The sequence below is a fragment of the Diadema antillarum genome, unplaced genomic scaffold, assembly GCF_040938485.1.
Source record: "Diadema antillarum isolate AM-2024a unplaced genomic scaffold, OU_Dant_1.0 seq00000400_RagTag, whole genome shotgun sequence".
Taxonomy (NCBI): domain Eukaryota; kingdom Metazoa; phylum Echinodermata; class Echinoidea; order Diadematoida; family Diadematidae; genus Diadema; species Diadema antillarum.
In genome coordinates this window covers 945,962-1,018,050 of record NW_027271391.1, presented here as the reverse complement: position 1 = coordinate 1,018,050, position 72,089 = coordinate 945,962, and the positions used below count along the sequence as shown (strand labels likewise).

Sequence of the window (72,089 nt, the reverse complement as noted above, 5' to 3'; positions counted from 1 at the left end):
TGTCGCTCACTGTGAAACGCTGATTTGTATCTGGGCGGTGCTCCTCGCAGCTAATTCCTGTTGCATTATCAATCTCAAAGACAGGAAACCTTATACAACAATTCCAAAGTCGTACTGTCGCTCAGAAAAAAAAAAGAAAGATATAATGATCGATTCCGAAATGAATCACAGAAGAATGATTAAATTGTGCAAGAAAGCAGACTCATTTGTGAGCATTATGGTGCTAGTCCCTCTGAGTGAGCTAATAGACAGGGAGGGGGAGGAAAATTAACGATGGGAAAAGGAAGACATACTTTCAAAACAATTAAGTAAAGTTGAAATAAATACGATACCAACATTCTGGAACATTATCATGATTGTGATGAATGGAATATGACTGTGTTGTTCAAAATGATCTTTTAGGTTCGCTGTTGAAATGGGGGAGGAGTGGTCTTGATTCTTTAACGTGCAAATGAGAAGTCAGGACATGATATGAAGTCTTCGGACATCTTGCAGAAAACGGCACTGAGATAGTACAGGATAAAAGAAAACAAAACAAACACACAAATCAGGATAGTAATATTGCTTAGTCATTATTAAATGGAAGGCGTACTATACCTTCCCTTTTTTTAATCACTTAAATTTTTCATGCACACAATATTGAACAATATCTTAACTGAGTGGGCGATGTTGTAGACTTGTGATTTTCTTTCCGTAAACTGAACATACCGTTGCTTGAAAATAGAACTATTGATAGCAATCAATTCGACATAATACTCCTATCACCTCAATTCTTGTAGACTTATAAAGTCTACTAGAAAATCTAAAAGAAATAAATATCCATGATAATCACACCGCCAACGCCTATGGATTTCGGATTTGCAGCATTATCGAAACAGATTTTTAATGCAAGAAGTATCTATCGATCTTGGCGCTATATGCTTGGATGAGGCTGGCTCAAGTTCGAGTCTTCACTGAATGGAAACTAGATTTGCTTTGATAAGACTTGCCGAAGGGCTGTTTGACCGGATAGCATGAAAGCAAGGCACATCAGTCAACCCACGCACAAATTAGCCCATCCGGGCCTCTGGCTTGGGCGAAGGAACTTCCAGCAATACGTGGAGGATTACAGTTGATCATTAATTGAGCCATTTGATTAATCCCCTCCAGCAATAAGTGATTTAAAAGTCTTCGACCGGAATAATATCAAACAAAATTGCGATTTTTGCGATATTTCTCACTCTATCATAATTAGTATGGATTTGTTAATAACGAATAATTCAAAATTACCGGATATATCAATAAAGAAAAACAAGGAAAAGAGGGATATATAAGTACATCGGCTTATCTAAAGCTAGAGGAACACAAACGAACACATCTTTTCTTTGGTAATTAACAGAGATGTGGCTACTCAAAAGATCGTTACAATATGAAAGATGTCTGGATGTGTTTGTATCATTCCGGGTCCTTCAAAGCGATGACCAAAGAGAGAAAAAAAGAAGGAAAATCCACCCGATAGACGGGTCTATATAAGAGGGACTGAGGCAGTACCTAAAGCATCAGTCCAGCTCTGGAGAGGGCAAAGAAAGCATACAGAGCCACAGTACTGAAGCAGGAACAGTTCCATCTCGACACTCAACTGTCTCTGAAAGCAAAGTTTTTCCAGCGAAGCACTGAATCCCACTGGTTGATTCGTAGAGCTTGTGGTAAGCAAACTGTCAATGAGTACTAAGAACTGCTTTTGTATAAATTATGTACGCTTCTTAAACTGAGAAAAAACGGCATGGATGGTACATACGATGTTTTTTTAATCCCATATGGCCAAACAGATTTTGTTGAGTTCGAGTTTGAGGTTTTGTCTTTCAAATCCGACTATAGAAGTGTTTTTCAGTGGTATTGCAATGTCTGCATGTTGCTGTGTTAAAAAAGGGAAAACTAATGGACGCAGTACATTCTAAATAATGGAATTAATATCTAATTGTCATTTCCACTGGGGGAAAAAAAGTATGTTTCAGCATCAATCCGTGTTTTTTTTTTAATCAAACATTTGAATAGTTTTAGCTTTTGCTTAAAAAACAATAATTTGACTGTTGTTGGAACATAAAGTAAGGACACCTGATACTTTTTTACAAATTTTCTCTTTTCTTTCTCTCTCTTGACTTCCTTCCCTATCGATTAACTGTCATAATGACAAATCATTTCCCTAGTCGTTTAATCGTGACCTTTTTCTTTCTTACCGATGTGTTGGCTCAGTGAGTAGAGCGGCTGCCCTCACAATCGGGAGGTCGTGGGTTCAAACCCCGGCCGCGTCATACCAAAAGACGTTAAAAGATGGGAGTTGCTGCTACCTTGTTTGCCGTTCAACAGTTGAAAAGGTTAGAGCAACGTCGATCTGGCGCTGCTTAGTGGCTGCCGGGCCCACGATCAATTGGGCAAAAAGAATTTCCATTCTTGGACAATAAAATTTGGAGTTTATATCCAAAACAATTATTATTTCTTACATTAAAGTAAACCTTTGGATCCTGACCATCTTTATTTTCTACATTTTGAAAGGTTGGACACTCAAGCATCATGGGACGGATCTGGTTCTTGCTGACTTGCGTTCTGTTTCTAGCAACATTCACCCGGTCTCATCCTAGTAAGTAAAACATTTGGTTGCACATTTGCCCTTAGAAGATCGAGTTATCTATATGGAGTTTTTATATCTATTTAAATTTTTATGCCTTTATGATTATACTATCGACAAACAGATACAAACACATACACACACCTTGCCTCCTCTCATATGCTCTTTGCAGAATCACTTTAACCAGACTTATTAAAAAGATTTTCCGTTATTTTCTCTACACTACACCATATGACATAATGACTACGCCAAATTGTATTACGTACATTAGAGTGGACGAAGTTCTCACTGGTAGTGTTATGTTTGTTTGTTTGTTTGTTTTTCAGTTTATCTATCCACACACGCGACTACCAAATTGATCAACCATAATAAATTGTAACATTATCACCAATGTAACATAGTATTACATTTATTATAGATACATGAGATGGAGGTCGTTGTCTCTGATATATCTCCAAAAAGTGATCCTTTTCCATCTTTTCAGCGGGATCGTGCAATCGAGGAGCTCGAGGTCCAGTATGCGGAACAAATGGCATAACATATGGCGACGCGTGTGATGTGGCGGACGGCACAGACATTGATCATGACGGTGACTGCGGCGACGGCGACGGTGGCGACGGCGATGGTGACGGCAACGGAGGAGGAGACGGTGATGGGGATGGTGGTGATGGTTGGGATGGAAACGATGGGAATGATGACAGCGACGGTTGGGACTGGGACTGGGACTGGGGCTGGGATTACGACTGGGATTGGAACTACGGCACCAACTACGCTCCGGCTGTTGGAGGTGGAAACATTGGAGGCGGCGGTGGTGGCGGTCGGGGTGGTTCAGGATGCGGCAATGGCGGTGGGAGAGGATGTCACGGCGGAAATGGGGGAGGCAGTAGCGGGAGTGGGAGCGGTAGCGACAGCAGCGGCGGAAGCAGTAGCGGAAGTAATGGAGGTAGTTGCGGTGGTGGAGGGTGTGGTGGCTATGGAGGATATGGAGGCTACGATGGCGGAGATGGCGGAGATGGTGGTGATGGTGGTGATGGTGGTGATGGCAATGGTGACGGTGGTTGCGGGGATGGCAATGGGTGTGGTGATAACGGTGATGGTGATGGCGATGGTAATGATGGTTGCGATGGGAACGGAAACTGCGGCAGTGGAGGTGGCGATGGAGGCTGTGATGGAAACGGTGATGGAGGATGTGATGGGAACGGTGATGGCGATGGTGACGGAGGCGACAATGGTGATGGTGGCTGCGATGGTAGCGGAAATGGTGATGGCTGCAGCGGCAGTGACGGCAGTGACGGCAGTGACGGCAGTGACGGCAGCAGTGATAGCGATAGCGGCAGCTGTGGAGGAGACTCCGATTCAGGTGGATCTTCTAGTGGCAGTGGAGAAGGTGGTCATGGCTGCAGTGGCGTAAGCAGGGGTGGGAGTGGCGGTGTAGGTACCGTGAGCGTTGCCGCTGCACCTGCACCTGTTCCAGTGCCAGTGCCACAAGCTCCTCATGTTCATCACGAGGTTGTTGAAAAACCTGTTTACGTGCCTGTGCCTGCACCACAAGCTCCCAGCGTGCGCACTCAGGTGGTGGAGAAACCTGTCTACATTCCGGTCCCTGCCCCTGCTGATGACGATGACGATGATGATGATGATGGTGATGATGACGGTGACGATGCTGACGGTGGGGATGATGGGGGAGCCGCTGACGGTGACGGTGATGGAGGAGATGACGATGGTGATGGCGACGGTGGCGACGGCGATGGTGGTGACGGGGATGGTGGTGACGGCGACGGCGACGGCGACGGCGACGGCGGTGATGGAGATGGTGGTGATGGCGGCGGAGCTGACGGTGGCGATGACGGAGGTGATGATGATGATGACGGTGACATTGGTGGCGCTGATGACGGAGACGACGACGACGATGGAGACAACGGTGGCAATAATGGCGACGGGGGAAACGGTGCTGACTGTCAGGCCGATGCTACGGCGGCAGGATGTAGTCAACTAAGTGCAGGTAAACTACATGTATTCTATGCTTATTCGTATTCCTGACTTACGCATGCCTTGTCGTATACTCACTATAGTCTCAATAATTATTTTGGCACACGCTTACATTGAAGTCTAATATGTTAGTCCGAATTATGACCCCAAAGAAAGTTAAAGACGGGTTAAGATATTGTGAAGTTCCTCATTATCAATAAGGATGTCGCAGGGAAAGAGTAGTTTTGAGATCAAGTCTGCCATAATCTTGTTCATACCACCGTAATAATCAGTGTTCCTTTCCTTTTCAATACCAATGATTGTCATTTTCATTGTCTTTTATTGGTAACGTTTCTTTCCACTACAGTCATGGCTTCACCTTAGTACGTATATCCCTAGGAGTACCAACCTTTAGCCTGCTCCATGGGCTGCACTGCGGAAGCGTACCCTTACCAGACTGGACAATTCAACGTCATAATCTATGGTCTCCGACTGTGCAGCTGTGACATCGGGCATTCGCCGATTTATTCTCATACTAGATCAGGGGAAAGATTTCAAAGCATTTCGTCGCCTCTTCACTGAATCGGCGGAAAACGAAATGTGAATTTTCGGTGATATGAGAACCATACGTAAGGCCGATGCTGCAGAAACCATATTCTTTTTAGACTTATTTATTTCCTTTTCCTTTTTCATCCGTAGACTTTTGAGCTGTTACCATTACAGAATTATCTTCACTATCATTGACTTGAATAAGTACTCTTGATTCAATATCTATGTCAATATTCTGTTGATATCATTTTGTGCAATGTTTGTTTATCAATTCTGTATCAATTGTTTGTCAAAATATTTCTTTGTTTTGTGTGCTAATAAAATCTGTTGACAACTACATCAATGTTTTATATTGTCTGGATGATAACAAATTTCGGTCAGGAATGAAATTTATGTATGGCTGCATTTGTTGGACTCGTATGTGAGTAGTGGTGTGAGAGAGAGAGAGAGAGAGAGAGAGAGAGAGAGAAAGAATATTCCCTAAACTTACATGTTAATTTCCATACCACCAATATGATTAACAAAATAATTTGTAGTTATTAAAAATGCAAGTTGTGCTTGGTCAAGGGAAACGTGCATTTCAATGTCTTTTGTGAATCAAAGCAGTATTTTAGCAATGTTACAGAATTCGCCACTGGCACAATCTTGGTTGGAAGAATGTTTGTAGGTGTATCCAAGTAATCTTAACAAAAAAATGTAGAGATATTCTTGTCGTGACACATAATTCGATAATCCTTTGGCAACGTAAGTGACTATCTGAGTAAAATGTTCCAATACAAATCAACATGCATTTGCATTGTATACAATTCCTTTAAGGGGCACATGTCAGTTGAAAGGAAATGGATAGAAATTCTCATTGCTAAAACTAAAAGAAACTTCATTCATTCATTCATTCATTCATTCATCCATCGTTCACACATGACCGACTCTGTTCTCAATTATTCAATACACTACAAGTCACATCTATTTCTACATTTCGCTTATAAACATTACACAGTTTTCGAAGTTTGGAACATATTATCTAGTCGTGATTAACACGTGAACGTAGATTTGTAAATATTTAGGACCCCTAAGACAATTTACAAGTAAAGATTATCAGTTTTTAAGTAAGCAAATATGCAATCTAATGGACACAATGTAAAGGTACAATAAGGGTTTATGACATAAGAATACGGGGAAACGAACAAAAAAAAAGAACCATGAGTGACCATACAATTGGAAAGAACTTACTAATATTAGTGCCAGGAATAAAAAAAAAAAACAACAACAAACAAATAAGTTTTGAAGAAAAGGCCCCTCGGGAGAAAGAGAAACGATAGATTTTTTTTTTATGGGTGGACAATAAAAACGTCACCATGGTCATGAATGGTACTGTAGTTACACAAAGCCGTTAGACTAATGAAGCAATTGAACATAATGAGATGAGTCTATCTATTTACGTATCTGAACATTCCATTGTCGAATGATATATCAGAACATTTAGAGGAAGCCTATTTCATCATGTCATCGCAAATGTTCCGATGACAGTAATAACAAATAAATGCAAATCATTCTGTAAGTCACAAGAAAGTTCCTCTAAACATTACTAAAGGAAGCTTATAGTAATTATCGTAATGATTGTTAAAATGATGATGTTAACTATAACTTACTCGACAAACAGGTGCACTTGATAGGCTTCCCAACAACAACGACATCAGTGATGTTTACTGATTTGACTTTTCACTTGACCATGTACTTTTTGATTCAACGCCTGTTTCAATACTGATATCATTTTGATATCATTTTGTACAACGTGGTATTTTGTACAATACATGTAAATATTAATGTCTGTTCCTTTCACTCTGAACATACTATTTTCATTTCCAAAGATAACACTGTAGAACAAAAGTCCTACATATTAACACAAGGAAAAGTTTGCGGTTTGACCACGTCGATAGTCCTGACCGATACAAGGACTGGACAGAGAGGCTTGAGGAAAGTGAAAAGAAAATAATGCTACAGTCACACACGGCCAAGTCACAAAACGGATTTGATCCGGATGAAAATGAGCCGGATTAGTCCCGGAATGGAGGTATCGGGTCGATACTGTTTTAATTCGTTATGGACCCGGTTCGAAATCCGATCGTGTGTGACTGTAGCGATAGAAAGGTATAATATGAGAGGGAGAGTAAGGCATTCTTTTGCAGGAGATTGGTGAAGTTTTGAGAAGGACGGATTACCGAGTGGATAGCTCCTTATAAGGACTAACGGGTATATTCTTTTGCTTTCTTGGTGATGTCTAGGGAAGTCCGCCTGATGACTGTCCGTCTTCAGGGGCCCGTTTCAAAAAGATTGATCGTAAGATTGATCTTGCGCTTAATGCAATTAAAAAAGAAAGTTACGCTTGATCTCTTATAAAGCCTATTCTTTAAATCAAGTGCAAGTACATTTATGAAACAATCTGTTTTGATCGTACGCTCGATTCACTGAGTTACGCTCAATAAATCGAGCGTAAGAGTAATCATAACTCTTTATGAAACATGGAAAGTTTTACGGAAACGATAGTTATTGCTCATTGTTTCCTCACCTCTCTCCGCAACTTCGCTGATTCACAAACCTTTTCAGGACTTACCAATTTCTAGCAAAAGAATACTCCCATCTTTTTCATTTACTTTCTGGTCCTTCTATTAACTCTCCTCGTTTCTCCCCGTTCCCCTTCCAAAATTATCAACCCTGTCCCGAGGCTATCCGTGTACCGTCCTCCCAGAACTTTACCATTTAACAGTACTAATTAGTGCTATCACGTGACAATTCGCCCTCTAATTATTTCATCAATTTATAACCAAAGAATACCCGAAAGTCTTAATTCATTGGGGGCTATCCACACGATGATCCACCCTTCTGGGACTTCACCAGTCTCAAGCACAAGAATGCTCTACTCTTCCTCTCCTATCTTTCCACTTGACATGTCACTTACTTAGTTTCTTCTCCTTCCAGTCCCCTTACCAGATGGGCCCTGTTTTATGAAGAGTTAAAATCAATTATATAGTTGATTTCAACTGTAAGTCTGTTGCGGCCTGTGTGGTAAGGAAATTTTAAATCGATTTTATCTTTTGATAAAACGGGGCCCTGGACTACAACCAAACGTTGAAACCGTAAGCTTCTCCTGATGTTACTTACATCAACATGCAAATCTTCAAAGATCATGATACATATGAAGTTGACGTACTGTTTGACTTTATTTTGTAATCAATTAAAGGGACAGACTAGAATACTACGACAATCGATTGGACATGCTGGTCATGATAAAAATTATTTACAGACGCATAGGCATGAAATGCCATAGAAGGCTTCTCATGAAACTCGTTTGTAACTGCCAAATTTGGGAGTGGGGAATTCTACTGATTTTTATCTTTTTATCTATACTGTAACTTCACTGTTACCTGTATTGAGACAGTCTGTCTGGAGTTGGCATATTTCATCATCAAGTTCATTCCACGACAAATAATGAGAATGATAATGGCAATGGTGGTCATGATAAGAGTGATAATGATCGTGATGACAGTAACAATGCTGATAGTGGAAATAATAATGGGGTTATGATTATGAATAATCAATGATAATAACAACAATAATGATGCTGAAAATAATAGCAATCGTTATTGTTACCATGATCATGATTATTATAATGGTATTAATAATGACAATGATAATCATAATGCGCTTGTATTTGCCCGGGGTATAGCCTCTTCAGTGTTTTAGTGCTTTTCATTCAAAGAGACCTTGCCATTATTACTATCCGAGTATTGTCAGGCATATGATTGTCGTATTACTCCAAATCCATCTGGTTATTTGTTTGTTTGTTTGTTTGTTTATTAGTGTGTGTGTTTCTTTCAAGCAACTCATACTCGTCTTTTGTATCCGTGCCTTTGTGTATTTGTCCTTTTCTGTCTCTCCCTCTCTCCCACTCACATATTAACACATTCTCTCTCTCTCTCTCTCCCTCTCTCTCCCGTGTGTGTGTATAGTTCTCAACTTGTATCTATTTCCGAATGTGTATGTCATGTATGTGGAGAGTTTGATATGTTATATCATTTTATTTTTGCACATTGCAGTGCCTTAACAATTTAACTATAAACAATAGAGAGAGAACATGCAACCAGTCTTACACCAACCAGACTGCCGACGACAGTTACAGGACAGTTGTGATTTTAACAACTGTACATATTAACAACATATAGCTGAAAACTTAAAGGACACACAATGTAGTCAATAAGTTCAGTTAATCATAATTTATTTTTAAATAATCGAACAAGCAAATAAATGAATGATAAATAAGGCTTAGAGCATAAATAAATCACACAATATTAAGAAAGCACAGCTGTAGATTAAATCAGGCTTTTCGCTCAAATTAAAGTACTTATTACAGATAAATAATGATATGTTAAAAACCGATATATAGGACGAAAGAAGCTCTTAAATGTAGATGGGAAATGTGATTCACAGATAACATCGGAACGGTAAACACCGGTATAAGTAGGACAATGAAGGTGGCTATAGAATTAAATTGACCATCTCAGAAGGTGAAGAGCACATGGTTTAGGGTTTACTAACCCCTTCACAATTCTTCTTAACAGACCTACCACTTATCAGTGCTTATGCACATCATTCAGCAGAATACTTGCAAAACTACCTGTTGTTTTTTTTTTAAACCAAGACGTGAGAGGCGAAATTTTGTCATGGGTAGTTGTTCTTGACTCTCGAAGGGTCATACATACATAGAAAGAAGAGTAATGTTGACTTAAAAGCCTGGTGTACGTAGCATTCTACCCGCAGCGAAGTCTTAGCGGATGAAGTTGCTGATGAAAGCGAGGCAGGCGAATCTATGGTGAGCCAAAAACTGCAATATAATCGGAAGGAACGGTGAACAAAGAAATTAGTTCAGTCGGGTAAGCAACTCAATAAAGATAAAGGATACCATAAGATTGAGTTAATCATGTGTTATTTCTGTGTCTGTAGTGTGTAAACCTATAAGAGGTGTAAAAATCAAATGCGTTGAATGGCATGATATAAAACTCAGTTCTATTCAAGTTCAAAGTGACCAATTATAACTACCAATAGTCAGGGGAACATTGCAGTGAGAATTCAAAGTTTACCTGCACTTAGTTTTTTGCATCCTGCAGCGGTAGCATCGATCTGACAGTCAGCACCGTTTCCCCCGTCGCCATTTTTGCCTCCGTTGTCTCCATCGTCGTCGTCTCCGCCGCCTTTACCACCATCGTCATCGCCTCCGCCGTTGCCACCACCAGCTCCGCCGCCAGCACCATCATCATCGTCACCGCCCGCTCCGCCGCCATTTCCACCATCGTCATCATCCCCAGCTCCACCGCCAGCACCGCCGTCATCGTCCCCACCAGCTCCACCACCAGCTCCACCACCAGCTCCGCCACCAGCTCCGCCACCAGCTCCGCCACCAGCTCCACCTCCAGCTCCACCGCCACCATCAGCTCCACGGCCACCACCAGCTCCACGGCCAGCTCCTCCACCAGCTCCACCTCCAGCTCCACGGCCAGCTCCTCCGCCACCACCAGCTCCGCCACCACCAGCTCCGCCACCAGCTCCACCGCCGGCTCCACCGCCAGCACCAGCACCCCCATCACCACCATCGTCATCTCCTCCAGCACCGTCTCCTCCTCCATCCCCTCCGTCACCATCGCCGCCATCATCGTCATCATCAACACCTGCACTGCCAGGAGCAGGAACTGGTATATAGACTGGTTTCTGTACTACTTGAGTGCGCACGGCGGGAGCTTGTGGTACAGGGACAGGCACGTAAACGGGTTTTTCAACAACCTCGTGATGAACTTGGGGAGCTTGTGGCACTGGCACTGGCACTGGTACTGGCACAGGAGCAGGTGCAGCGGCGACGTGCACGGTACCTACGCCTCCACCCCCACCCGCGTTTACACCATAACCATAACCACCTTCCCCACTTCCGCTAGAAGATCCACCCGAACCGTCGCAACCATTGGAGTCTCCTCCACAGCTGCCGCCATCGCTATCACTGCCGCCGTCACTGCCGCTGCAGCCATTACCATTTCCGCTACCATCGCAACCACCATCACCATCACCGCCATCGCCACCATCTCCATCACCGTAGCCGCCATAACCACCGAACCAGCCACACCCTCCACCACCACAACCACCCCCACTACTTCCTCCACCGCTTCCACTTCCGCTTCCACTACTGCCACCCCCGTTTCCTCCTGAGCCGCCGTAGCATCCTCCATTCCCGCCGCCGTTACCGCATCCGGACCCACCAAGACCCCCACCGCCGCCAAAGTATCCACCTCCAAAAGTACCGTAGTCCCAATCCCAATCGTAGTCCCAGTCCCAGTCCCATCCGTAATCCCAGCCGTCACCATCATCATCACCATCGTTTCCATGCCAACCAAAAGTGCCATCGTCACCGCCGTCTCCATCACCGCCATCTCCGTCGCCGCCATCTCCATCATCGTCTCCGCCATTCCCGTTACCATTGCCGCCTCCACCACCTCCATTACCACCACCTCCATCACCATCATCCCCATCACCACCATCCCCATCACCACCATCCCCATCACCACCATCCCCATCACCGCCATCTCCATCACCGCCATCTCCATCACCGCCATCTCCATCACCACCATTTCCGCCACCACCGTTTCCGCCACCACCGTTTCCGCCACCACCGTTGCCGCCACCACCACCGTCGCCGCCACCACAGGCACCATCGTGGTCAATGTCGGTACCGCCCCCAACATCGCACGCATCCCTGTATGTTATGCCATTCCTTCCGCAAACAGGACCCCTCAACCCTCGATTACATGATCCCTCTAAGAAAAAAAGAAAGTAGAATATGACCACCGACAGTTAAGAACGTACATGTAATTTGCGTGTTGTTGTGAGAAAAAGTATTCCTGTTTTAAATACTCTCGTTGGCCCCATATCGTGCAAACACCGAGAACATTTTCTTTTGATTTTCATTATGCTGTCAACTCTTTTTTTTTTCTCAAGGGAGAAAACATAAAACACTCTTGGCACTAGTTAATTGTAATAAAAAGACTTTTAATGTCTCGATCTAAAGCATTTTCATGAAGAAACGATTTAGATTGGATTGCATAGTCAGAGCTCTACTTCATAATAAATTTCTTAAGCCTGACAGTATCGGTGAGAGTTGAAAGGAGTGAGAATGGATCGTTTAAATGATATATTGCAACTCTCTTCTAGAATTTTGCTACTTTCATCCTCGTTTGCATGAAAGAAAATTCTTATAATTCATCGTAAACATCTTGGTATCATTTTCTTGAGAACAATGCTGGGACTAAGAAGCTACAAAGATATGGGGTGGGGGAGAAGGAGGCCGCCATTGTTATCAAGATAACCATCTTATACGCCTCTGCAAAGAGGCATGTTGTAGGTGAAACAGCTTCTCCTAAGATGTTCGCAGAGGGGAAAGACTCCTTTCTCCAAGAGTTTATCTATATTCATTATGATTATGCCGCAAAGTTGCCGACCTATCACTGTTTACTTACTGGGATGTGATCTTGCAAATGCTGCCAAACAAAGAAGGCATGCCAGTAGGAGCCACGACCGACCCATGATGATGAAGAATCAAATCTACAAGAAAACAAAAATAGGTGTGTCATCAGACAACAGCCATTACTTACAGATAATTGTATTGAATGGTAAGCTATGGCAAGGGTAGACCCCTCACAGAAGCGTCTTATGATGGACGAAAGACTGCCTTTCCCTTGTATACAGGGTCACGAATCAAAATATAGGACTCTACAAACAAGCTTGAGAGCTGTCTTCGCTCAGTAATGAGATGAGACTTTCGCTGTAGGAAGCGTTAATAATTGCTTTCTGCCCCATTCATGCATTAAAATAATTATAGCGAAAGATGAACCGTGACATAAACTATTTGACACAGACTTTCCGGAAAGGGGACATAAAATTACGAAGCTTTTTAGCTTCTAAAGCAGGGATTTGTTGACTAAACTGACATAACACACAAAAAGAAGAACAAAACGAAAACAAAAACAGCGACAACAGCGAAATGTTGCAGATGCCGAGACCAGAGTTTTTAAACGATACTGGCAAAAAGTATAATTATTGTCAATATCTACATCGTGTACATCCGACTTACAAGACGTTAGCAACACACAATGCACTTCGTATCTATAGTCACGATGAAATCAAAGAAAAAGTAGCAAAACAATATCTGCAAATTATGTAAGTCGAGTGAAATTGGGGGCCTTTTTTCAACGAAAACAGAGACACAATTTAATGTTTGCATGTAAGACGCAAACAAGCAAAAAAAAGTTTGAATTACTTCTCAGTTATTTGCTGAAAACGAATCCTTACCGCCAAGTCAGAGGAATTCAGACTTCAAAATCAAGTGGCTTGAGAGTCAGCTCCCTGGAAGAGATAAGCGCTGAGATGGCTCTGCTACTGCTTCGGTTCTCAGGATCTGTCTTCTCCTTGCTCCATCCAGAGCGGGAATGATGATTTGGACCCTGCTACCACTCCATATTTATAGACCTCAAAAGCCCAAGTACTTCTTAGGGAGGATCTAACAATGGTCTTGGGTCACAAGCTCCTCTCGGAGAGCATCAGATAACAACATCCAATCAGACGTCGGTCCCTTGATTCTTCAAGCTCTGTGTGTGATTTAGAGAAATCAAGTATGATTCGAGAAGTTTTAGCTTCAAAAAGAATTCCAAAAGATCATTGATTTCATCACTTTATTCAACATTATTTCCCAATCTATTTCGCATCGCTGTTTCAGTATACGAGAATCTCCAGACGTATTTTATCCAATCAACTCCCGCCACAAATTTGCGATTGCTTCACGCGCAATGTCTGGATAGCGGATGAATACAGGATTAAAAACATGATTACGAGGGCTCATAATCCTAATCACGTACACTGCAAATTTGCCCGTGATTTGCGACTACGATGTCCCGATAGATGTTCCAAGCGTATTAAAGGAATAATTTTGGACTCATTGCCCTCAAAGTATCTCGTTGCTTCTGTAATACACCTTCTCATGTGCTTCAGAATAGATTGTTTTCATTTTTACACTTCAAACGATTTACACAATTAAACTCAATTTAATATTCCTCCTGAATGATGATCTATGAACTAGCATGTAGCCATATATTACATAATCTTATAGAATCCTTTAGCAACTGAAAATTATGTACACAATAGCCTGTGGTTCCCCGGAAGGTACAGCAATTTTTTCGATCCTGGTGAATCAATGGGTACCTAGCTAGCTGGCAACGGTAGGATAATGATAATGGCAGGGCCCTCTGGTAGAGCAGTGGCAACTCTGAAGAGGTTACCCTGGATAAAAAAGACTTTACTATTATTATTATTATTACTATTATTATTATTATCATTATCATAATTATCATTATCATTATTATCATTATTATTATTATTATTATTATTATTATTATTATTATTATTAATGTCAAATAGCTAATTCATGTTTTTTGTCTATTAAAAGTTATGCTTATTTGAAAGCCTATTAAGATTTTACCAAGAGAATGGTGTGTCACAGAAGTAATTCTGACAAACTTTTGTTGACCTTTGACCTCTTTCAAATTAGATGATTACAAATTCTATATGAAAAATAAAATGGAAAAACAAAAAATTATCAAAAAGAAAGGGCGGGCGATTACGGGCGTTTTAGGAAGTGATATGATGGTGGTTTCGGCGACTAATGCGATAATTACCTTACATTGAAGGATAAGTTCACCTTCATAGACATGTTGGTTGAGTGAATGCAGCAATACTAGTAGAACACATCAGTGAGAGTTTGAGCAAAATCGGACAATCCGTTAAAAAGGTATGAATTTTTGAAGTTTCTGCTCAGTCAAGGCTGGATGAAAAGACTACTATAGCTTGTGATGTCACATGAGTACAACGATATAAAGAAAGAATAAAGAAAATTCAACATATTTCCATTTTTCTCGCATAACAAAAGAACACTCGACTTCTCTCTTTCAGAAGGCAGGAATACCCTTAACATACGTCAGTAACAAGTCGAAGAAATGTGCACTTTATTCAAAAAGTAAAGTTTCGTGAAAGTCTCTTTTTATTTTCCTGACATAGTTGTACGCATGTGATATCATACACTGTAGTAGTCTTCTCTTCCAGCAGTGACTGCACAGATACTTAGAATAATTATTCGTAACTTTTGAAAGGATTGTCCAATTTTCCTCAAACTTTCAATGATGTGTTCTACTAATATTGCTGCATTCTCTCAATCCTTATGTATATGTGAAGGTGGACTTGTCCTTTAAGAGAGACTATAATTCGATGAGGCAAGGAACTTACCAAGCACAATGATTATAAAATAGCAAAATCTATGTAAACTAGCGCAACAGCGTGCCTGTCTAAAAACCATTATGTGACCGGGAGGTAGGTGTATTGCAAGTAAAGAATAATTGAGGGAGACATGTTTCACTTTAGAATTATCTCCGTTGTCATACTTTGTCACTTTAAAGCTGATACGTCATAGAAATCATAAGGGTATTTTTTTTTCTTTATTTTCTGTAATCTAGTCAAAAATGTATTGCTTGACTATTTAAAGCTGAAATGACAGTAGCATTTTGACAATTTTTAGCGGACCATTTTCTTAAAAGAAATATTGCATTACTATTGAAGTATACTGTTCACAATCTAAATTATATAGAACGATATTTTTTTCTGTTATCGTTTTGTATCTTTCTGTATTGCTATTCCAGATGAAAAGGAAAAGAAAATGAGCGTAGCAGAAGGGGGATGAAAGAAAATGACAGAAAACGACAACAGACAAAGAGTGAAAGAGAGACATGACAAAATAAAGTGAACACATGGAAAAACATTGATAAGAAGAAAGGGGACTTCATGTCCGTTTCTCTCCCACTGAGCGACTGACTGAGAAGAAAGACGTACTGGGGTCATCCGGTTAGCCGAGCGAACAGTGCTCGCACTCTGCCCAAGCCTGCCTAAGCCCAATAATCCTTCCTAACGCGATAGGGAAGTCCGCAAAAATGAGTGACCGAAAAGCAGGGTCCAGCTCGGACGGAAAAACTCGAACCCGAAATGAACTCTCTCGTGCGAGATAGTATTAATTTGGTCATAATCTAAAACAGCATCTTAATCATAGTGTAAGAAATGGCGTTTAAAGTCTTAGCCATAACTGATGGCAAGGAAATGTTCGTTGTTCCTTTTGAACATTTTTTTTTTCTTTAGACCGGTTAATAATTATACAATTATATAATCTTAACGACGGTTCTTTGCTTTATCTACCATTTTCTTAATTGTATGTGCTTTGTTTTCTCGGGCGTTTTCCCAATTCATGGTTTAAAGCAACAAATATAGCGATGATAAAACCCCCAAAACAATTACAAATCTCAATCGATGCAGATGGTTGATATAAATATAATGTATCTGGGTCGAAGACGATTAGTTAAAATGTATCTCAAAGCTAAGACACGAACAATGATATGGGGTCAAATATTCTGCTTCCACGCCCGATGGTCTTCATAAATCACGATGTTGCTACAGTTGAGACGACAGAAAGGTTTCTTCTGGCACCATAAGCAGTTCGTCGTGGGGAATTTGTGAGGGTAAGTACAGTAATCACCTTGGTTATGAGCGCATGTGGAACGCTGTGTAGAGCTGAAACACCTTTATAGATTCCATGTAGATATAAACCATTTTTTCAACTAAAAGCAATCTTGACGTTGAATGTCTGTAAAGTGTCCAGAATTTAAAGCTGTTCGGAAGAGCCAAGGTAATATTTTATGTCTTATACAAACTGTACGTGAATATCAAGAAAGTAAGGAGTTCATACCAAGCAAGGAACCCAACTATCTAATAAGATACCTTTTTCGACATGAATCTACCTTTTTAGACGTGGATCTTAATTGTTATTTCAAGGAGCAGCATTACAAAAATATCATATCTTATTAGATATAATATTTGTAATGCTGCTCCTTGAACGAACAATTAAGATCCATGTCCAAAAAGGTAGACAATTCTTGTTTCATTGAACAAAAATATGAAGTCTCAGAAACAATCAGAACAGCTATCTATAATGCCAAAATATTTTCATGGTGAATTGTACAACACTTTTTTAAAACTCTGTCATCAAAGATTGTCACCTTTTCTTGTTGAAAGAAATGAATGCTTTTATATTTCACATCCTTCTACAAATGTGCTGTTTCTTTCTTTAGATGTTAAATAGATTGTCTTTCCTTTTCCCCAAAAAACAATAATTGTTCAAGGTGCAAAGATGGACGTACAATGTCTTCTGTTAACACTTATTTGCATTCTGAGTGGAGTGACAACCAAAGCTAAGCCATGTGAGTATGTTCGGCATTTCCGTATAGATGTGATTATTTATGTACATAATAATGGTTTAAACAAAAATCTCTGGTGTGGAATCATTCTAGAGTACTCCTTGATTAAGAGGAGGGGCAACGGACATGAGAAGAGGATTGCAGTGATATTTCCATCATAAAAGCCAGAAGCTAGATTCCGTCAATCATCTTTTCTTTGGTGGGGATCCTCTATGAATGAATTTCCGCGCTGTTTTTCAGTCGCCACGTCCATTTCGCCTCACCTACAAATTTACAACATAACTGCATATTACAGATTTATATGTGTATTTGAGATGTGCCCCATACTTTAACTTGTTAACTGTTTAATCAGTGACATACATAGGTGAAGTTGATTTTATTCCGTCCTATGTTTTCTGTTCTATGAAAAAAAGTAGTCTGAGCTTACGTTTTTCTTGTTAATGTATTTGTTTTGAATTAAAAAGAAAAACAACAACAGAGCGTTGCACGACAGAGTATATCAGCTCTTTCAAATAGGATTAGTTACAGGTCTGGGAGGTATAAATGAATACAATTCGTCTTCTTGCAGCATCTGACCAAAGAAATTCTGCCTTTTCTCTTCACAGTGGGAAGATGCAGCCATAGCGGACCTGTATGTGGGACGGATGGCATCACGCACGAGAATATGTGCGGACTTCGCACAACTGAGGTCGATCACGTTGGTACGTGCGAGAGTAATGCGAGAGATATCGTGGGCGAAGTCGGACATGGAGATGGGGAAGGAGAGGGGAACGGAGAGGAAGGCGTACTATGTGAAGATGCCGACGGCAACGACCACTGCTACGGTGACGACAAGGAAAGAGGCAACGATGATGATGACGGATGGGATTTCGGCTGGAGTTGGGGATGGGATTATGACCACGACTGGTATTGGTTTTGGGGACACTCTCCAACGGCAGGTGACGCAGGTGACGGATGTGGTGGTGGTGGTGGAATTTGCAGTGGAGGGAGCGATAGCAGTGGTGACGACAACGGAAGTGACAGCGACAGTAACAGCAACAGTGGCAGCGGTCAAAGCAACAACGATGCGAGTAGCGATGAAATCGACTCCATCAGTGATATTGACAGCGAAAGTGATAGCAGCAGCAGTGGAGCATCCGACGAACGCGATTGTCATGGAAACATTGATGCAGGTGGCGAGTGCGATAGTCAGGAGAGTAGTGAAAGCGGAGACAGCAGCTGTGGCGAGAGTAGTGGTGGTAATGGTGGTTGCAGCGACTCGGTGAGCGGCAGCAGCAGCAGCCACGAGAGCGACTCAGAGAGTGGCAGCCACAGTGACAGTGACAGCAACAGTAGTGACGATGGAGGCAATTGTGGTTTCGATGAAGACTGCAATACGATTATCCTACCCGATGCTATGCCTATTCTGCGTGACGGGGAAATCGGTGGAAGTTAATATCCAGTAATAGGGATTTCGCCCCTCTGTTGTAAAGATACATTCTGGGGGAAAAGAACTTTGCAGTAATATGTTCAAGAAACAAATCTGAAGTAACGTATTGATACACAGCGTTGCAACAGCTCCTCTGTATCGCCTTCGATTTTGTCAAACTTACAGTATTTTGAGGGAGAAAGATTTGCGGTGACATCATCTGTATGTAGTCCTTAACCGGATAGTTGTTTGGTAGAAGAGCCTAGAAAGAGGAGAAATGAAGAGGGAAGCGACATATGGGGGTTGTGAGGAGGACAAACAGTGAAGAGTGGGGGGCAGTAATGGGCTAGAAGTTGAAGTTGCACTAGTGGAGACGGTAGAGAAAGGAACACAGAGAGTGGCAAGGAAGAATAGTGTGAGAATCAAGTATGATGTTCGGACATCGTTAGAAGGGGAAAGATGAAATAGAAGAGAAGAGGAAGAGGAAGGAGTTTAATGTTGGAGAATCATGGAGATAGGGGAGAGCAGTGAAGATTCATGAAACCAAGAGAAGAACGAAGTCGGCGAACAGTGTGGCTATGGAATGCGGAATCAATGGAGAAAGGACGAATAATCCCTCGAAGGAATGGTAAGTAGAGGAGAGACGAGAATATGTTGAGAGAAGGGAGAGACAGAGAGAGATTGGGGGAACAAAGAAAAGAAGAACAAAAGAACAGATTGAAATTCAAGACGTAAATTAGAGGAAGCTAGTGTGGATCCTAGAAATAAATGCTGCGGAGGAGAAAAAATGGAGAGGAAAATTGATGACAGTTAAATCCTGAAAAGGTTCCTGTGGGAGAAATGCAAAATGAGAAATTAAAATAAGGTTAAAGCGTAGACCTGAGGAGAGAAGACAAGAGAAATAACCTGTAAAGAAATGTGTAAAGCCCATTACTGTCCCCCACTCTTCACTTTTTGCCCTCCTCACAACCCCTATATGTCGCTTCCCTCTTCATTTCTCCTCTTTCTAGGCTCTTCTACCAAACAACGATCCGGTTAAGGACTACATACAAATGGTGTCACCGCAAATCTTTCTCCCTCATTTACTTCACCATGCAAACCTTCAAACATTACAGTATTTTGTTTCTTTTGTATGACGAATGATACATCTCAGAAAATCGGTTCAAACCAAAATAAGTTCTTAATCATGTACTTTACTGATGAGTTAAGACAATTATTTATCTATCTGTTGACTTATTTATTTAAAAACCTATTTATTCTTGTGCTCATTCATTCATTCTTGCAGGCATATATTCACTTCTTTATTTTTGTAACTAATGCGGTATGGAAGAATTAACAATGATTAAATCTCATCCTTCTTGGGCAGCACTGAATTAACAAACAATTATGAAGATGATGACCTGTTTTCGGATCCTGGTATTTTTCTCATCAAACACTTGTTGATTTTTTTTCTTGCCTACTTTACAAGGCCGATTTACCATTACTATTCAGTCACCTTGTGATTTTATTTCAAGTCGTTGAAGAATTTTTTACGTTGTCATTTTTTTTTTCGAAAGTAAAGAGAGACGCTTTACAACCATTTAAGATCTCATTTTAAACCCAATTGTTCATCATGTTCCCAATAGGTTATCATGTTTCATCGGGGCTTTTTTTTTCTCAGCAAAAATACTAGAATGGCGAGTTCTTGATATGCTTTGTTTTTGTATTTTTTCTGTAATTTTACTTCTACCTCAGTCAAATCACAATTGTTATGTATATATCACTTCTTTTTTTCAAGCAAAATAATGTTTACACTAATGCATGTGCATTTCATGGGATTTTTTTCTCCTTTCTTAAAGGAGACCTCCAGATGATTTTCAGATTTTTACATTTGAACAACTATAAATTAGTTACACTGAGGACAGAGTTTCAGAATTTGTAATAATTGGGATGAAGAATAAGAATATTTTCAAAATTTAGAACAAATTGCAATGAACAAGGATGATGACATGGCAGAGTCACCATAAGAATGCATGAGTTGGGGCTCAAGGAAGCAGAACAAAAGAAGAAGGCATGCATAGATTATACCACAGGTGAACTTGCGAGCAAGCGATATTGTAATGAAATACACTGCTACATTACTGAAATATGTGTACCTCCTATGTCATCATCCTTGTTCAGTGTGATATGTTTAAGATTTTTCAAAGTATTGTTTCTCTGCTCAAGAACCACAATTAATTCCACAAACCTATACATGGAGTCGTCGATTTATGTACTATATGATGTGAAATTATGAAAATCGTCTGGAATGTCCCTTTAAGTCCCTCCAACCGAAGGACTGACGAGGAGTATAAATATGTCAAGAAAATATAGTTGTTTGGGTATATCACGGATATGAAATATGTATTTTTTGTTTGTGCGATGTGCAATTAATGTGCATAAGTAATCATACTTATAATTCAATGAATTCAATGAGAAAGAAAGTAACGAGTGACATGATTTTGTTCAGGGTGAGGCGCATATGATAATCATACACATACATGCATATGTTGAATGTGACGAGCAAAGTTTGACTTTGCCTTTAGGAAAAAAATACAAAGCAAATTAAGAAACAACCGGATGCTGTATATTTTGCGTAAATGAATTAAAATCTTTATTTTACACATTTTAAACGAGAATCAAAACATGTACATTCTCATTCTTTGATAGCACATTGTAACGCAATACTCTGTTATGGTACAACGTTTCATATAAATCTTAAAATGCTATTTTACTGTTTTCCGTAAATGTTACGGATTGATGATATCAATATAGAAGCAGTCACATCCAATGCCCAAAAATAATGCTCTCAGCTTTAACACAATCTTATGTCATCTCTGATTGTGTGTTATCTAGGGGTGCTAATTGGAACGGGTGGAAGTATTAAAACCTCCTTAGGTTGTTCTCGTGCACTTTACCACTCCTGTTCAATTGCTATACACCGTTTAACACACCATTCTTGTTCAAACATTTCGTATTATACAATTTCACGTACCTCATCCATATGGATATGGCTCTGTCATATGCTATGATATTTCCTCACCAAGGACCAACGGTAGAGATATAAGGTTATATGTGGCAACACTCTTGTGAACAGTGTTTATCCTTCGTTTAGATGTGAGATGCAATGTCAAGGCAAAAGATAAGTCATATACATATACATATACATATACATATAGGCCTACATAAGCGAGGAATAAACTATGCTAAATAATGATCAAAGATAATGAAAACTTATTTGCCGTACATGATAATAAGATTTGCACGAGACTTGTCCATTGCCTCGTCTTAATCAGATTCTTATTTAGATACGGCGGACAAATCTGTCACAAAAACCAAGATCAGACACGTACATCGTGAAGAAAGGAAGACAGGACGCAGCTTTGGCAACAATTACAGTTTTTTTTTAAAGTGATAGCACCTTACCAAGAAAACATTCCACAACTGCACTGAAAATGTTTCAGAACAACGACGTAGTAACGCAAGGTAGATCCTACACATATCTTTACTGTATACACAATGTCTACCCTGAAAAAGACAATATAATTTCGACGTTCCACGGTACATGGTGTAGTGCAAGGAATGGCATATTATATCTTCATTGTTGATCGTGTTGGTCCCGACTCCTCACGCATACATGTACACGAACAAACACATACGCACACTCATACACATGCCGAAAAGTGATTCCGACACAAGTCTGTATTCTACCCCCTGTGATTCGCTGTGCCCAGGAAAAGTATCAACGGATAACGTTGATTCCTATCTACTAAAGGAAAAACATGCTTGGCTCATTTGACATTATCATGACAGGCTTTGTATATGGTGCATCAGTGAAAATTTGTAACAAATTAGAAAAAAAAAAACGACTGAGAATTTTAGTTACGAGTAATGTGCGCTTCAATATAATCTGCAAACACAACATGCTAGTATTTTGCAGTCCCCAAATGATTTTGCATACATGATCCCGCAAACAGCAAAAAATAAAAATTTTCCCCCAGAAACCAACCAACCAACCAACCAACCAAACAAACAAACACCGAAATGGCCCGCAAAACGTCATTGAAAGTATTCATTGATATATAGAATATCTGTTTATAGGCAATCATAGTGGACAATTGGTAGTTAGTTACTCGGTAAGAGTCATTATTGTTGCACCCGTCGTAGGGGACTAGACATAAAAATCTGCGTGTACACCAAACTTTGATAACTCTTGCAAATAATATAATATGCATCAAGAGGCAATGTAGGGCGATATGTATACACTTATTCTATGTCCAGTGCATTGACAGAGTGACGTCACACATAACTCCTGACGAGCCGACTATTCTGGGAATATTCCTTCATCAGAGACAGCTGTGTAAAACTTATAATTTAACAAATAAACTTCCATAGAAGATGTTTTTGTATTTCCACCACTAACATGTTGTAATTGCTGTTTGAATAATTATATCAACAATGTTTCCTCTCAGAACAAACTAGGATAAAAGGCATCGATTTAGAACCTAATGATTCAAAAGGAATTAGACGTTCTTCCACAACAATAGATATACTGAAGTCTTGGAAGGTCCCTCTGCACATACATTTCATTGTTGCTGAAGATGACATCAGACCATGACATTGTCATCAGGTGGTGACAGCTCTCATCATACAAGACATGTCAACACAACTCTCATAGTTTATCTTCCCGATTAATGACTTCATCTGAACAACGTCCGAATAAAATCCGTCATTCCACGACTGGTTCTCAGTCGTAGGTGTTCAGGGCCCGTGATCCTGGTTTAGGTTGCATCACTCATATTGGGGCGGTGTTTTTAGTAAGGTCCACATATTTCCCGCGCGTTAGGCGTCCACAGCTGACGCCAGACCATTTTGATCCTGATTGCCTGGCTGGGGACTCCGGGTGCGTTACAGCTGCCGCCGCTACTCCTGTCATCATCAAAAACGATCCTAGAATTCTGGTAGCGACCTGCACAAAACGAGGAAAGTATTCAAAAATAATACAAATCCAAAACTATAAGCCTACCAGTTCGGGGCAGGGTGGATACCTACGTATGTTACGTGCCCCTTTCCACCCTCTAATGAACTGATGATGTGAGTCTGCAAGACCGAGTATACAATGTGCGATAAATAATTCAGTTATTATTTTTTTTCAAATCCGTTAATCTTTAGCGGATTAGAGAAATATGACTTATTTCCACATCTATATGAAGAAATCACTTCTACGATTGATTTCACTGTTTTCATCGATTTTGAATAGCTTCAGAATGAACCAAAATAATAATCTCTTTTGTTGTTAAAGACAAGTAGGCCTTATGCTTGACATTATAGACCGGAGCCCGTATTACTGTAAAATTTGCAGCTTTACAGAGTGCAATATACAACTAGATGAGATATACACTGTAAGTGATTGAGGTTTGGTATTCCTGCGAGTTCAGGGATTCGAGTTCATCACTGGTTTATTCTCACCAAGGATTCCACTGACAGCCGACGAGAGACCACCCGATCTGACCACGTCAAAGGAGAGGTGATAGGGAACCTCCCCGTCGTTACCGGCGGGTAACATTTCGGCCATGATCTCAAACACGGTGCCGTTGTTCAATCTTATCGTCGCGTTCCTCCCGACGACGTCCATGCGGTGGTCACCGATGATGAGAGAGGTCGACGCGTCGTCGTCCGACCAGCGAACCGTCTGGAAGGAATCGACGATGATTGAAGTTGCGGTGAACTCGAAGATGTGGGGGTCCTGCTCCGAGGTCAGGCTGACAAGGATCTCCTCGGTGAAGGTCCGGTCGCTGATCACTCCTTCGTCGAACAGGAAATCGCCGCCAACGGTTCCGCTCACCGTAATACCTTATTGGCACGAGAATTGTATTCAAAGAATAACATTAAAGGACAAGTTCACCTTCATAAACATAAGGATTGAGAGAATGTAGCAATATTAGTAGAACACATCATTGAAAGTTTGAGGAAAATCAGACAATCCGTTCAAAAGTTATGAATTTTTGAAGTTTTTGTGCAGTACTCGCTGGATGAGAAGACTACTGCAGTGTGTGAATAACTTAGATGTCACATGCGTACAACAATATAAGGAAAATATAAAGAGAATTTCACAAAATGCCATCTTTTGAAAAAAGTACACATTCCCCTGACTCGTTACCGATAAATGTTATGGGTAATATTATTCCCCCTGCCTTTAGAAAGAGGCAAGTCAATTGCTCTTTTATTATGCGAAAAAAGTGAAAATATGTTGAATTTTCTTTTATATTTTCTTTATACTGTTGTACGCATATGACTCACAAGCTGTAGTAGTCTCCTCATCCAGCAGTTCCAACACAAAAATTTAAAAAATTAATAACTTTTGCATCGATTGTCCAATTTTCCTCAATTTTTCACTGATGTGTTCTACTAATATTGTTGCATTTTCTCAATCCTTATGTTTATGAAGGTGAACTTGTCCTTTAAATGCTTAGTAGATGATATGGAAATGTCGAACCTGCTTGATTAAGCATTCTTGTAAGACATGTTGAAATTGGACAAATTATGTATCAAAGAATGTGGTTGGGATACGCATATGTAAGAGCCGATGTCCTGAAAATAAGACATCGAGCAACGTCAAGGGAAGCAATATGACACTATTGTATTTACTGTGTTTGAATTTGGTAAGTGAAGATCACAGCACATAACCGCACACGGCTTGCCGTACGTTCATGAGATTTCACACATAAAGTAAACGCTTTGTAGCATCAAGTAAAAATTGTCCTACTCATGTACATAATCAACATACATATTAAATCTATCGTGATCAAAGTAAAAAAAAAGGTTTGGATGAGCTCATTAGTGGAATAAAAGATAGACAAATTATAGAGCATCATCTTTTTGCCATCTTGCTAACGTAAACCGCAGCTAGTATATTTAGTAACAACGGGACAACGTTCGTGACTGTTATTTTCACAGAGATCTCACGGAGAAGATGCAATACCGATATCAATAGCATACAAAACCCCGAAAGGGTTCACTTATTTTTGAATATCGGATTCCATTCATTGTAGAACCAAGAAAGGCCCCCAAATCTTTCCATGATGTATTGTTAAACAACCACAAACGAGCACATCAGGTGGGCGTGGCCCATTTAGTGATTACCATTAACTGGATCCTCGAGTAGGGCCAAAATGTCCCCTCTCCACGGATCGTCTTCCAGGCACACGTTCATGCTGATCTCCGGAATCGCAACGGTGTCCAATAAGGTTTCTGCAAAGCAACGGCGGTGGGGATCAAGCAACAGGGCACCACAATGACAAAGAGGACGATATAATGAGTCTGATACTAGCAAAACTGGGCTACACTTTACTACAGATGGGCTAAAGAAAGGTAAGGATAGAAAGAAGAAAAGGAGCGGAGAAGGATGAAGTAAAAGGTAAGGAGGAGACGCACAATGTTAAACTATAAGACTATCATGACTATAATGGTATAGTCACATCAAAATTCGGCGCATTGATTGATATGAACGTGCGTAACGTTATTTTGTCACTAACGTGTATATCAAGATTCACTTAGAGTGTGTTTTGCAAAACAGATATTACTGAACTCCAGTTAAGTGATTGCGTCAATCGTCCATTAAAGAAGTAAAGGAGATGCAAGTTAAACACACAGCACAAGTGATTTTACCGTCGGGGATTCTGGTGGGTGGAACGTAGGGTGCTGTGATAATGTAGTCCGCGTATAGGGACTCCCTGACTCTCCTAGGTAGAGTAGACGCGATGATGCGCATTGCAAAGGGATCCACGACGTTGGTAGAACTCACTTGGTGTCTCAGCAGCAGGACCGTGAAGGGGTTAAAGAAGCTGTGAATGTTGCGTAGATCGACATAGAAGGCAAAGGTGAGGTGTGATAATATAGTGCTTCCTCAGGTAGTATAATGATGTTGATAACAATGAATGAGAAGTATGATAAAAATAAATATAATTTGAAAAAAGAAATGAAATTGAATTGAAAATTATTACACCCTCAGCGGAAGGCCGACGCCCATCTTTGGCATAGCTCAGACAAAATATTGCCCTATCGTTTTGCATCTGTTGTTTTATATTTTTTCTGTTACTTTATATTTCACGACAAATACACATTGACTGCAATATCACCATGTCGGCTTGCTGGGCAAAAAGATTGGTAACTTGCATGAAGAAAGAGGCCGTGAATATCATGAGTCACAATTTTCCCCACATTATACAGCGAACAATAAAGATTAGGTAATTAGAACGGAGTGTTTTAAGGGAACTTTGATTTACAGCTTTGATTTGCAATTGGCTATTAGTAGTTGTACGAATTAGATAACCATCATTAATGATCATTCGGTTTGTTAAATGATTCAGTGCCATAGATAAACCGTCTCGTACTCGGACTGGAAATACAGAAAGTTCGAGCGATCGAACAATCCCGCAAAATATGCGATTGATCGCTGATGTTGTTGACCAGAATACATTGGTCACTCGCTGACCTGTGTTCGATGGACATGTCCCTGATCTCATCATCCTTTGTTGTGGCGTACTCGGGGTTGATCTCATTCACCGCGTTCTCCTGTTTCAGGTCCTGGATGATGTGATACGCCCAGATCTTCGCCAGGATGTTGTCTGGGACGTCTTCGTCGAGTAGAACCATGTTCGGTGCCTGCAAATCAGGTATGGTATAAAAATTCATTAAAAGCGACAATATAATGGTTTGGAAAGTCCGGCATGGTTCCATCTTTATGGCTGATGTTACAAGGGCTGCAAAATGGAGTACTAACTTTTAAACACTTTCTAAGGCAGGGCGCAAGCAGTTTATGAACTGTACAGCGAACATACTGCTTTGCAAAACAAACAACAACAACCCTCAATAGCAGATAGAATGTGCAAAGAAATAGAAGTGAGCAACGATCCTAATGTTAGTCGTAATCCTAATCATAATCATAGTCCTAATGCTAATCCTATTTTTTTTTCCAGTTTTCGCAGCTTACAAATTACTGTATCTCATTTCAAAATAAACATTGGTCATCGGAAAGAATCATATTACGAGCACATAAAAATGGAAAATTTCACAACCAAAAGGCATTAAATCAACCACGCTTGTACGAGTATGTGTAAACTTTGTACGTATTGTCATGCACCTTATTATGTTTGTTTGGAAGGAGAGGCCCGCCTTCTGTCCAAAAGGAAAAAATATCAATTTGGAAAATCAACAAAACATTCATTTCCTATTCAGTCTGGAGACATCTGGCTCAATTTCACAGAAAAAGACATCTATGATATCTTAAACCCAGATGATAACTGTTTTTGATACATCTTCACTTTGAAAATTAATCTTTATTATAAATTGTGCTCTTTATTTTTTTCCCGTAGAAGTAAAACTGAATAATAATCGACGATAATAAGAAGCGAGAAAGCAACACTAACCGTAATGTCTCTCCTCGCGGACAGCGTGACGGGTCTCTGGGAGGTGCTGCCGTACACGTAGGAGCGCAGATTTCGGTAGGGAGTGTTAGGCATGAGCTTCCCGACGATCGTCAGCTCCGATCCGTTGAAGTAGTTGGAGAACGACGTCTCGCTGAGCGTGTTCCGCTCGAAACCACGCGTGTACATGAAGGAGACGTCGCGAAGGAGCGGCGAGGCCACCTCGAAGTAGAAGTCTTCCAGCAGCTTTCCCGCGTCCGCCCTCTCGGGGATTTGCCTGGCGACGCCGTGGTTCTGTACATTGTCAAGCCAATGAAGTGGGATTTAAAATGAGAAAAGAATGATACCTAGGCATGCGTCAATTTCAATACTTTATTATTTTCCCCGCCCGAAATAATAATGATTTACGTCATATAGCTCCGCAGTAATTAAAACGAAACTTGGGGAGGAATGGATTTCAAATACATTATCAAGGAGAAACGAGCAATGAAGTGAAGCGAGATGGCCTGAGTAAATTGAGATATTAGTGATTCAAAAAAAAGGCACAAAGTAATGCCATCCAGTGGTGTGTTCTTTGGGACGGAAACATTTTTCTCACCTGCAGCGACAGACGCTGCAAGAATGGAAAGTCCAGATCTTCGCCGAATCCGAGATTGAAGAGGGAAAAGTCGTTTCCTATGGCGTTATCGACTTTCCGCTCGATGATCTCCTTGTCGATCTCCCCGTGGTTGGGGTTGCCGTCCGACAACACGATCAGCATCGACACCACGTTCTCGCTCTGCTGGACGACTTCGGCGTCGTCACGGAGCATCCGGACTCCAGCGATGATGGCCTTATACAAGTTGGTATCTAGAATGTGATTTAATTTGGACAGGATTTCATGCTCAGCTAAGATGCGACTACAAGATCGTCTGTTTCTATCATTGTATATATATTTTCTCTCTCCTCTCTGTCAAAGTTTTATGTCGCAACTGTGGCACAAGATTAACCTTCTTTAGCCATGGATTGAAGAATCACACTCGGGCTTTTGAATCACCGAAAATGACGTGTTCCTTCCCTATTTTATATCAAAACAAACCAACCAGAAAATATAACACTATGTAGATGTGCAGAAAGTTAGTATTGATATCGGTCTGCATTATTTAATGGAAAATGCAATAATGTAGGCAACCGCGGTATCTAATTACACAATTTTGTTTGTAATTGACTGTTCCCTGCTGGAAAGAACACAGTGTCCCACAGTGTGAGAAACACGGTGTGAAACGCAGTGTGAACACAGTGTGAATTCTCTTCACTCTGTTAAATTCGAGCGTTTTAACAGTGTGAACACAATGTGAGTAATCAATTCAGTGTGAAACAAAGCATTACTATGTGAACACTCTGTGAAAATCACACCACAGTGTGAAATCATCTTCACATTGTTAAATTCGAGCGTTTTCTCATAGTCAACTATGTGAATACACTATGGGACACTGTGTTCTTTCCAGTAAGGTTAATACAGTTGCCATAGTAAAGTTGTATATCTGCAAATTGCTGCAACTGAAATTAACTTCACATCATTGTCACAGACTCAAGATAAGTGTATTATGAGATCTATTTTCTGCATGTGACCTTCGCTATTTAGGGTGTAAGGTGTTTTGTGTTTAGTAAGGTGTTTTGTGTTGTAGTTTTTCATGCCATCATGATTTATGACATAACCATTATCGGTTATAGTTAGTAAAGGATGTTTGGCTAAAAATCGAGCGTACTTTCTCTCTCTTGGAGGCTGTTGACGAACCGCTTGGCTCTGCGAATATTCGACTGGGTGGCCGTGAGCATCTTGTTGCGATCCAAGAAGTTAACATCGTCCGAGAAGGGGAGGATATTGAATTTATCCGTCTCCGGCATGTCATTGAGAATGGTCGTGAGGGCGTCCTTCACCTGACGCAGCTTTGTTCCCGCCATGGACCCGCTCACGTCGATGATGAAGACGACGTGCTTCCGCAGCACCGACAGTCCGGACGGCGAGAAGTAGTGGACGAAGTGGTCATCGAGCACCTGGTTGATACGAACATACTATTTCCGTTAAGATTATTCACAGGTAGTCATTCTTATATATAAAATATTTTGATAACTTCAACAACGTTCCGAGCATAAATTGTAATCTCAAAGGAGTCAAGGTCATCTTTTCAACCCTTTGAGTGACGATTACTACAGACAACTCTTAGCCTTGTACACACTGTCCAAGTTCTCTGGTACTGTAAGGGTTAACCTATACGGGAACCCTTATGAACCCTGTACAAAGTCTACGGAAACTCTTGACGAATATTGAAAATATTTTGATTTTGCATTATGTTATATTGATATTTGTGATTGAAAGCCGAAGAAATAATGATAACAGTAATAATAATGATAGTAACTGTCATACCGCCAAAATTATCACTCAAAATGTATAGGCAAAACTTCACCTGGATATCGCCTCCATCAGGGGTATGATTGACGTCATACTCCACGATATAGTCTCCCATATACCCGCGTGGAGAAACGTCCCTCTGCTCTCTAGGGCCCGGCGAGTATTGAACCTCCCATCGCTCGTCCTCCGGCATCAGTGAGCTAAACCGATCGAGGGGGATAGGGTCAGCGGGTCTGGTCTGGTCTTGGAAAGACGCCCCGCCAAAACTGAATCCTTGCGGCTCTATGACGATCGTGTGAAGATTCATTTCGTCCACTACCTGAAAAGTGATCGAAATAGTTCGTTTGGTCACCTTCTTCAATCTCTTATAAAATTTAGCTCCTCACTGTATCATTCATCGTCACCACTTTTTAATCAGATTTCTATACATCTTTTTCATGTATGAAGATAAGGTCAACTGTGATATCTTAGATTATCAAACTGTTGGTCATGGATTACAATGAAGGCTTGTTAGTGTCTTCCTAATTTCATGGCAAGTTTTTTTTTTCTGCGATTGTTTCAACCACAGTTCACAAGTGAAGTCACAAGTGAAAACCTTTAGTGAAAGCAGACAAACATCTCCTTTCCCATTCTCCTTTCAACTATCCTATCTCTATGCAAGTCATCCCTCCCTCCTATTCTCCTTCCGATGTACATTATTATGTTATGCTACGGGGGCTGCACGCAAATCAAGCTACGCTTATGCTGTAGCCCCTCTGTATTATTCATCGTAGTATGTTTTGTTGTACTCTTGCTGTACATTGTAGACAGGCAATGAACAAGAAAATACTGATGAGTATTATCATATTTATGTTTGTACATGAATGCGTATATGTACAATGATGATACAGAAACCAATAAATCAAATTTGGTATTGGTATTTGGTAAGTCGCTATTGCATCGCAAAGTCCTTTGTTACCCGAATATTGGAGACTCGTTCTCATAAGTAAAATGATAAATTCATGAAAAAAAAAGAATGATCGTTGTTTTTTCAGAGGTTTCCGTGCTTGCGAGGGAAAAACTATACGATGATTTCAAATTGATTTTTCTTTCGCTAAAACACTTCAGGGGAAGTAGATTCTAGAACACATTGCAGTTTTACAGAGAGAACGTGTTCTGGATCCGTCAAACCTCATAAACGACATGAATGTATACCTCTCTTTTATCATGCAATGTGATTCTTGGTAAAGAAACTACTATGCTCATTTTTGATACGGTATTGAGCCTGCGTAATGCATCGGTATATTATAAACACAGACATTTTCCCTTTTTCCCCCTCATGCAGGTTCGACAAAAGACTACACGCTTGCTTCCGCCTTTATTGTGAAGGCGCCCTCAGCGGATACACTGCTGCCAGAAAAGAAGTTTTATGTACCTGCTCTGGGTAGATGCCGATAGTTTGCTGTATTTTACCGAGTCGTCTTGGCAGCATCTCTTCGTAGGTCAGGGTGAACAGGGCTGTGTGTCTCGGGTCGATTGGGACTGACACCACAAGGATGTCGTTATTAGGGTCCCTACAGAGAAAGATGAAGGACTTTGAATTCGCGCTATACATCTCAAAGATTTCTATTATCACACGGTATTAGTTTGACGTCGCAACATCATCATGCCTTGTTCAGCCTTGTAATTTTATTTCAAACAAGCAGTATTATGTTGTCTTCTGTTTAAGAGCTGTTTTACTTTAAAGCAAGGTCATATCTTGTTGATTGATATGTTTCCTCGACAGCGATTTAAAGAACAACACGATACCCTTTCCCATAAGCAAAAAAAAAAAAAATGATGAGTCTCCTTATTTCGACAGGGTCCTGATAGAGGACAGCTAAGCAATGTCTTAAGAAATAATTCTTCAGAATAGAATAATAAAGCAAAATGTAAAGTATAAGAAATGCGAATAGTATGGTAATTTTCTTGCTCTTTCTATGTAGGGAAATCTCGATCGCTCGCTCAATGTGACTCTACAAAATTTTAGCCCAAGTAATGCAGGATAACTCGTATATGCTCCATTTTAGCTCGAATATATATAATTGTATATATACTTTCAAAGTAAGAATCTCGGTTCCCATTTCTGCATACTTGCGATTTGCTGGGAAACCTAGATTTCAAAACACTTGGTGTTTTGTATAGTATGTATGTGTTAAAAGGAGAAACCAGATGGGCACACTTCGAGTAGCTCCCTAGCCATCTTGTTGTGCATTCTGAAGATTGACCCTCCGCTGTGGCATCACTATCATAAACAAATCACGAATACCGTATGGTGTGTGCTGCCGTGAGATTAGCTTACATCAGCTTAGAGGATTAAGTACATCCTACATCTTTAACTACGACCAGAACCAAACGGTACTCACAGGGGTGACAGTATCCCTCCCGATCGACCAATCTCGAGGGAACCTAGGCCAAGCCCAGCGGTGTCCTGGGGATTTGTAACGTCACTGGTATAGGTACGGCCGTTGACAAAACTAGATGATAAAAGAGAGAATGGTATTGTCGATCATAATCATCATCTTCGGGACTCTTAACCTACTCACATAGATGTATAAGATATCTTTTATATTGTATCATATAATATGTGACCCTGCACCTCAAAACAAACAAAAAGTCGCCAGACATGAATTTTTAGTTAAGACCATGCTCTGAAAGAGCAGACTTTAAGCTTTAAAATGATGTATAACTCAAATCAAATGGACTCTCCTAACCTATCTAAATATTGGAAAGAAAGCACAAACTCAGGAAAAGTGTGAACTGAGAAAAGAGGCTCTGAAGTACAGTGTCTATTCAAGCGCTTAATCTTTACCAAACCGTGCTGGCTGTGCGATGAATGGGACAAAAAACAGGAAGTAAACCACCAGAGTAACAACAATGAAGGGATTATCAAATTAAACTGAAATTAAGCATGCCTTATTAACACATTCTGTCCATAATAAATGCAAACTTTCAAAGCAGTAGCACTATCCTTCCAAAAGTTATTAGAGTTGAAAGTGAAGATTGTGGACAAGGTTTTTCAGAAATGAAAAAGAGATTCTAAAGACACACCTAATCACACTATTCTACCAAAAATGTTCGAGATAAACTGCTAAAAAAACACACTTTCCTGCCCGCTTTATGATACCAAATTTTAGCATAATGTAAAAGAAGACCCGCTCCTTCAGAAAATATGAAAAAGTCAAGTTCGGCTAGGTTGACCCATTTCACTTATTTTCAGACCTCACGCAAAATCAGTGTGTGCGACTTTATGTTCGTTTTGAGGTGCACGGTCACATATAATATAACATAATATAATATGATATCATATTATGTTATATTATATTATATTATATTATATTATATTATATTATATTATATTACATTTATTATATTATATAGTATTATATTATATTATATATATTACAAAATGCTATATAACATTACATTGTGCAAAATTATATTATGTTATATTATAATCATTGTATTTGACATTAATTACATGATAGAAAAAATACATACATAGATACATTAAAAAAACAATCACAAAAACTTACAGTCGAAGACTGGTGATGAATGCTTTTGACGGCAACTTCTGCTTGAAGACGGCTTGAGCCGTCGTGGACGCGTTACTGATCATCTCACACTCGACCGTGGTCGTCGCATACCGTAGGACGACGACGGAATTAACGTCTAGCCGGGTGATGTAAACACCTCGCTTTAAAGAGAAATGGTAAGGTATAAATTGGGTCCTATGCATCAACAAAGGAAGCGTACAAAGAAAATAATTCTTCTATTTTTAGTGATAAAGTATCTTTTCATCGTGGGGCTCGGAGCACTCTGTGATACAGAATTGACCGTGTCATCGGTCAGTAGTCAAATTATCCGCTGCAGTAACGAGACCTATTGCTGATATATTCCCCTGTCTCTTGAACGAAGGAAATAAAGTGCTCTTTTATTATGCTAGAAAATGAACAACTATTTGGAATTCTCTTTACACTTTCTTTATATCGCTCCATGACTAGGTCTCGAGATCTGCTGTAACCCTCTTATTCAGTGATGGTGGTAATAAAACTTTAAAACGGTATAGCTTTCATGACTTTTAAATGCATTGCCCGATTTTCCTCAAACTTCATTCAGGAGATGAATTTTCTTATAAAACATCGTAAAAGCCTCTTCGTCAGTAGACAATTAAGGTCTTTACAGCACTATGGTGTTTAAGGCACTACGAAAACTATCAAGACGGAAAACATGTGATCTCATCTTGACAAGTTGGCTTCTATGATTGTTTTCTACTAAAGAGAAGTTTATGACCCGCTGGGTTTGCTTCCTCAGCATAAGTGGCAGACAGACAACCGGATATTTCTTTTGAATGAAGTGTGAAAGCGCTATTTTCCTGATAAATTGCATTAAAATTGCAAATGTACAATAGGAAACATTTTCTTCGGCGTGTCGACGTCATGTGTGGATTATCTTAAGATGGTTTCCGTGTTATCCTCTGTGCATTGAAAGGCGGGGGGGGGGGGGGGGACATTAATACTTACGTCGTTCCTAACAGCAAGGGGGGCATCTAACCGCGTGGTGTCAATCTCATTTGGCCGATTTCCTGAGTGAATGATACAAAGTTTGTACAAAGTTGTAACGGTAGTGAATCATACACAAAATGAATTCTTAAGTAAAATATTTGATGAAATATGTCGGAATGACTCTGTGATGGAGTCTTATCTGTTGATATACCTCATTACACGGGGACATGGAAACGTGAACGTTGGTGAGTCTCAGAATAAGATGTTCGTAAGGCATCGTGATAGCGTTGTCTCAGTGACGTGACCATGTAAGTTTCTTGTCATTATCTGGGTTTTGTTTTGTTTTGTTTTGTTTTGGTTTGGTTTTTTTTTTTGGCTTCACTGTCACAGAACCTCAATTTTTTAAAGAGACAACATGGGGTCCTTAACAGATTACAAAGGTTCTCAAGATATAGCAAGGGTTCTCAGTGTATAACACATGCTGAAAAATATGTCAATAGATTCTACCTTTCAAATACAAATAGCTTAAGTCAGGGATCTTAGTCCCCAGCTTTGGTGCTTCACAGTCCAGCACAGCATCCTCGAGGATTTCATACACCGGCATTTGACTCATTGATAGCAACCTCAAATAGCTTCTTCACTTACCAAGTGGCCTACAGTATTAGAGAGGTATCCTTTTGAATTTTAAATGCCGTTATTGCCCTCTTGCCAGTTCACGCTTGATGGCAGTGAAATGGAGGCAGTTTGTTTGTTTTAATTGTGCGCGCTAGCCCTTAAAACGTGTATATTATGTATGGATGTGCATACTTTCCGTGAGCGAAAGATGTACAAATTTAATTAGGGAAACATTGATCATAATAGTATACTACATGTACAAGTAGGCCTACTCACCCACTGCTTCTTCCAGGAGGTTCCTTTCCGTGTTCGCCCTGCTCAGCGCCGGCAATGCCATCGGCGCGTCCGGGCCGCTCATCGCTTCGCCAGTTTCGGGATCGACGACGGTTAGCGGGGTCAGCGGCGTCACAAAGTTGTGCTCCTGGGCCAATCTGATGATGCGCTCGGCGATGTCGTAGCGTTCGATGGGATCGGTGCTCTCGCCGAATTCGTTGATCAGATTTTGGAGGGCTTTCATGGCCCAGATGCGACGCACGACATTGGGGACTGCCCGAGACTGGCTGAGCTCGGGGGACGTGTACTGTGCGATCAGATATTGGGAAAAAGGTGATACGGATTTTTCTAGTTCATTTTCTATCCACATGCAAGTGACTTCTCTTTGACTAAAAATTTGCAGAAACTTCAGAAAGTTCAAATAATTCTATCACTTCTGAAACACGTGTATTGTAACCCTTCTGCTGAAAGGGGGGGGGGGGGAGGGTAGGAATTGGGGGTTAAGAAATCGTGATCTACGATGACGAGAATACGTCTTGACGAAAACTTTTTTTTTTTCAGTTGGCTCTGTTGATCTTACCGTTGTGTCAATAGGGATTGATTTGATCCTGTCTCCGTCTTTAGACTTCACTGCTATCCTTGCCTGTAGTACGTCGGAGGGACGACTGCCCAACAGCTTACCAGCAACGACCAGTTCCGACCCGTCGTAGTACACGGGGAACAGATGCTTGGTGAGGGTCTGAGCATCTGCCATGTCGTTGGGATACTCTAAGGACACATCGAACAGTAGAGGGCGGTAGAGCTCAAAATAGACCTGTCTGAGCTGATCCGCTGCGGTGCTGCCTTCGTAGATCATCTTAGCCGTGCCATTGTTCTGGGAGGCGAGCTTGACGAGGAGGTCGAAGTCGACTAGCCTGCCGAAACCGACCGTGTAGAGGGCGTGCTTACCATCGATGGCCTGGCGAGCGTTGTTGAGGATGTCCTCCTCGGTGGTGGTGCCGACGGACGGGTTGCCGTCAGTCAGGAGGATCATCATGCTGAGGATATTGTCCTCCGGGCGATTGTAGCGAGCCTCGCTGTCGAGCAGTTCGGCGGCCTTTAGGATGGCGTCGTTGAGGTTCGTCTCTGAAAGAGGAGAAAGTTCATATGGGAACACTAATTTGTCGTAACATGATCTCTCTAAAAGGATTTTAACGAGAAGTTGCTGGATAAATTCATAGGGAAAGCGTCATGGTGAAGTGGAGAATGGCTGATATATAGTAGAATGAGGATGATGAAAATAAGGTTTACACATTAAAACGCAAGAGAGGACTAAGGTTTTTCCTTTTGATCTTTAATGATATGGTAATGTGCTGAAGGACGTCAAATATGTAATACCTGCTGCTGTGACCCTTAATATCTTCGCACCAGCCACTACCACTGGCTGTGATGTACAAATTTCCACGTGGACACAAATTCGTTAGTATAGCTCATACTTTTTTAAAAAAAGTTTTCCCTAGATATCCAACAGCTACTTTCAAACTGTCGGTTCTTTTGTTCAATCAATATTCTTTTACACTTTCTTTTCTTTCTTTTTTTTCTTGGGGGGGGGGGTCAAATAATACGACAATGAAGGTTGGAGCTACCACCAAAACAAACTCGATGTAGTGCCCCCAGGGGCGATAGTCGTACAACTTACTGAAATCTCCGTTATTCGAGAAAGGAGGAAATTTAAGGTATCATGAATATCGGCCTATCTCGGCAGGAATGGAGACTATAATAGCTGTGGATGGTTTAAAACATAGTATGGATGCTTAGAGTGTCAAAGCAGAGCTGTCTTCCTCTTTTTGGTTTCGCGGCGCCGGTGTCGGCTGGGCGAGCTTACCCGAGTCATCCCGCAAGTTGTCGACGAAGGCCTTCGCCTCCTCAATGTAGCGTGTCTGGGCTGGGGCGAGACGATTATTTTCCCGCCAGTATTGGACGCCGTCCGAGAAGGTGATGATGTTGAAGTAGTCCCTGGGGCCTAGGTTGTCAAGCATGGTCTTCAGGGCCTCTTTGGTTTGCGACAGCTTGGTGCCGTACATCGACGCGCTGACGTCGATGACGAAGACGATCTGCTTGCTGATTGCCCGGAAGTCGGTTGGCGAGAAGAAGTGCACAAAGTATCCGTCCTGTACCTGTATAGCGCATGGATGTGTCAAGCATGTACTAGACGCAGGAATGTTGTGAGTCACTGCTGATACATCCGAGCAATAGCAAAACATAACACTATGTTAGAGCAATGGAGATTATTGCACTTGCTATCATTAACTAAGCTACATGTTCACAAAATTACTACACTTTCTACTTTTATTACTTCTATTACTGGTGCGACCTTCTTCCGTCATAGATAACACCGCGTCTACCACCACCTTAATCACATACAGAAACAATCACATCTCTTTCGTTGTTAGTTCAGCCCTTTTCCAAGCTACTAGCATTAATACAAATAAGCCATGATGATATCAAGTTAATCGAAACAACAGCAAAACATCAAAAAGTGACAGCTTTAGTTGTAAAATGTTAGCATCACAGTCATAGCTGACGTGAACATTTACTGACTTGTGTGTGGCTTCCATCGAGCGTGTCGACAAGCCGATAAGTCAGTACGATGTCGCCGTTCAGTCCAACTCGACTACATCCGAGTTGCTCCTCCGTGGTTGGGAAGTAGCGGAACTTAAACCGCGAGTTACTCTCCTTGACCAGGTTGGCGGACAGGTCAGTGTCCGGAAGAGTCTGCCATGTGTTGCCCCTGTACACGGCTGTGATTTCGTCGATGAACTGGGGCTCGGTCACTTGGATATCGACTCCGAGATCGTTGACAATCTGGTTGAGATCAAAGTAACCAATCATATTTTTTTTCCCGTAGGACTATAGCTATAATATCGAATATGTCTCAAAAAAGTTGTGCTAAGATAGAATGACAATTAATATCACTTCCAACCTCTCATTTTAATTCTTTCGTTTTAATGTGATACTAAAAAAAAAAATAAAGATATGATAGTGAAAGATGGGAAATAGTCGTTGTTGGGAAAAAAAACCCCGCATATACTATTATCATCGCCAAAAATGAAGGAAGCGTGATCTTAGATTTTGTTAAGAATCCTTAAATTTTATAATATCACAGTTAGTACTGCTCATTTTTTGTTAAGTCCGTGTTGTAAAAAGATCTCACTGGCCAATGGAGTTTTTGGTTAAGTCATATTCTAAATGAGCAGACGTTAAGCTTTAAAATGATGCATAACTTAATGCAAACGGACTTTCTTTCCTAACCTATATCAAAATAATGGAGAGGATGCAGTACACACTCTGTCGAAGTTTGATGTTTAAGGTCTATTCAAGTGTTTCACCAAGCGGTGGTCTGTACACTAAATGGGAGAAATAAAGGTTGTAAATCTTTATTGCAACCACAATGAAGGGATTATCGACTTTAACTGAAATCTTGGACACTTTGTTAGCACGTTCTTTTTATAACTAATGCTTACTTTCAAAACAGTAGTATGACCCTTTAAATTTTGTTACGAACTGAAAGCAAAGAGTGTGTAAAGGGTCAAGATAAAAAAGGTTGAATAAAACGATTGGAATAAAAAAGGCCTCTATAGTACCTGATCACACCATTCTACTTAAAATGTTTTAGAAAAACAGGGGGGAAAAATTATTCGTTTCATGATCCCAAACTTGAGAAATAGTTATGTAGAAGAAGAATTGCTCCTTCAGATAATTAAAAAATCCCAACAACTAAAGGTTGACAAGGTTGACCCATTTCACCCATTTTGGGTTATCACGTGTAATCATGTGCGGCTTTCTGTTGGTTTTGTGATGTACAATCACAATTCTTCCGTGAGTGACACGTCTAAAATAGCTAGTGGTTCCCTTATTATATCAGACTTTGGTTGCTATACGTACTTGTCGAGGGTTAATGTTGATCTGCTGCTGGTACTGTCCGCGAACCTTGTTCAGTAGTTCGTCATAGATCAGGACAAACGTCACCGGCGTGTTACGAGGTATGTTAGGAACGGTCATGACGATGGCATCTTTCGCTGGATCCCTGCAGAATGGCGTGAAGGCAACAGTAAATGTATCTTTGTTGATATAGTTGATAGTTGTTGCTGATCGCGCGCGCAAAAAAAAAAAGAGTCCGTAACATGTGCATCTTCGTATTGCGTAGTTCTTGATGTCCTTCCTTACTGACCATTGCTGACGTAATAAACAATGAATGGCTTTCTTGGTTTTGTCACATCAGATCATCACTGCCATAGAACTATCATCACCTGTAATTTCTGCTACATTAGCACCTATCATATCTTTAATGAAATACTCTTCGCTAATTGATCTACAAAGTTTATAGCGTCATTATTATTATTATTATTATTATTATTATTATTATTATTATCATTTTGCCAAAAAAGTGCTATTCCTGTCACCTCAGCGTCATTATTGTAATTATTATTATTATTATTATCATTATCATTATTATTATTATTATCATTACTATTATTATTATTATTATTATTATTATCATTATTATTATTATTATTATTATTATTATTATCATTATTACCATTTTGCCAAAAAGTGTTATTCCTGTCACCTCGGAATCCATAACTTCAACGAGAGTCTCTCAGCACCTGGATTTTTTTTTACTACGACAGTAAATGACACAGTCTCTTCGCAGTAGTTACATTTCTTCTTTGGCTGCTGCTAATACACCCAGTACTGCGACTAGTCATGTACCTCAACTGCTGCTGACAAGAGTGTTATCATTATTATCATCATCATTATCATTGCAATTATTACTATCATTATCATAATAATAATTATCATTATCATTATCATTTTTATCAGTAGTGGTAGTAGTAGCAGCAGCAGCAGCAGGAAAAGTGGTGGTAATGGTACCAGTAGTTGAGGAACTTACTACTTGTTTACCAATGATTATAGCTTCATTACTACCAAAAAAAAAAAATCACTTCGACTATTCTATTACTACTACTTCTACTGCTACTACTACTACTACTACTACTACTACTACTACTTATACTACCACCGCTACTATTACTTCCACTACTACCGCTACCACCGCTACTATTACTTCTACTACCACTACTACTACTACTATTACTACTACTACTACTACTGCTGCTACTACTACTACTACTACTACTACTACTATTACTACTACAGGGCCGGCGCAGTGTTTTCAAAAGTGTGGGAGGCCACTTCCGGGTTTGATGAGCTAACAAGCAAAAAAAAAAGGGTCCTCAGCTCATCTCTCCCCGTCCACTTCCGGATTTCTTCAGCTAACAAGCTAAAAGAAAAAAAAAAGGTCCTCAGCTCATCTCTCCCCGTCCACTTTCGAGTTTCTTCAGCTAACAAGCAAAAAAAAAAAAAAAAAAAAAAAAAAGTCCTCAGCTCATTCTCTCCCCTCCCATTTTAGTGCCACTTACGTACTTCCGGGTTGAAAAAGAGTGTGGGGGCCCAAAGTGATGACACCTTATGTATTCCTTTGTATGGTGCACAAAAAGTGTGGGGCCCCTGTACTACTACTACTGCTGCTACTACTACATCTCTACTACTACGACTACTACTACCACTAGTATACTGACAACTATTATACTACTACTTTCTACAAACTGTACTACTACTGGCTGTGATGCCACGATGCATCTGGTGATGCTTATGTTAATCACTTACAACGAGTACAACCATCATCATCGTCTTCATTGGTATCGTTATCATAATCATAATCATACTCGTAATCACAATTACACATATGACAGTAATCAAGACTATCACCTTGTCGATTTCCTCAATCAGCGATCTAGAATCCTTACCTCCGAGCTAGTAGGGCAATGACCTGCCCGCTGGCACTGGTGGCAAAGACTTTCTGCCATTTCTCGTCCTGGATGTTCTGCACAACGCCGGTGTAACGCCTGTCATCAACATCACTATAAAATATCAAGACGTTAGAAATATTAGCATAAAGGAAAAGAATAGAAAATCGCCATCTTCCCCCTCAGGCATGCAACCTTGTAATGTCCATACACTAGTGGTGGCCCGGGAAAATTAAAACTTGATACACCTGTATCGGGCCACAAAATGTCAAAAAAGGGTAATATTTTGGTGGCCCAGTCTGGCACCTAAGATTAAAAATAGATCGTGTTTCCCTTTAATTCATTAATCAATTCATTTCATTTCATTTCTTTCCTTATTTTTTTATGGGGTGGGGAGACACGTGCAAGCATGAATATGAATACAAAGTACACTTATTACAAATATTAAAAGCAATATTCATATAATAATCATTGTACACATAGTTATTATAATCATAGAGCAGGGAAGAGATAATTACCTATATCATGAGTTATTTCAGGAGCATAACTTACACGTAGAAGTTGGATATGAATGCCCCACTGGGGATCTGGTGACTAAATTCCACCACCTGGTTATTGGAGTTGTCGTGACTGTAGGATGCGGTGACGGTGGTGCGAGCATAGCGCTCTGTGATATCCGATTCCACGTTGTATCGTGTGAGTTGAACGGGTGCGGTCTGGCAAAGATATATAAAAGTTGAACTCGCCAGGAGTTTCGTGAAAGGAACTTCGAGCTCTGTTCTCATCGGAATTGACACAATGTTTGCATTCTACAAGGCGGTTAGGCCACAACAATTCGAAATCACTCAGACGAAAAAACAACATGCTAACATGGCTAAAAATGGTTCTAAGCTGTGGAAAATGTATGTAAGGATAAGAACTTTAATAGGGCACTCAAACCGAAATTGCTCATTGAATGGTCCCAGGACTGTTTCATAGAGAATTTAGTATATGATTTTCAATGCGTTGTCGGTAATTATGTAACGTAATAATCGGTCCTATACCCAATTTAGTCTCGTGGTTATGTGAATATAAGCCGTAAGCCAGTCTTGTTTGTACAAATTATGATAATACAATGTAGTTGCGTAGACTCTTCAGAATAGGACATTCAATTTTGTCTTCTGCGCACTTCCTGCTACAGCAATACTAAATCTCACCGGTGGAGTTTGTCTTGTTGTAGACCGTGGGGTTGTTGTAGGGCTGGTAGTGGTTGGCGGTTCTGTGGTAGTTGGGACGGTTGTAGTAGTAGGAATTGGTGTTGTCGTCGGCATGGTCGTAGTAGTTGGCTGAGTTGTTGTCGGCGTGGTCGTAGGTTGGGTCGTAGTAGGTGTTGTTGTAGGTTGAGTTGTTGTCGGTGTTGTGGTAGGTTGGGTCGTTGTCGGTGTTGTAGTTGGTTGAGTTGTTGTCGGTGTGGTTGTAGGTTGTGTTGTTGTTGGTGTGGTTGTAGGTTGTGTTGTCGTTGGTGTGGTTGTAGGTTGTGTTGTCGTTGGTGTGGTGGTAGGTTGTGTGGTTGTAGGTGTTGTAGTAGGTTGAGTGGTTGTAGGTGTTGTAGTAGGCTGTGTCGTTGTGGGTGTAGTAGTTGGTTGCGTCGTTGTCGGTGTGGTAGTCGGTAGGGTCGTTGTAGGCATTGTCGTGGTGGTGGGAAGAAGGGTTGTTGGTGGTGGCAAAGTTGTAGGCGACGGACAAGCGACACCGCCAATGCCAATCGATTCGTCGACCACGCCAACATCTCCGTAGTCTGGTCCGATGATGTCCCAGCGCAAATTGGCTGGCCGGTTTTCCGTTATCACCTTGTTGTTGCCAACCATGACGGTGTTGGCCGTCGGATTGTCACCCCTACCTGCCGCGATGGGCGGTGAGTCTGAGAGTACCATGGACATGAGGGGAGTCAGCAGATTGTACCGCTGTGATATCTCCAGCGACCTGTCTATGAGTGCTCTCTTCTCTTCCGCGTCATTGGCCAACGTGAATTTGGTGAAAAGCTCACGCAACAACATAAATGCGTACGTGCGTTCCACAAAGTTCTCGGGCACATTTTTACCATCGAGCGATGGGGGTGGGTTCTGTAAAGAAAGGAAAAATACAGACAACAATAATCAATGAACAGAGCATATTATATTATACTGTTGATCTTTCGACTTGGTCCTAGAGAAAATATCTTACTCTATATTTCTGTTGGTAAGTTTGTTTTGTTTTTGTTTTTTATTAGTTTGTTTGTTCTGCATTTATGTATTTATGTACGGAACACGGCAAAAAGGCCGTATTTCTCACCTGTGTTAGTGTAAGAGTGTGTTTGAATTGTTCTCGAAATGACGTGTTCAGAGCGTGTAGGTGTACACTGAGTTTGTGTCAGAAAGTCAATGAGTGTGTATGTGTTTGTTTGTGTTTGTGCTTATGTGCGTAAATATGGGGAGAGTAACGTTCTGTACACTAACTATGCTGATGTACAGACATGTTTGCTCAATTTCCACATACCGTTAGGCTGACATTGTCGGCAATCTGGACATGTCCTCCAGCACCGACGGCATTGATGACGATGGGGAGCATCTCAAGATCTTCACTGCCGAGCAGACCGGTAATCGTCAACTCCGTGCCGTTAAAGAAATTGGAGAAGTTCGTGTTCGACAGCGAATTCCCCACGACCGCATTGTTGAGATATTTGACTTCGATGTCGAAAAGCAGGGGGGAGGCGACCTCGCTGTACACTCCTGTAAGTCAGTGGGAAATCAATGAACAGTCGTGAGTTTTAGAGACATCAATAGGACGCCATAGATATTTTTATGAATTCTTTCAGTTACTAATAAAGATATAGATACATCGCTTCCTCGAATAGGAGATCACTTAGGACGTCTGATGATAATACTTAGAGAAAGGAAAAGTAAGTGAGGAGGTAAAGTACACTGTAGAAAACCGTAAATCTGCTTTCTTGACAAAATGCATGTACACAATCACTCACGGCTGATAATTCATCCAAGGGAGTGAATTGTTCCTCCTAGCTTAAGCATTATACATGCAATTCTCGACACACATTCTTGCTGTAATACCAAGGTCATTTATCATGCTGATGAATAAATGCTGGCAGATTGATTTGAACGTAACCTTGCAGTTGCGCCTCTGCTGATGACGACTCGTAGATTTTGCGCGAGATTCCGCGGTTCTGCAGGGCGAGTCGACTCAGCAGTTGCTGGTTGACGAGCTGACCGAATCCGAGGGTGACGAGAGAGCAGCGCCCCCTGTTGGCCTGTCGGACGTTTCGCTCGATGTCGATGGGGTTTTGGACACCCGTTGACGGTTTGCCGTCGGTCAGCAGGAAGAGGATACATACCATAGGGTCCTCCCTACTCGACACCATCGATCCAGTCGTTTCAAGCAGCCTGAAGCCTTCCAGCAAGGCAGCGTTCAGGTTTGTACCTGCATACACAAAAGATCAAGATATTGCTCGGAATATTACGGTTTCCCACATTTTTATGCCATGGCATGTTTTATTCAAAGCGGAAGCTGTAGACGCAATCAAATGAATTTTGAAGCTCATGTAGGCCTGTACCTATAAAGGTGATATTGTGCTTGTCTTTTTTTCCCAAAATTTGTATCAAAGTCTGCTTATATTCAAACTGTTTGAAAACTGCATATCACATCAAATTACTTAAAGGAGATTACACACTCTGAAACGTTTGTCTTTCTGCCCAATTAGTGTTGTGGGAAACTATTGTGATTGAGTGCAAACTATGATTGATCAGTTCTTTTTCGACTACGATTGAAACTATGTAGATTTGATGTGTGTGTGTGTGTGTATCTGTGTGTGTGTGTGTGTGTGTGTGTGTGTTGTATAGCGGCTATTACATACCTGCTTTGTGACGGAATCTCTTGACATAGTCGTTGGCCTCTGTCACGGTAGTCGGGGACACGTCCACCATCTGATCAGTTTTCCAATAGTACACTTCGTCGGAGAAGGGCATGATGTTGAAACCGTCCTCGTCGCCCATTTGGCTGATGATAGCCGACATGGCACGCTTCGTCTGCCGCAGCTTCCTCGGGTACATTGAGGCGCTGAAGTCGAGCACGAACACGACGCGCTTCTTGATCGCGCTCATTCCGCTGGGTGCGAAGCGATGGATGAAATTGAGCCCAGAAGTCTGAGCTCAGAGGAGGGAACAATTCGAAGATATTTTAAGGCATAATGCATTTAAATAACTCTCTCATTTCGTCCTACAAAAAAACAACAACAACGGAGATATGATTAATCAGGGAGGAAATCATTTCTGTAAAGAGAGAAAACTCAGATTAATACGAACTTGTCAAACGCGGTTAAAGAGGATGATTTCCTCACTAGCCCATGAGGCAGGGCATCCTCGCCGTTGAATATAGAGAGCTTATGATAGCTGTTTCTGAGCAAAGTCATAGGAATACGTACCTGCTTTAGTGATAAGATAGTAAGCTGCCTAAATGACATCATAAGGTGGTTGAGGAAAATTACGATAATGTACAAATGTCAGGACTGTGCAAGTGAAACAAGTTGTTGTACTTTTTGTAAGTGCCAAAATGGAACACGTTGACACGTTGATTTTCATGTTTTAAAGTTTTAATTGACATTATTTTTTTCTGTTGAACGCAAGCCTAGTCTATAGGAATATATCTACTGTAGTGGGCCATAACAATACTGCATTAAAGGGTGTATTTCCACAGTGTCACGCCAACGGGGACTATCGTATGAATTGAAGCCTGCGGCTTCTAAATGGCACGATGATGTTTACTTAACTTCTTGTAACCGTGTATACTCTTGTTTTTCTAATTACCGGGTGTTGGCACATTTGGAGTGGTCCGTTTCTGTATTCTTGCCCTAAATAAACAGCATTAATGGCGCCAAAGGAAGTTACTACCACAAGGTTTTAACTTACAAAGACATCCATGGCGATCTCACATGCAAAGTCAGATTACTACTGTCTCACTCTCAACAATATCATACATAAACACCAATGCTCACAATATCACAACGGACACACACTCTCTCATTCATTTTTCCTCAAATCCCTGTTTCTCTCTCTCTCGTACTCTCACACACATCATTCGTAGCTACTCCCGATGAAATATAAAAGTTTATAAAAGAGAAGGACGATGACTAAAAGATAATTGACAAGGATGTACACAGAAAGAGTTCTTGGTCTGTCTCAATGACAAGAGTTTGGAGATATCTGTTCTGACTGTCATTAAGAAAAGGAATGTTAACATATTTTACATCTATGATCATTTTGCCTAACATTTACTTGCCTATGGAAAAGATGAACCAAAGACAAGTTGTCGTAATGTCATTGGAAATAAAAATAAATCTAAACTACTTCTAAATGAGCGTGAATTAATTAATTCTTTTAATGTCTATGCAGGTTACAGTATCCAGGATCATCCAGATGCTGCATGTTATGTGTTATCATATCACCTTTATCAGAAAAGAAAATAAAAAACATCGCTAGGATTATACAAGATGTGATGATAATTGTTATGGAAATACAACATTTATTTGCTAAATTGCCTCTGGCTTGCTCTGGAACAACCAACTCTGACAAGGTTTCTCTTTTGTGAGTTTCTGAATTGTTTATGATAATCATGCTTGTGATTAAGAAGGAGATGATCCAACTCCGCTATCATGATACACACCTGAACCTCGCCTACTCCCGATTGTTGAGCCAGGTCGTATCGCAGAATAAAATCAGCAAATATACCATCCATTCCGTAATGGTTCCTGTAAGTATTCTGTGCGTCCAATGCGGGGGTGAACTCCAGCGTGAAACTGCCGTAAGCTGCGGACGAAGACCCTGACCCCGATGCCGAGCCCGATGCTGAGCCCGATGCTGAGGCCGACGACGACAACGCAGACCCAGTTTCAAGGTAACTATCCAAGTCGTACATTCTACCAAAGGAACTTATGGCGGCTGTAGTTTGAGACGAGAAATCATAGTGATAAAAGTGTCTTAGTGCTCGCTTTTCGAGTAGCGAATGAAACCCGTATAGACATGTGGATTGAGTGAATGCAGCGGTATTCGTATAACACGTCAGTGATCTAAGTTTGAGGAAAGTCGAGCAATTCGTCAAGAGATTGTGAATTGTTAAAGTTTCAGTGCAACCATCGTTGGATGAGAAGGACTACTTAGGTCTACAAAGCATGATGTCAAGTATGTACAAGTATATTAGAAATAACATTCAGAGGATTCTACGAAATTTCATTTCTTATTAACTGAAAAGTACACGTTCACTCGACTTGTTATTGACATATAAAGGATAATAACTATCTCCCTGCTTCCTAAAAGAGGTAAGTCAATTTTACAACTGCTGTGAAAGGAAGGAGCCAGCCACACACACACACACACACACACACACACACACACATACACACGCACACAATAACCGTATAGAGTAAAGAGCATCATTCTAATCTGAGATTGCAACACAAATGGCATCACCACTTCTGAAAGAACAAGCTTAATTTGATGCAGTGAAAACGATTGCATTCACTGAGCGAGAGAGAGGGAGAGAGAAAACAACAACAACAACAACAAAACAAACCCCAAAACACCGTCATGATGGTATCTGTGTAACAATGCGTACAGAAATCCAAAATGATGAAGAACATGGCCAAAGTGAACCCACGTAAAGACATGAGTATTTAAAACGTACTGTTTCTAGCTTCAGCTGAGACGCTGGAAACGAGGAGAGAAGTTGCCGACAGGGAGAAGTCTCGCGAGTCGAGACCGGCTTCAGAGCGCACTATTCCCTGTGGCTCTGTCACCTCGGCTGCTATCTTGAAGTTCTTCACTGCCTGTTGAGGGTTGCGCAAACAGGGAGAGCAAAACAAAAACGAGATGCTTTGTGTGTTTGATATATCGCAGAAGTAAGTACAACTGTAGATGGCAAATGTTCGTTACAAAAATTAGACGAACATTGAAAATACCCCTTTTAGCCAAAAGTATAGCCGCAGAAAGTAAGCAGGTATGAAATAAAACTTTTTTTCCCTCTCTTGTTAGGCCAATACAGAGACCAAGTTAATCTTTGAGACATTTTTGTGTCACAATTTTGGTTCAATATCTGACTATCGTCACAACAAAGAAATCAAAGTCAGTGTACTTCACAGTCACACTCATGACTGGATTACTTGGAAACACCAAGGGCTTAATCTCAGAAATCGTACCTTGCTGACTGGGCTGAATGGGAACGTTAACGTGTAAAAATCCCCCTCCCCCCCCCCCCCAAAAAAAAAAAGAAAAAGAAAAAGAAAAAAAAAGAGATCGAAAACCCCCAGCATGCAACACTTTTGAGAAGTATGATGTCACTATAGCTGGAGATCGACTAATATTCATTGTAATTCTCTATGTATATTGTCTGCATTATAGTAAATTTGTAAGTTATAAACTTCCATTTTGTAAGCGTAAGAAAATAGATTTCGAGCCATTTTTTCTTCAAAACCTTCATGATTACGCATTTTTAATGACTAGGGTAGCATGTTGAACCATTAATTTGAGTTTGTTGCTTCTTTTTTTTAAACTAGAAGCAATGTTAATGTCCTTTCGTCGTACCCTCCCACAGGGAGAGAATTGTCTTTGAATTTCTCTGTGTGAATAAGTTTGGAAAACCCCTCTTGTGATACCTGTCCCGGTCTGATGCTTATCCTCTGTGTGTACCATCCCGACTGGCGTTCCAGGAGCTCTTGGTACTGGATGATGACTTTGACGATTTTCTTACGGGGAACTTCTATCTGGACAGTGAATACGTTGCGTGTCTGCTGACCCCTGATTGTGACATAAGCATCGACAAGAAAAAAATTTGCAACGTAGAATTTACAAGCGCGATTGGAAAGTCCCTATTCATCGAAATGTCTGCACTTTACCCCCCCCCCCCATTTTGCTCCTACCTCATAAACAAGCTAAAAGATTGAACATGAAATCAAATGAAAAAAATCAGTTAAATGTGCTACACCATGGCACTGTCAATCAAAGTTGAAAACCTGCCTTACAGAAATAAGATTTGATGTATAACAGTATTCATATAGATAAAATCAATGCACGATTGTTTAAATTCTTATTAAGTAGCAAATTTACAAGGGCTTTTTTTCTTCATCTATAGTACACTTACTTACTTCTTAAAGGGATGGTATAGCTTTGGTTGAGATGGGGGGTTCAAATTTGATTTTTTTTTGCGAGATAATTAGAAACTACTTACGAAATATTAAACAACATTCAATTATAAGGGGTAGTCAAGGTTTATTTAGTGTATATCGGAAATCGAAAAACAAAGTAAAGCAAAATGGCCTTGATAAAATGTTGGTCCCACCTTTTATTAGGACATCTTTGTTTCTGGATATCTCAGCCATTTCAAAACCAATTTTCATAAAGTAAACTTTGAATACCTCTTAGAATTGTACGCTCTTTCATATTTCAAAAGAGCTTTCTCATTATCTCACAAAAATTGGAAATCTGAAGCCCCGTCTCAACCAAAGCTATGCAATCCCTTAAAGTAATTTCTTTCAATTTCAGTCCAATTTTAATTTCAATTTCATTTTTATTGTCCAGTAGGGTATTGTTTTTGCTTCAAGTCGGTGTGCATTAACACTTAAAAAAACATTGAACAGGATCGTAATCACAAACCATGGAACTTGAATTCAATTTGAAACAACACATCAGCGTACTTGCAAACAACCAGAACGAAAGGGGTTCAAAAGAAGCACATACAGGAGGCAAATCTATGCAACAATATACCTACAAGTATGTGGTTACAAACACAGTGCGTGTGTTGGGATGATTTTCAATATTCCAATTACCATACATGCCAAGTATGCGGTAGCAAAACGGTGCATGCACCAGAGATAACCCTATAAGTTTTTCTCATATAAATTTGAAAAAGTTTCTATAGAGCTGCATTTCAGAGTATATGTATGTAACGTTATCTAAGTTTAGAAAAAAGTATTTTACCTGGAAATGACAGAAAATACGAAAAATACACTAATTTTATTGAACAATATATTAAAATATATATATATATATACTCGTCCACGATTGCTCTTCTTTTCGCGCTGAATATATATATATATACATATATATATATATGACAGTGCTATCGAGCACAAGGTAGTTAGTTGCATATTTACCCTGTTTTGTAGTGGGCCTCGGCAATGGTGGCTATTGTGACGTTAGAGGGTCTTGATGACGCAGGAACGATGCAGCGATCCGCGGCGTAACCCGTGAACGTTTGTGAATCGACGATACTGAAAGAGTCGGCGGAGATATTCATGTCATTATCTTTTTCTTTTTTTTTTTTGATTTTCAGCTTTATCTTTCTTTGTTTGGTGGCAATATGATGAACGGATATTTCAATCAATTTTGTCCGACCATTTAACCTTTTAAACGTTTTCATGTTGCTTAGCTGGGATGAAATATGGCCAAACATTTATTTTGAATATGTATTTTCTGCCTACATTTTCGAGCCCTTGCTCGACCCAGGCAAAAGGGGGAAAACTCAGAATGTGGTTTAAAGTAATAACACAATAATGACTCACTCAAACCTCATGTATAGATATCAACTCTCTATGAAATTTTGTCGAAATGTCAAAAGAATATCTTTAACATAAATCTGCAAGCAAACCCAATATATTTCACAAGATTGTATATACATGTATTTTCATGACTAAAATGCTACATTGTTTGACTATACATTTTACAAACATCAAATATCCAAATCAAAGGTTTTTGAAGAGATGATTACAACTTGTTGTTTGATACTAATATTGAAACAATTATCGAACTCTAAAATTTACGCCGCTGAATGTTATGCTGCTTTTTACATCATGTTCCCGGCGGCCACGGCAGTCCCGTTTGCCGTAGACGTAATGCGCCGTGGGTAGATGAGACATTCCTCTTTTCGTATTCTAGTCTTGTTCGTTCCTGTCCTCGCCCCGATGAGCAATATTATAGCTGTCAAACGCTGTTAGCACGGCGTCTGGTCAGGCTAGACTATCAATATTACCCGTCATGTCCCGCTACGGACCGCCTCCAAGTTTTATTACAGCCCAATGTACGTGCCGTCGTGTTTTGTTGCGATCAACCGTTTTATTACGGCGTGCAGGGATTTTCATTAGCACCGGGACTGCCGTGGCAATTTTTTTTTGATGATTTAAAAATCTGACACGGCATCCACTAGTAACGGCAATCACGGCCTGTCACGTTTGCCTATCCCGTCTCACCGCGTTGTTTCAAGTCCATCCCGTTTTGTCCACCGTGGCCTGAAACATGACTGCCGTGGCAGCCGGGAACGTGATGTAAACGCAGCATTCGATAGCTGACATGACACTCACATGTCGAATTTTGAGATGTATGAATTGGCAGGGAGTAGGATGTCAAAAGGGATGCTTTGACTAACGGCCGCCAGGTTCCTCACGTTTATCTTGACCGTGGTTTCGGCGAAACGTACGGCAATCTTCGTCTCGACGTGGAACATGGTGATTTTCATCGGGATGGGCGTCTGCGAAGTGGATCATCAATAACGTGGAAAAAATACTGGTATGCTTTCATAGTTAACCATGCACAATAAGACAAAAAAATTAAGAAAAAAAAAAAGTCATTTGTACCAACAGACATGACGATTTTTGAATTCACTGAATAAGCATCTGTGACGCAATGATTATTCATGTTACCTTTGTATATGCTGTTTGCTAGCACATCCATCTGACACCAGGTCTGGTATTTTGGCAAAACTAACAGAAAAAAAAGTTAAAATATGCAATGCAAAGATCCCATTCCTTTTTTTAATAGAGAAATGGATGCCCCCCCCCCCCCAAGTTGACAGACCTTTGTGGTCACCTGATCTACGCAAGCTCATTCTTTTTTTTTCTTTTTTTTCTTTTTTGAACATGTAGTCCATAAATTGTTAAGTCGGGCAAGATTATGCCTTATGACACTTTTAAAAAGAGTGAATTGCCTTAATCAACCGAGAAAATATAAATGGTCATTTGTATCAATGTGCACTATAATTACGAGCTGGCTTATTGTATTATGGGTATATGTACATTGAATATGCCATCGGAGAAACGTGGCTTTTTTTTTTCTAAATAAAGTTTGAAACAAGGAATGCAGTATTAAGTAATAGCTCAATCTAGTTTGCATTAAATAATTAAAAGCAATGTCTGCCAAATCACTTGATAGTTTTTCGGTAATGCTTGACATTTGTTGGCAAGAAAAAACAACTGGAAAAGTAACTGACATCAATGCCAGAATGTCATGACAATGCAGTCAGAACAGGAGATGCAGTCTCTGATTTACTCGTTATTCAGGGACTCGTATCTAGTGGATAGGAAATCTACCTGCAACCTTCGGTTGATTACTAGCTCTGACCAAGGAAAATCAGTTTCAAATGTCGTCACTGCTTTGTGCCAAAGCAATTTGAACTCTTTGCCATGCCAATATAACGGTTACAGCTCGTTATTCCGAAGGTTCGTTATTCCGAAGGCTCTTTATTCCTAAGATTCGTTATTCCGAAGGTTCATTGTTCCGAATTTCATTTTCGGATTAACCAATCTTCGGAATAACGAACCTTCGGAATAACGACACAAATTTTCGGATTAACGAACCTGTAAGTATAGGGAATTTGCGTGTTTCGGATTAACGACCCTTCGGAATAACGAACCTTCGGAATAGCGAACCTTCGGAATAACGAACAGCACCCCAATAAACAACAGTTGAATATTGAGGTCTTACACTATCAGTTGCAGCATACAAACAAGAAAGAAAAACAAAGCTGTTCATTGGAATTTCATGGTTTTGCATACACCTTATCGATTAAACCGAATCATTCTTATTCTACTGGTACACATACTGACATATAGTTCGGCAGAAACGTACCAAAGCACCGCTTAACGATTAGAGTTATTGGTCATCGACAAACTGGTCATTCGAAGAAGCGCTTTAATTACAATAGGTTTTGACATTTCTGTATATAGGTATCAACAAGGATGTGCATATCACATCTACACTTTTTATCTATGTTTTAATAATTTGCAGGTATAATTGGTGAAACGATACTTACGGTTGTCTGCCTCCTAACACGCGTTAGAAACTCCTCCTGTATCACAGATAAAGAAGAAAATACGTGACAGTAATTTGAAGCACGAAGACAGAACAGCGTTTATAGCAAGATGGTCGATTGAGTCTATAACTGATCTAGGGAGGTAAAGGATTCAATGACTTAAATGTTGATCATAACCTTATTGATAAAGGAAGTCAGAGCTCTATGACGGTCCCATTGGTATTTTGTTGGTAATGTTCTATGACCTGTATTGTTATCGTTGTCCCCCGAAGTAACAAACACTGACAAAGTATCAGTCCTAGCCTCGCTCGTTTTGTTCCTTTTGCTTAATTTTTTCTTTAGATTTGTTTCATTGACCTTATCATTATGCATTAAATGATATCGAACATTAAAACCAAGCACAAGTCTTCTTTTTAAACCCTTATTAAACTTTTCAGAACAAAACTCCTGTAGGTAGATTGTTGCATCTCAACGTCACGTGCCATTAACTGGCCTCACGCTAACAGCTAGGGGAAATGGATTTCCTCACATTGTATACTTAGTGTATCAATTACTATCAAACTTTGTTTTTTCTCCTCACTGCAATAATAACACCCTCGTTTCCAAGAAATTGTTCACTTTTACTTTTACATACTCACCGCAGCTTAACGTAACGATCTATATCATAGGAGAATCAAACTATAGAAATAATGTAACACTTCCTGACGTCATAAACGTTTGCCGCGGGAGATAGCCCTCCTTATTTGGGCATCATCGACTTAATTTCTCAGTAGGCGTTTTCACATCAGACCGATAAAACTCCAAGCTCGAAATATTTTCCGCTATTGCGAATTAGAGCACTATTTCATTTCTTATTCACATCAGCCCGAAGAGGGGGTAGCCCGAATAGTTAAAAATTTTAAAATAGCTAATTCGACAGCTGAGTATGTGCAAACAGCATCAGTAATGTGTGTGCCCTCTCAAAAATTCCTCACGATTTGTGTGCAGTGTGTCTCGATTGATTGGGTCACACACGCTAGGTATGATGGGATTCATCGCGCTAATTTTTCGAGTCGTTTTCAAAATTAGGCGTTTTCACATCAGCCCGATAAAAATCCTAGCTCGAGATATTTTTAATGTCCCAAGTCAGAAAAATAGCGCGCTATTTCGAAACATCGGGCTGATGTGAAAACGCCTATTATCAAATAGCGCGCTACTATCCCGCTATTTCAGAAATTTCCCGAGTTGGAGTCGAGAAATTTTCTCGATCAGAGCGATACAATTAGCGCGCTAATTTGTGTTCACATTATCAAATAGCGCGCTATTTCGAAACATCGGGCTGATGTGGAAACGCCTAGTGACATTTGTAACAAGCAGCAGCTTCATGCAGACGTTGAGATGCTACCATCAAAATTACAAAAATTCTCCTTATCACCTGAAGATTAACGTGAATAAGAACAGCTCACAATCTAGAGCTACCATCGTATACTGCAAACGCAGTTGACATTGAATTGAGGAGATCTAGTTGTTACACTGTTATGTATGATCATGGAAAATTCAAAACTTGAAATGATCAAATTTTTGTCGAGGTCAGCGAAATGTGTCTCATATTAGTTGGCAGCCTTCATTTTGATATCTTTTCCTCACGAGCTCCTAATTACGCTTCTTTGCAAGATTGCATTCAGCTGGAGATTCTCATCCAGCGACCATTTCAATTCACTGACTAGATGATTCTTGGTCGTCTGTTTGTATAGTAATCAAACACGATAATGGCCCAAATTCACGAAGATGGTATAATAATATTGAAACCATGGTTTAAACCATGGACAATTTGTATGGAGCGCCAAGTGTCGCATGGCCTATTTCGTTACGAAATCAGTCATTTCGTCGACGAAATTACCATTGTTGACGAAATGTTTATTTCGTTAACGAAATGATCATTTCGTCGACCATGGTTTCAATTGTACCACCCTCGTGAATTCGGGCCAAAGTTATGTGCGTATGTGTGTTTTGACAGGGCGGGCTGTCGGAGGTATCTCATCTCTTTTTGTAAAAAATCTTTCAAACTCAATTGCTCATAATTGTTTCCAAACCTATTTTTGATATGAGCTAATATTTGCCAAACATAAATTTCATGCTGACTGATGGGGCTCGAGAGAAAAAGGTCATCGTGGCATTTATACTCTGCAATATTATTGCAACCCCTTGTAGCAACAAGTCTGAAGTTTGTGGGGAAAAAGGTCTGAAGTTTGTAGCGACGCTTGCTAGCCGTTGTATAGCCGTGTTTACACCCATGTTCGTGACAATGATTAGGCCTAGGAATTAGATAGTGTCATATATATGAGAGCTAGAGGCTTGTAGCTAACGGTCAAATAAGCAGCAAACAAATTACCTTTAAACGGAAGTTCCCTATTTCCTGAGTTCTTGTGGTTTCACACTGAAAAGCAATCGACAGCGATGTAACATCCTACCCCGATAGTTTAACCGAAGGGCAAAGTAAAAATAATTACATCAGTTACCATGGAAATGATATCTTAATTGTCATCACACCAGTAATATAAAATTTGATGGTTCTCATTAAATGTTGTAGAAAAAAAAGCAGCAAAACATCAATTTAACCATTCGTGTAGATAGACTGAGCGCATTCCATGCATGCACGCAACATTGAGGATGCCGGAAATGGCTAAAAACAAGGAAAAAAGTACCACTCAACATGTGGAGAGAGGAATGGTTCTTTCATGTTCGCTATCTGTTGCTTTACATTGATTTAAATCCCACTCTTCCTTCGAGTTAATTTTAAAGGATGACAGAAGTTTCATCAAAGTCAGACGTAAAGTGATCATTACATTATGGACGTTCTGAGATATTACATGTTTAAAGGAACGGTATTTTTGCTTAGAATCAAAGTGATAACATGCTCATATTAGACACCTAAAGTTACTATGTCATCTCCTCAGAAGTCATCCTAAACGCTGTTCACGTCATGGTTTTGTAAAACACATGAAAATTCTTCCCTCTTTAAAGTCATCAGAACAAGAATTTTCAGCGAATGAGCAATTTCATGAAAAAAAAACACACAAGAAAATTAAGAAAACAGTGGTATGCAGGTCTTTGAAAGGCAACGATTCTACCTTTCATAATTTACCTGATTACGTATAAGTGCGACTCGATAAACGGAATTCTGTCAAAATGCTACATATTAATTATGTGCAATTATCTATACATAAAATGTAAATTTCTATTCAATCAAACAACTTATATAAACTGAAGTCTGGTAAAATAGTATCAGTTTCTGCATTGAAATTAAGTCACGAGCAACGTTGGTAAAGGAATTCTGTCAGAATGCTACTGATTAATTATGTGCAATAATCTACATAAAACGTAAATTTCTATTCAATCAAAACAACAAACGGAAGTCGGGTAAAATAATATCAGTTTCTGCATTCAGATTAAGTAACGTCTAGTAGTTCTACATCTCATATCATTTAATTTAGGAAACCATCGTTGGAATACATAAATCTGTAAAAATACATCAAGTTAAACAATTTCAACTGTAAAATTATACGAAAACTGTCTAAAATAAACCTATTTTGCCTTAAAATCACAAGTTTCTGATGTAACTCAGTTTTACAACTAAAAAATAAGTATTATAAGTAAGTGTAAAAACAACATCAGAATTGCTGTATTCGGTTTAAACAGAAGAAATATGTATATTTTTTTTCTTTAAGTAGAAATATGTATATTTTTCCCCGTAAAAAGACAAATATTTTTTACAGTGTATTTCTTCATGACATCAAGTGAAATGTGCATGGTTACCTACTTCATTTCCTATCTGACGTTCGTTTAATTTTGTTCTGTTCATTAAAGTCAATCTGATTATGGACTGAAGATGCAGCTCAATAATTGGATAGGTAGAGATAGATGCGATAGCTGTACCGTTATGTCCCCCCCCCCAAAAAAAAATACGATCGGATTTTCTGCAACGATAACTTTAAAAACAGTGAATTAATCATAATGCAATTTCGACATAACAAACTTTAACTTATAACCAACTTATTACAGTAAAAAACATCCGATTTGCTTCAGGGGTCACAGAAAAATGCTAATCCTTGTCGAGCATGTCAGGAATCCATTCCCTCCAAGTTTAGACCATTGTCTGACTGTGTGTGGATGCCAAGAACATGCAAGTGAAGAAACAAACCTATGACATGCTTTACAACAACCCACATCTCTCTGTGACCATTTAACCAATCAGAATGTGATTTTATGCAAGATGTATACATGTTGGTAAGAAGTTATAGTTTCATACCATGAAATAGCATTCAGATTGTTTCATCATTTTGAAAGTTATCAATGCAAAATTCGATCGTATTTTTTTTTTTTTTGGGGGGGGGGGACAAACTGTATTCGTGATTAGGACTATCTGCAGTGATGAGTCTCTGGAGAATCTTTAATATTGTTGAAGATAAAACTGACGGAAACAAAATTATCCCATGCTTTTATTGATCTGATTTGATTGAAGGTGATTTGATTTTTTTTTTTACCATATGAATTTCATATTCATTATGCATACAATTGAATATAGCATAGATGCAGTTTTTGAGGAAAAAAGGAAAATGAATCATATCATACGGACGTTATCTGAGATACCTATATCGCAATTGGTCCTACAATGGAGGTAACGTGAATCATCAGATACAGTGTTCTCCTGAGCGGTTGACATCATGAATTTCATTGTCTGATTGAATTTCAAGCTATGCCTGGACCTGCTAAAGTAAACTATGTCTTGTGCTTATGCAGAAACGCTTCAAGAGAACTTCAAAAATAATTGTTTTTAGACAAAAAGGGAAGTAACCAAACCGTTAAAACATTATGTTGTAAAATTATGACTCGGCCACGACTATAATTCTACTATGAGTTCATATGAATTTCTCTTAAGTCAAAACGTTCAAGGGGGGGGGGGGGGTGATATCATAGCGGAATGTAACAACAACAACAACAACAACAAACGTTAAACTGACATCATCCAATCATCGGTAGGAGTCACTGTACGTGACAAATCTCACAAAAGTTCGTAACTCGCAGTTACGAAATGTAGTGTGCGCGTATCCCGTGCAGGTTGAACATGGCCTGTTATATCAGATGTCAGAATCCATGACCCTTGATAATGACATAATCTACGTTTGACAATCAGGTTTACCAATCTGTGTACTGGAGTCACATCACGGTGGATGATCATGTACATCACACTGTCTGTAAAATGTTGCTCATGCGACTCAGATACAGCGCTAATCAATGAAGAAAGTACAACGACACCGGATCCAAAATATGCCGACTGTAGAGCGTGGCTACTTCCTTCTGGAGTAGATTAAAGCGTGCCAGAGATTTGTAAAAGCCTCGATATTATATGAGCGTCGATTTATTGTTAAACGCAAGACTTAAAATCTGACATTTCTTTTCCATCATGGTTTTGTTTCTCTTTCAAAACCTAGTCTCTCATCGAGCCTTTATATTTCGTTGGTTTATGAATATGAACCAGCCTGTCATGAGACATTGTAATTCACATCAACCAATCTGTAGATAATGTGATTCCTCACTTAAACCTTGTAATCTGCGTAATTTGCTGTATCTTTTTTTTTTCGTTATAATGTTACTATATTATTGTGACTGAAACTCATCCACTATCATTAAGCTGAACTGCAGGAAATGTAGTTATGAGTCACAAAACCAGTAGAACCCTACTTGAAAATTCAGGAAGGTCATATTTTTGCCTCTTTCGGATGGCAATCTTCTCTTTTGTTTTCTTCAACTGACAATTATTGAGCCGTTTACTTGCTTCAAGCAAAATGAGAGGTGAGTCACTTTTTTTTAACTTTCTTTACAGTCTGTATTCATACATCGCGAAAATGCCAAAGTTTCAATATTGATCATGATGTCGCAAGTTCGCAGTAATGTGCTATCTTTTACCTCACTTGAAACTGTCTGTATCCTACACTTTGAAGAATTCCCTTACCCATCAATTTCAAATGAAAGATACTAGTAAAGAAACCTTGCTAGACACTAGTTATAAACACTGTATATACTTAGAACCATTTACATGTATGCTGTATCAAACAATTCTCACCAAGGATAAGGCTGTTGTTTTTTCAGAATTTCTTATCATGACATTTCAGTGTCAAACGCTTCATTATAAAAGAAAAAAAACAACATACACAGCCAGTGCTACTTCAAGCAATCATCCCAAAAGAAGCTATAAACAGCATTCACAATGTTGTTACTACAAAAAGTAGAACCATAAAAAAAGAGCAATCGTGATAATTCTGTCACGTTGATCAAGATGTTTAAAATCTCCCTTGAGTTTGAGCGATACATGCTGACAAATCTCATTGACAGCTATGTGTTGGCCGGGAAAACAATGCAAACCCTCATGCATGCACACAATCATGCAACTTTGCAGAAGAGCTTGAATTGAATAATCGTCTGGCTTTTTGAAATGAGGCTGTCGGCTGGCTTACCGAGGAGGAACGCTCCCGAGGATGCTCCGCCATCGCCTGCCATGTCGCCTCGGCTTGTTGGGCGAATGCTGGATGCGCTGATGATGCGATGTAAACGATGACGAACAAGAGGGCGGACGTCTCCGAAGACTTCATGGTCGTTCCGGAAACCAACACGTCCTAGATGAATACTCACTCGCATCCAACGTCTCCTCTCTGCCCGCGAGATGGATAGCTTCCACTGATCGCAGCGAGTATTTGGATGCGTGTGCTCCTAGTGGCAGACGCGACCTGCTATGTCGGGATTTACATGTACGCCCCACCACCTAAACGTTCAGCCCGTGTGGATAGGTGTGCAGAGTTGATTGAAAGAATGCCGAATTAGAGGGGCAACAGTTTGTGTTGGTGGTTAGTCTTCCGGTTGGTTATCAAACGACCGGCAAAACGGAGTTCCTCCCCCTTTGGTGTTAACACGAATGTTTATTAACCGCTTTACAATGTATTTGATAGCTCAAAGAGAATGGAGGTGGTTGGACATCTGTGGGAACTGCGTTTTGCGGTTTAGTCTTCAGATGTCAGAGTTTATCATTTTGAGTACTTAGCACGCTTAATATCTGACTCTGTGTGTTTGTGTGTGTGTGTATGTGTATGTGTGTGTGTATTTGTGTGTTTGTGTGTGTGTGCGTGGTGTGTTTGTGTGTTGGGTGAGTTTATGTTGATGTAGCGGTGATAGCCCCCTCTCTTATATAAACTTGTGTCACGATTGATAAATGGCGTATATTTTCTTTTTCATATTTTTGTGGACATCATATCATTAATCACGCTTTTGTAGTATCACTTCATCTTTTCTTTTTCTCACTAATCATTACCTTTCATTGACCCATCACACACCATCGAAAGCATTCAGACACTGCCCACACAATTCTCTGCACACTTTATGTCAACCTGACGTTTGATTCTTGAAAAGGCTCTTGCAAATAAGAGATTAGTATATCATCAGGTATCAATAGATGTTTCTGTGAAAGAAACATCCTCTTGATAGGAACAGCTACTGTCCATTATGTTCGTTATTCCAATGGTTCGTTATTTCGAAACACACGAATTCTGACGTATACCTAGATGCTCAACAATCTGAAAATTGCAAGAGGGTTTGTAAATCCGAATATGTTGTGGCGTTTGGTACGGAGGTTCTTCAAAAAAATCACGTACTAATTGCGAACCTCATACTGTTTTCGAATAGAGGAACCTTCGGAATAACGAATTTTTCTATTCATTTGTGGATTTACGAACCTTCGGAATAATGAAGCTCATTTTTGGTTTAATGTAAAGGCCTACTTTTCGGAATAACAAACCTGCGGAATAACGTACCTTCAAGTTCGGAATGTCGAAATGAACTGTAACCGTCCAACAGATGAAGAGTAAATCAAACATAACAAAACAAACAATAAACCGTCAGTAATCGATGTCAAATTTATGTATGGCAATTGCAGGAGACGCATGCTCACCAGTATCAGGAATAACTTTATTCAGAAAATGTTATGACAAGTACAGCTATTGCATGCGTGCATTGGATATTTATAAATACGAGTCCAACAATATACAGCCTTGCTAATGATGATGGACATTGCGTCTAACTGTTGGAGTACTTCCCGTAAAAATTATTTTGTAGTTATTATCTTCTCACGGAAAGAAGACGCAAAGCCAGGAAACCAGAGGAAACATCATAATTTTTGAATGGTTTATCATTAATTAATTAATTAATTGATTAATTAATTAATTAAATAATCAATCTATTTATCTGTATATATATATATATATATATATATATATATATATATATATATATATAATATATATATGGATGACATGTATATATCTATTTGTTTATATTTTCAGGGGGGAGGAAGAGAGAGTGTTTTCCAAAGTCTGCCTTTTCAAAAAGAGCAACCTTGGCAGCCGTGGAAACAACTGTCGATAGCCATCAAACTATATAAAAGACAGAATATTTCAATTTGCATGTGGCCCTGGTAACGGGAAATGAAAGTGGATCAGTGCATCAGATTTCGGCCGTATTACTATCTCTATACAGCATATACCATGTATAACCTGACACAGCGACCACTTGAGCGATTTCATCGTGTTCATATTGGTCTCCATTCTCTTTTCACTTCAGACAGTTTCAGTTCCAGTTTCAGTTTATTCTATTTCGACACGGTCACTCACTTCAGCCAATGGCTGTTCTTCAGTGAGTCCGTGAAGAGGTAAAAACAGATCAAAGTAACATAATACAACAATTTGTACTTAGTATACAAAACATAAGAGATGAAAACATCACAATTATTATACACTGTAAAATCAACGACATATTAAAAAAGTACTACAATTCATACTGAAATAATTCCATAAAATTACTTACGCCTTAAAAGAAGAAAAATATGCATATATATACACACATGATAAATGAAAAAGAAAAAAAAAAGAAAGTGGGACCATTCAAACATACAAACTCAATACACAAAAGACTTAAAACTGCAAATAATCATCTTAAAAATCCTACCTTTGTATAAACGTATCTATTGCACTTTTGAATGCGGCTTAAGAAGCACTGTGTTTAACATCGCTTGGCAAACTATTCCACATTAGGGCACCATGATATGAAATTTTTTTAAAATTTTAAAATTTGTGGTTGGTTTGGGTACATCTAGCTGGAGGGTTGTCTTCCTCAAACCATACAAATATTGTCTGTACATAAATAATTCATTTATATGTGAAGGCATGTTTTCGTTTACAATCTTATACATAATGCATAACAACTGTTTATCGCTCCTATCCGAAAGTCGATCAATGCTATCTTACACTTTGTTTGGATCAACTGACATAGGGCTTCACTTGGAAATTTCCAGTCAACCCGGATAACCACTCTGAGTGCTCTAAATAGTATTTTCTGTAGTTTTTCACGATATGTTTTTGCCATGTTCCCCCATATGAGACTACAATAATCCATCTGATTCAGAATAATGGTTTTATAGAATATCTGCCATTTGCTGCGGGATAAAGGGTCTAATTCTTTTCAGCAAACACAAACTCTTGTTCATTTTTTTTTGCAAACATTCAACATGTTTTGTCCAGTCTAAGTACTGGTCAATGTGTACACCAAGGTATCTGATATGCGTGACCCGATTAATGACCGTGTCCTTAGTCTTTACTCAAGGAACTGAAATGCTCTTTAGTCTCCTTCTCGACCCAATCAATAGAAACTCACATTTTTGGGCATTTAGTGCACAAAAACAGTACAAACAATTATTATCATATACACGCCTCTCATACGCTGCTTCCTTGGTAGCGGGAGAACGCGCCATTGTGGTTGTAAGTTAATAAGATGATACAGTATTGAATATAAATGAATATTGAACATGATCATGAATATTATTCATGACGTCAGAGTCACCCACCAGTGTTTGCCTCTAAGCGCGACTCGACACCATTGGCGTTTATTAGTATAGGATAATCAAACATGATTGCAGAAGAATCATCAAAACAGGACCTAATGAATTATTTGAATCCTCATCATATAGCGGTCTTTGAAAGTTCTCCACACCACGAGATAATACATCTTATATCTGCTCAACCTCCACAAACCATCTCACTCTGGTCTTCGTTCGTCTAATCTTCTTGTCCTCACAGCTAAACTAAAACTATCATGGGAACATTTTACTAGAAAATTATGTCAACAGCTACACGCTCACAGTACAGCCTTCCGGACTCAGTGGGAAGAATTGTGAGACTTTGAATGACTTCAAGATAAATCTAAATATGCACATCTGGATTGATACCCTTTCTATATAACCAGAACATTGCAGCTGTAGGTAAATGACTGTCAGATTGTGTACTTCTGCCTGAACATTTGAGTGGATATGTTTATATTGCAACATAATATTCATATAGCATTATTTATAAAATCATTATTACAGTTAAAATGATGATGATGATGATGATGATGATGATATAATAATAATAATAATAATAATTTATTATTGTTATTATTATTATTATTATTATTATTATTATTATTATCATTATCATCATCATTATTAATATCATTCATGATTATTATCATCACCATCTTCACAAACATAACAATTATCATTATTATTACTGCAAGGAATTTGTGAAAGCAAATTTGACTCCCTCTCAGTGAACTATATGTCAACATCCAGGAACATCATTATGCAACGTCCACAACGTGATAGTGTCATGTCCTAGCAAGAAATATTCCATTCCACACAACATTACCTTTCCTTTTGTGTGTCATGAAGTTAAACAGAAAACAAAAAACATACTGTATTGGGGAAATGGTTGCATGTCCTTGCTCTATCATGTACCAATCTGTGCCAATAGCGTGGATATCATGATGTTAATGAGCATAATTTCGTGGGGAGTTGTGTTGTCTCTCTGAACACACTTCCACTTAAAAGCGTGCGTGATTAATTCATTCAGAGTCACATTATCTCCCTATGCAAAAACTTTCCAGAAAATCGTGGGGGGGGGGGGGGGAGAGGGGCACGCAGATATTTTCATCGAAAAGCCACTACTTCAGCGGCGACTTGGCATCAATACTATTGTCACTGAAACATTTCCCTTTTGTAATTGCTTAGCTGTTCGACAATTGATATTATTTGCCAAAGAGCTGGTATTTGACTCTATTGTTCATTTGATGTATTGCCTCTGTCAGTACGTCTTCGCTGTCAGACGTCACGTGTTATTGTTATATTGATTGTGATATTCAGTGTGAATACATTGTATTATGATTTCTTGAATCTTGAACTTGGGGGCAGTGTACTTCCGTGAGTTTGTAGACTCAGGTTCGCTATTCTGTTATTATAAGCATGGACTTTTTTTTTGGAAGGTGTGCGTTTCATCTTTCTGTGGCTTCTCTTGCGTCAACAATGTATTTTCAGTTTTCCTCTCAAGGGTACATCCGACACGTCCAATCTAATCCGCTCAATCCATGTCGATCCTATTTCTTGGAAAGACGTCTTCTATGATGCTAAACGTGACTTTGAAACAATGTGGCAAAAACCGTCGGGGGATTCGGTGGTTTCCCGTTGTTTCCAATGACCAACACAGACCACAGGCGGACATCATAACGCGTTCATCACGAGATTTCAGAAGACAGTGAAACAGACAAAATCAATTTGAAAGAATATTCGAATTCCTCTCTCAGTTTGAAATGATCAATCCTCCTGGTCAGTATTCTCTCCTATCTCTTCTTTCCCTCTCATCTGAACTTATCTGATTAATTTCCTGTATTCCTCTCTTATTATCTCCCCCTTCTTTCTTTAATAATGCCGATCTGCAGTTTTAGTTGTTGTTGTGGTTCTTCATACCATTCCGATATATATCATTGTTATACTAGTATATGTCTTATTATGAAGTACTTTGGTATTTCTTTTCGGGATCTATAAGTAATACAAGCTATGCTTTTGATTTAGGCTCCTCACTTTGGTTCCTACGACTCCTAGGCCTGTGGCAATTTTAAGTGATGCTATCAATATCATTGTTTCGATTATTTTTTTAAATAAAAATTAGACAAAATGTTATCTTTTGGCAATATTGTAATAATCATTGTAACTCAATTATGTATTCTGTATATCATGTATTCTCTCAACATGTCTTTGGTCTTTGTTACGTTTCAGCAATAAGCACATTCAAACAACAGTAGGCCCTACTGAACGTTACATCTTATCAGAAAAGTTGCAAGCAGGTTGAAATTAGTTTTTTCTTTTACTCTTGACAAGAAGATTGGCCCAAAATGTTACATTTTGTTGGTAAGGTGTTAGTCGTTTTGTTTCATATGCCATTTTTCCTTCTGCCTCGAGATAGACAAACTAATTGTGATCTTGAATAAACCTGCACAATGTATCGCCGGTAAACATTTGTCTTGTTTGGGTGGGTTTTCTTTTTAGTAGTTTACCAGTCAGAAGCTGTGCAGATCTATTTTTCCCCCATTAAACACTTTCTCTTTACAAACTTTTACATAATTTCTGCGTGGTATATAGGTAACGCATGCACACGGCAGTATAGGCAGCGGGGTCGAGTGGGGGAGGTGCAGAATTGTGAAAACTTGGAAACTATTATTGGGAAAGTAGGCATGGGAGTGCCTTGCCATTTATAGAAGGTTCCGTGGTTGTAGCCCCGACAATCGCGTGAATCTACCCGCCAATCGGTGTCAAGAAATAAGAGCTTTTTCAAGAAACAACTGTATACAAGGAAGTGAACACAGCAACACGCACATAAGAGTAAAAACTTCTGGATATAACGTCAATGAAAGAGTTCGCCGAGTGCAAATTTCCTACGAATCTCAATTCAGGAAATTCACTGTTCCGTGCTCAAAAACTAACCGTTGCACAGAAATAGAGGGCGAGAGAAAGATAAAGAGAGGACCAGTGAAAACACGAAATACTGCATTGAGACGTAGGGAAGAGCTGGTGTCTATCCGGGATATCTACTTATCACTTCTGGCGACTATACAGGCCAAGGTTTACTCTGACCTTAGAACAACGGCGTTCAACATAAACATCATCAGTGCCTAGCTTTGCGACGCCATCCTGGACTTTGACCTCAATTTCGACACCTGATCACAAATTTGATTTATGACTAATCATATATTGAGATTGGCATGTCGCGGAACCTGGCTCGACTACCGAGTACATGTAGCCCATCATTATAATCATCAGAATCTGCATTAGCGTGACAGCGCACCAAAGGAACACGAACTGCTGCACGAGCCGCTGGATCAACATGAATGAAACCGTGGGGTCTCAGCGGAATACCACGGGGCACGTGGAGGAGAGTCGAGAAGCATGCCTCGTGGTGACAATCCTGCATGGGGTATTCGTCGTCGCAGCCCTGGTCATCCTGCTCTCGGTCGGTCTCTGGAGAAGATCGAAGAGCTCTCGGTGCTTCCGACATCACGTTCGCTTTCAGGGACACAGCGCGAGATGGGTTGCATTCATGGCCATCGTCGTTGTGGGCCTGATGCTCGTAGCGGAAGGATCAATGACAGACTTTACTTGCCGAGTAAAAAACCTCTCTCCAAAATTTCACCTAGTTTTCACTGGAGTATTTACGACGCTGGGTATCTTGGTAGCGATGGCCTTTTTTCACTACGCGGAATCTTGGAGATACAGGAGGATGTTAACATTCTTGTCATTTTACTGGGGAATACAACTTCTGGCATCAGTTACATGTGTGTTTTATTATTTTCATAGTTACGGACCAACAAGTGGACTTATGTCAATGCGATGTGTGCTCTTCATTGCTCTTGGAGTTTTATATGGATTTCTACTTCTTATGGAAATATCAATGTGGCTTCCTGTAAGTATAGAATTCGTTTTCTTTCAATTTGCACGTACGAACCCTGAAAACATCAAAGCCCAATTTTACTCTTCTCATCTATATCGCCCGCCAAGTTCACATAAGTTCATCTCCAAGCATAAAGGCCTACATCGCAGGTACGCTTTCAGAGGAATTTCCTCAACCGTCTTCTAAGGCCAGAGAGACGTGGATGTAATGTTTTTTGCATCTTCCACATTGCATACTCGATGACCCTTGTTTGCTGAGATTAAGGATTCTTTTCGACTCATCAGTCATTTTAGTGTGTCAGTGATGTCCCAGGGGCCGCAAATCGTTTTGTAGTGCACGTGTATATGCGTGTGCGCGTGTGTTTTTGTTAGAAGGGGATATTAGCACTACAGCTCCCACCCCCCTCCCCGCCCCCACCCCGTTCCGCGACCTCTGTATATTCGATAAAACCCAATACAATGCAATCAAAAGACTGCAACAACGACTCCCCAAAAAACAAATCACGTGATCAAATGCTTTGCTCTAACATGATGGCTAGCCAGCAATAAAAATCAAGACCTGAAAACAACCACTAGACAGAAGGTTGTCTGAGAGTATTCTGAGTTGTCTGAGAGTATAACCCACACAGGTCCCTTGTTTAAAAAGCTAAAATTGCTTTCTGTGTATGAAATTAATAAATTTGTTACCTGCACATTTGTATATTCCTATATTAACAATATCTTGCCATATTTTTTAGACACTGCTTCATTGAAAACAATACTCGTGTTGTATACAGTACTCGTCAAAGTAATAAGTTATATATTCCATTTTATAAATACAATGCTTCTAGACGTACTATAAGGTATGCTGGCCCACTTTTGTGGAATAACTTACCAGACAACATTAAAAGTACCATTAGTCTTTCGTCATTTAAAAGAAAGTATAAACAATTTCTTTTGATTTAGTAATTTCGTTTGACACACGCATGAATGACTTAGATAATATATTGTTTGCCTAATCACTTGTTTATTGTAATGTTTTGTCATCTGTATAGTCCCATGTATTCTGTAATGTTTTGTTCTGTGATAATAATTAATAATTGTACCATCTTTAATTGTCAGGGATCAGCCTTTGAAAGGTCTTTATGGCCTATTGTTGATTCCTCCACGTGTTATATATTTATTGCATTGCATCTTGCATGATGTAAGTTGCGCTCACGTAATGTTTATATGTCTTTTTATCTACCCTGTGGAAATAAATGAAATGAAATGAAATGAAATGATAGGAAGATGAAATGATGGCTAGCCAACATTTCAAGTAAAGGCCTGGATACAACAACTGGACAGAAAGTTGTCTGAGAGTATAGTTGAAAGGAAAATGAAAGGGCTTTGCATCGACATGATGGCTAGCTAACATCACAAATAAAGGGCCTGAAAACATCAGCTATAATAGGCAGAGTGTTGTCTGAGAGTATGTTGAAAGGAAGACGAAAGGGCTTTAGGAAAGGTTTGTGTTGCCATCGTCGTAGGAATGGATTGGCCTTGAAACAAACACAAAGGCCTATTCGTCCACAGACAGGAATTCCACTGAAAAGGACCTACCCTAATATCCAGAGTCGCGTCAGGTGAAAGGTGTGGCACAGTCTCCTATGAATACTCAAAGGAAAACAAAAGTGTTTATACCAAGCCAGACTATCAATATCTCGAACAGTTTAAGATATTTCTCTCTATGCTAGCACAGTGTGCGCTGTCCATTTTCTTGAGTCGGCTTATGCCTATAACTTATATCCAGTCAAAAACCCGTGATAGTTTTCTGGTTCCATTCCTCTCGTGAATCAGTCTTTCTTCTTAAATCATTAAGCAGGGCTCGACACTAACGGTGGCCCGGTGGCCCGGGGCCACCAAAAATGAAAGTCGGGCCACCAAATTTCAAAAAAGGGCAAATTTGGTGGCCCGCCTCGGGCCACCAAAATTTTTTGAAAAGTATGTCAATAAATTCATAACTTTTTGCGCCGGAAATTAGCAGTTAAATTTGTTCAAAGGATGGATGAAAAGGACTGAATGAATGCCTGAGAGTGAGTGTTGCAAGTTTGTTGAAGTTTATTTATGAGTGGATATGTCCAACTTCTAATTCTTACTATCATAAATCTTAAATATTTGACTTATTAAAAAAAGGACTTTTAATGTTTTTTATTGTTGTTTTTTCGGGACACCAAATTTTTCTCTTGGGCCACCAAAAATTTGAAATTTAGGATTTTGGTGGCCCCATTGGGCCTCCAAACAAAAAAGTTAGTGTCGAGCCATGCATTAAGTGTTCAGTATGTTTTAATCAGAAATGAAGGGAGGTTTAGTGGTATTGATGAAAAATACAAAAGATAATGCATATTGAGAGAAAAAAGACACAAAACACCCCAAAAACAAATGGCGAACAAAGAATGGGTTTTTACTGACCATCACCTTGAATTTGTTGTAGTATTATTATCTGTTTAATTTTCTGCTTATCTGTGTAATTGCAATGTAAATACATTTTGCCCGTGACCAATGAGAGCTTGGTCAACCTTCACAGATAACAGATCGGGTCACACAAACCTCAGAGGTGGTAACAGGTGTGAAATTTTAACCTCGTACATTGGTTGAGCAAAGATTTATCTACATTGTCGTTTCCCAGCAAAGCAAACTGCCACAATGTTTACCCTTTAAGTCGTTTAGTTCAGTTCAGTTCAGTTCAGTTCAGTTTCGTTTATTTTCCATCCGACATCCAACAAAAGGTACAACCATCACATCGTTTGATCAGTTTGAGAAAAAAAAAAGAAAATACATAGCACAATATGAATAGTAAACTATTTGAGATAACATATGAAATGGACAACAAAGCAGAATAATGACGATAATGATAATAATACATACAAATTCTATAGCGCCATTCTCCACTCTGATCAAAAGCTCAAGGCGCTTTACATCAGAGCAAAAAAGACTGAAAATACATACACCATAAGAGAAGAAGATGAAAAAGAAGACATGAAAGTCTGTCTTCAAAACGCACTGCTAAACAAATACGATTTTGTATTACTCCTAAAAGATGTTATGGAGCTTGAGTCTTTCAGCTCACGTGGAAGTGAATTCCACAACAGTGTTGGTCCAGCGAAAGCCAAGAACATCAATGCATACTTTGAAAGGTTGACCGAAAAGGATGAAAAAGAGTGATCCACTAACAACAACAGCTTCAACGTGATTCACTCAAAACGTAGTAATATGACAATAAACAACATCACTATAAAACAGCTATCATTAAGTACAAAAAAGAAAAGAAAGTTCAGACTAATTTTACAATATTACGACCTGATGCAGGCACTATCCAATGAGTTGTCTGTACCCAACGAAAGAATAAAGGACAAGAATTAAAAAAACACACAATAGTGAATACACACACATACTTGTGCGATTGCCCACTTATGTTATATAAAAAAAAGAAAACAAAAGGGAAAAAAAAACATGTAGGCCTACATACGCAACAAACGCAACATCGTTTGCAACGGATTAGAGTCGTTCAGCCACTCAAATACATTCACTCATGTTTGCTCATGACATCTATTATTCATCTTTCCAAAATCTTTTTTTCTTCTTCTTTTTGCGCAACAGCGAAATCCCGTGAAGGTTTGTCCGAACGTATTGCATGAAAATGTAATGCATGTATCGGCAACCTGATAAGGTCATCGAACTCTAATCGGTTAAAGTTTATTCCAATGTTCTCGGTATTTTTTAATCAACCTATCGAGAATATGACAGGAACGGTGAGAAAAAAAAACAGGTTTAAGAGCTTAGACAGAAATACGAAGGTATAGGAGATGACAAATGTACACATTATTAATGAATTCAAAACACAAATGGCTATACTCATCCCTCAGAAAAGTTATTCGCAGAGACGCCTAAATTCACAAGTGGATTGTTGAAATGATAACTCTTTCGCTTTCAACATAAAAAAAGAGCAAAATATCAATTTTCGCAGGCTGCATCAACTTATTTTGCCACATAAGAGTATTATCTGTAGCTCTGCATGCTGAAGGAGAAGTTTTTACCCGTCTGAGAAGATCTACCGAGATTCCAATTCAGCCTCCTTTCTCTTCACATTATTTTGCTCTTTTGATAGCCAGAAGAAAAGACTGAAATCA

At 39.7% G+C, this 72,089-nt stretch overlaps 2 protein-coding genes across 2 annotated transcripts in view; one reads left to right on the top strand and one right to left on the bottom strand.

The window, feature by feature from the left end:
- Window positions 1-23,541: 23,541 nt before the first annotated feature.
- On the bottom strand, window positions 23,542-60,733 carry LOC139732144 (uncharacterized). The gene is made up of 31 exons (XM_071643016.1): window positions 60,599-60,733; window positions 54,105-54,140; window positions 52,378-52,544; window positions 51,175-51,291; window positions 49,678-49,819; window positions 48,711-48,852; window positions 47,694-47,968; window positions 45,889-46,177; window positions 45,144-45,455; window positions 44,520-44,752; window positions 43,202-44,107; window positions 42,558-42,721; window positions 42,006-42,119; window positions 40,081-40,222; window positions 38,737-39,000; window positions 38,021-38,312; window positions 36,737-37,281; window positions 36,160-36,463; window positions 35,287-35,348; window positions 34,300-34,460; window positions 33,130-33,240; window positions 32,160-32,298; window positions 30,801-31,064; window positions 30,102-30,390; window positions 28,952-29,202; window positions 28,357-28,647; window positions 27,423-27,592; window positions 26,597-26,772; window positions 26,072-26,179; window positions 24,398-24,781; window positions 23,542-23,897 (listed from the first exon to the last, which is right to left on the bottom strand). The coding sequence occupies exons 1-31, from the start codon at window positions 60,731-60,733 to the stop codon at window positions 23,743-23,745; spliced, it is 7,140 nt and encodes a 2,379-aa protein (XP_071499117.1). The 3' UTR covers window positions 23,542-23,742.
- A 6,698-nt stretch (window positions 60,734-67,431) lies between these two features.
- LOC139732108 (ATP-binding cassette sub-family C member 9-like) overlaps window positions 67,432-72,089 on the top strand; it is a 44,591-nt gene continuing 39,933 nt past the window's right edge. The window contains exon 1 of the mRNA XM_071642975.1: window positions 67,432-67,954. Coding sequence (XP_071499076.1) covers window positions 67,592-67,954 — 363 coding nt within the window. The 5' untranslated portion in view covers window positions 67,432-67,591. The remainder of the gene's footprint in view (window positions 67,955-72,089) is intronic.

Coding starts and splice junctions, on each gene's coding strand:
- LOC139732144 (XM_071643016.1), bottom strand. CDS start 60,733: ATGAAGTCTTCGGAGACGTCCGCCCTCTTGTTCGTCATCGTTTACATC. Junction 48,853..49,677: donor TAAGCATCAGACCGGGACAG/GTATCACAAGAG, acceptor AACCCTCAACAG/GCAGTGAAGAACTTCAAGAT. Junction 32,299..33,129: donor GGAGGGATACTGTCACCCCT/GTGAGTACCGTT, acceptor CTTTCTCTGTAG/GGACCCTAATAACGACATCC.